At 35.1% G+C, this 72,089-nt stretch overlaps 4 protein-coding genes across 4 annotated transcripts in view; all 4 read right to left on the reverse strand.

The window, feature by feature from the left end:
* Positions 1 to 9,455: 9,455 nt before the first annotated feature.
* Positions 9,456 to 28,023, reverse strand: LOC121411507 (thioredoxin domain-containing protein-like). Its single transcript, XM_041604272.1, has 8 exons — positions 27,817 to 28,023; positions 24,654 to 24,848; positions 18,022 to 18,160; positions 16,108 to 16,170; positions 15,359 to 15,454; positions 14,365 to 14,490; positions 12,846 to 12,882; positions 9,456 to 10,784 (listed from the first exon to the last, which is right to left on the reverse strand). The coding sequence occupies exons 1-8, from the start codon at positions 27,992 to 27,994 to the stop codon at positions 10,647 to 10,649; spliced, it is 972 nt and encodes a 323-aa protein (XP_041460206.1). The 5' UTR covers positions 27,995 to 28,023; the 3' UTR covers positions 9,456 to 10,646.
* Positions 28,024 to 36,334: 8,311 nt separating this feature from the next.
* On the reverse strand, positions 36,335 to 50,165 carry LOC121411508 (kelch-like protein 18). Its single transcript, XM_041604273.1, has 10 exons — positions 49,939 to 50,165; positions 48,236 to 48,366; positions 47,551 to 47,691; positions 45,493 to 45,691; positions 44,716 to 44,876; positions 43,498 to 43,634; positions 42,583 to 42,805; positions 38,792 to 38,896; positions 38,310 to 38,421; positions 36,335 to 37,075 (listed from the first exon to the last, which is right to left on the reverse strand). The coding sequence occupies exons 1-10, from the start codon at positions 50,104 to 50,106 to the stop codon at positions 36,692 to 36,694; spliced, it is 1,761 nt and encodes a 586-aa protein (XP_041460207.1). The 5' UTR covers positions 50,107 to 50,165; the 3' UTR covers positions 36,335 to 36,691.
* A 1,216-nt stretch (positions 50,166 to 51,381) lies between these two features.
* On the reverse strand, positions 51,382 to 57,016 carry LOC121411509 (MORN repeat-containing protein 5-like). The gene is given in 6 exon segments (XM_041604274.1): positions 51,382 to 52,694; positions 54,204 to 54,309; positions 54,311 to 54,336; positions 55,113 to 55,224; positions 56,032 to 56,179; positions 56,795 to 57,016. Coding segments are annotated over 6 exon segments (525 nt in total). The 5' UTR covers positions 56,842 to 57,016; the 3' UTR covers positions 51,382 to 52,608.
* An 11,968-nt stretch (positions 57,017 to 68,984) lies between these two features.
* LOC121411510 overlaps positions 68,985 to 72,089 on the reverse strand; it is a 6,143-nt gene continuing 3,038 nt past the window's right edge. The window contains exons 3-4 of the mRNA XM_041604275.1: positions 70,962 to 71,140; positions 68,985 to 69,997 (exon numbers count right to left, since the gene is read on the reverse strand). Of these exons, the coding sequence (XP_041460209.1) occupies positions 69,862 to 69,997; positions 70,962 to 71,140 (315 nt within the window). The 3' untranslated portion in view covers positions 68,985 to 69,861. The remainder of the gene's footprint in view (positions 69,998 to 70,961; positions 71,141 to 72,089) is intronic.

Here is a 72,089-nt window from a genome sequence, read left to right on the forward strand (position 1 = left end):
CGACCCCCCTGGGATTTCCGCCCATGCCAGGGGCGGAAATCTCTCCCAAAAGGTAGGGGGGACAAGGGTCTGGAAAATTTGACAAGCAAAAAAAGGCTATTACCTAAAATTTAAGGCCATTTCGACGAAAATATATTTGACAAGCAAAAAAAAAAAGCTCATCTCGTCCCAAAACGCACGTTTTATTCCCATTTTGAGTGATATATTTCTTAGCATCACCAAAGACCCAAAATAGTAGGGGGGACATTTGATATTGTGTCCCCCCTAATATTTTTAGTAGGGGGGACACGTCCCCCTGTCCCCCAGGGATTTCCGCCCATGATAATGACCCTGTCTAATGTAAAGTCTTAACTGCATGTTTAATGGGGTTTTAGATAAAGAACCAATCACCTTCTTAGTCATCTCCGCAACGTCGTTGGGAAGCTCGAAGGTCTTCAACGCGATGGGAAGTCGGTCACACGATGACGGAAGAGATGGACTGTTCCGTTTACTCCGCTGCCCAAGAAGACGTCCCCACCTCCTGGAAGGAAGGACTTCAGATCGCCCATTCCCTGGACGAAGGAAGAGGCCGGGAGAAGGGCAGAGGCAGTTGAACTGCTGGAAGGAGAGATGGCTGCACCAACAGCTACTCTCACTGATGTAGTTCTGCAAAAAAAAAGAATATAGTAATGATATCGTTTCTTTTCATACGCGAATATAACATTTTATTTCGCAAGGTAGGTCTGGAAAAAAAACCCATGCATTCTTTTCAGTCTACAGATCCTCAATTATCCTCCAAGCTATACGGGTACTGTCCTAAAATAATGATTAAAGTTTTTATTTCATACTATAAACATTTATTTTCTTCCGTTTCACAATTTCCTTTATTTATAAACATAAGTTCATAGAAAATCAGTTTGTCATAAACAATATAAATATAATGATGTTTACAGAAGAATGCGTAACTCCCTAGAAGCAAAAACTTGTGTCTGAATACGCCTGGAGACCGATATACACTACAGAAAAAACCATATCAAATTATTATTGATGTCAGATTGTATTATTATTATTATTATAATTATTACTATTATCATTGATATTATTATTGTTACTATTACGGTTATTATCATGACAATTATCATTATCATCATCACCATCATTAATATTATTATAATAATTATTATCATTAGTTATAACATGATTTTTCTTCATCTGTAAAACATAAATTCATAGAAAAATCAGTTTATCATAAACAATATAATGATGTTTACAGAAATATGCGTAACTCCCTAGAAGCAAAAACTTGTGTCTGAATACGCCTGCAGACAAATATACAGTGCGTCCCAGAAAAAACGAAACCGAGATTTAGCGATGATTTATCATAACTTAATCATAAATAAAATAGACAAATGACCTATCAATGAAAAGCTTAGAGTCTCCTCTTTCATCTGGTATTACTTAGATTATTCCTCATTCACGCATGAGTGAGTAAAGACAATTCGAAGAGAGGATGCCAAAAACTCACTTGGCGGGGGGTATCTGAATTTCAAAAAGAAAATCACATGACTAAAAAGTTCAATATCTGCTCTTTTCTTTGATACCTCAATCACAGAAAATGGACAAAAATTAAAAAAGTTATGATCCCTCGAAATAATGGTTGTATTTCCCTAATTTCATTAAATAAACTTGTTTTCACCGGTTTCCCACAGAAGCTATCGCACGGTAACAAAAGACTTCATGCATGGCTGATCGTCAACAAAACGGAGTGTCGAGTTAGTTTGAACGCTAGCCTGTAAAACCTCTTAATTTTCTGAAATTATTGAAATTCAAGCCTTATTTCAACTAACCAGAACTTTGTCGTTTCTTGACCATTTTCTGTAATTGAGGTATCAAATTAAAGAGCACATATTGAACTTTTTCAGAATGAGATTTTCTTTTTAAAACACAGATACGGCCCGCCAAGTGACTTTTTGGTACCCCCTTTTCAAATTGTTTTTGCTCACTCATGCGTGAATGAGAAATAATGTTAGTAATACCAGATGAAAGAGGAGATTCTAAGCTTTACATTGATAGGTCATTTGTCTATTTTATTTATGATTAAGTCATGATAAATCATCGCTAAATCTCGGTTTCGTTTTTTCTGGGACGCACTGTACAGTACACAAAACAATAAAAACATCAAAATTATCATTGTTGTCAACTACTTACCGTGAGTCTGTGTTTGGTGTTTGATTGTGAACCACTGCAGGGGATTGAGCAGAGAGTGGTACCGTTGGAGGGGTACCAAGTGCTGCTCTAGGTGTTGATGGTCTAATGATAAATCGTGAAGAACGGAATGAATATTAATATCCATTCCATCCATGGTATTAATTTCACATTTTTCAAATATTTGTTTTTTTTAATAAAAGATTTCCAAACGATTAAGGTCGGAAGATAAACATGGCACTTTGTTAGATTGTATTTAAATAAAACTTTTTTTATTTTTGCATTGGGGTCTAGTAATTACAAAAATATTACAGAGCAATCTGTGATAAATTCATTAATGTTCTTTGGTTTGATTTACACAATTTATTTGATTTCAATTTTTTTATTTATAGTCTTATGCTTACGCAAGTGGTAATGGTATGGTGTCAATGGGGGCTGTGTCTGGTGTCGGTGGGTTGTATGATGCTGTGTCTGGTGTAAATGGGTTGTATGGTGCTGTGTCTGGTGTAGATGAGTTGTAAGGTGCTGTGTCTGGTGTAGATGGATTGTATGGTGTGCTGCGTCTGGTGTAGATGGATTGTATGGTGCTGTGTCTGGTGTAGATGGGTTGTATGGTGCTGTGTCTGGTGTAGATAAGTTGTAAGGTGCTGTGTCTGGTGTAGATGGATTGTATGGTGCTGTGTCTGGTGTTGACTGGTTGTATGGTGCTGTGCTTGGTGTAGAGGTGGGTGCTACTCCATGGTCTAATGGTGCTGAAGGCAATGATTGGGGGTTGTCTCCAGAATACCTGGGCGACAATTACAGATTTGACATTAATCCAATTATCTAAATGTTTAAGTATAGGCCTATCATGTGATGAACAAAATCTGCATACGTCTGCCAGCTATCAATGTTCCTTTATGTGTATTATTTTTATCTGCCTTTTTCTCCCAACATTTTGTTGGAAAAAAAAAGAATATTTAAAGCCTTACAATATATATAAACATAATACTTTATAAATGAAAATAACTTAATATTTTCATATATTTATATCGTTTTGTTTGGATTAGTTCTAATTGTGTGAAATGGTATTTATTTGACATTTACCAATTGTTTGAAATGGTATTTATTTGATATTTACCAAGAGCCTCGGGTAGCAGCTCTGTCGGCAGGAGAAGAGCTCTCAACTGGCTCCCAAGTCAAATCCTTGGAAAATAGATAGAAAGAAACGAAAAATGTCAATCAAAATTTCTCATTGGATGGATACTAAAATGTAAATTGTTCGAAGAAATTGAAAATATAAAGGAAGTTCATGTAGATTGCTAAAAGCATAAATCTAAACATCGCTCCATGTTAAATCATATATAGAATTAGAAGATAAATGTATTTACTTGAAGATTCTTTAAAGCAGCGTCTCTCTGCTTTCTGGCCTCTGCCAGTTCCATCTTCAAGACCTGGACTTCGATCTCAGAGTTCAGGAACCGATCTTGGAAAGCCTTGCCCGACATGTTGCCAGCTGATGTGATGGGTGAGATGGCGGATGGGGAGAAAGTTGGGTCCTGGTAAAACCAACACAGCTCCTGTTTACAGTTGATGTATTTATTTTTTTAATGATAATTCATGACATTTTAAGGCCTTAAAACATTGGTATAAAGTTCAATAGCGTGAATCATATTGCACTATAATTTACCATTCCAATATCATAAAAAATATATTTTTTATTTTGGTTTGATTCAAATTTATTTTAATTTTTGTTTATTCATTATTTTATTCATCTAATTATTCTTTCATTAATTGATTTATTAATTACTTATCATAATTAAATTATTATCTATAAAAACTCATTTTATCAATGATTTTCTGTTACTTGTAATTTTTTTTTACCCCCTTCACTTGTGTGCCTTGATCATCTCTTTCGAAACGGATATGGTGCCGTGCAGACTGCATACATTATTATTATTAGTAGTATTATATTCATTCATTCTTTGTTATCTAATAATCGATTTTTGCTTTAGTTTACTTATTTGTTTATTCATTCAATTTTATTTATCTGTCAATCTGTTTCTTTATTTCTTCATTCATTCATTTATTATTTATTTCTCCATTCATGTATTTATGTAACCATTCGTTCGTTCATTTATTTCATTCTTTTGGAGAATTTGAGGACACGTCTTTCTTTGATTTTTTTTCTTCATTTTAATCTTTATCCATAGATCACATTCTTCACACATCATGTGTTTTATGTTACATTTCCAAACTATCTGACAATTTATAAATTAAAATGTTTTATTGTCATTAATGATTTACTAAGTTATCATTATAGACTGTGGTGTCATTGATTATCTAATATTCTTTCACACAGAACAAGTCGGCTATTTCGTTTTTGTTTCATTTTTATTTCATGTCATTTACATATTCTACTTGGATAATTATGAATTGCTTACATCCATGGAATTAACCATCGGTGATCTGATGGCAGGAGAAGCTGACACAGTACGGGGAGGTCTCCCCAGGGGGTAGGGGGACGGACAAGTCGATTGCTATACATCGCCAAAATATGTTTCCCGTGATCAAACTAAACAGGAACTGTGTTCTAATAATAAGAGAGACAAATTGGAAGGAGGGTAGAGAATGGACAGAGAAATAATTGCACTCTTTCGGACGAAACCAGTAACATGTTAGTATTTTACTATTAACGTTCGGGATGTGGGGCCAGGGGGTGATGTCCACTTTTTCAAAACTTCAGAGAAATACTTCTCTTTTCGGGATATATTTCTCAAAATCTCAACATCACATAATTTATGATGGGTTAGGGTGTCCGGACACTTTAAAAGTTTGAAGTCTTCTTTTTGGCTTTTAATAACACAAACAAATGAAATAAATGGTTGTAATCTTCAGTTTTGTTCTTTTATCATTACCTGTCCAAATGGCTGTTTAATATTGATTGCCCGGAAACACAACCTGTACGGATACCTAACACCTCCTGAAAATTGACTACATTTGGACCTAAGCCTTAACATGTCTACATCTAACAAAGATCCGCGATGTAAAGTTAGACGGTTGTTTTCTTCCGGACAAGACAATATTTTTCAAGAAATTTGGGATCAATATTCATAAAAAAGATCAAAAGTAACATCAGACAATATCACAAAGCACAAATATTCACAATTGTTTTTGCTTCAATACCCTTACACAAACAGTCTATCCATGGCGGTAACACTAACAGAAAACAAGAAATTTGACATTTTTACCAAGCCACACTTTGGTTCACTTTGTTTCGAGTATTCATCATTTTATCTCCAAACTTGCTCAGGTTATCGAAAATACCTAAAGATAGATATGATACTGACCTGACGATTGGCAAAAATGACTTCAAAAAGCAAGCAAAATTGGTCGAAAACTGTCAAAAAATTGGCAGGAGGTTCTCAAGATCGCAAAGTTGCAAAGAGAATGAAGTTTGTTTACAAACAGTTGTTACCAGGGTGTGGGGCGCGGCTGTTACCAGGGCGCGGTCACCCATTATTGCGTATGAATATTGAGGTCTGAGGGAGGTACGCATGCGCCGTCAAAATTAAGCTACAGAAATCATTCAAGTTAATTGGCTGACCTTGAAATCACTATAGAGATATAAATTAACCAGTCTTTATGAAATGGGACCTAGGAGTCGTCTTTCGTCATTCTGGGGGATAATAGTCCAGGCAAACTTCAATGAATGCTGAAGAAAATATGACTGAGAAATTGAGTGTAACATGATCACGACTATCATAACGATGGAAGTCATGAAAATAGCACAAATAATTAGTCTACTGTGAAACCTTGAATAATACATTGGATGTTAGACTAATGAATCTGGGGCAGTATTCTGAACATTGTCTTTTCTCCATGTTTTATCTTTTCTCAGAGATATGACAAAATCGGTATAATATCGGTATAATATCGGTATAATACCGATTTTGTCATATCTCTGAGAAGAGATAAAATGATGACCATGATGTTGCTTATGATAACTATGATATCATGATGAAGGTGCTCATGAAGGTGATGAGGATTGGCATTCGCCGGTTAGACCAAGATAGAAAACGTGATTGATTCGAGTTACATGTCCTTTCACCCAGCAATTAACTGGCAAATTCTGATTCGTTTGAAGTATGTTTAGCAGTTTGTGTTTTTTAGTGTTTGTGATAGCATAAAGCATCATCCCCCTTTATATTCCTGATAGTTTCGCAACTCCTTACGATTATAAGCCTACATCATATTTTGATATTTTGTAATCATTCATTTTATGTGCCTGTTGTATTTTCTTTCTCTTCCCCTTCTATGTATAAAATTAAATGTCGGGGTAAAATTGAATAGTTTTGAATTGTAATTGATTAAAATTGAATCAATATTACAATATTGCATTGCATTATATTATTTTGTCGTCCTTAAAAGTTTGCGTAAAGATAATTATAAATCTTTTAAGTACAAAGAACGCTCTCCAAAATGCACCAATAATGATTTTGTTTTATGAAATGGACCCCTGTACACTCATACCAGGTGGGTGTTTCGCACAGATGAAAGCATAACTTCCAGTCATGCTTGCGCACCATCTCTCACATTACTGAACAGTTAGTTACTCCCATTACACTGTGTGCCCCTAGTGCATGATCTGACCAATGTGGCAATTCGTTATATAACACAATCAATAGGAAAATTTCAGTATGATGATTTTAAATCTTTGTGAAACAACCCTAGGAATTCAAGAGAACAAAAAAAGGTGAAAATCTTGTACAAGCACTGCTACTTCATCAAAAAAAACACACAAATCAATGAATACATAAAGAAGAATAGTTGTCATTATCATTTAGTCATGATTTTATTCAGCAGAAGAAAATGTCATAAGGTTTTAAAAACATTAGGGTAGTAATATATGGCAAGTAATGTGATAACAGGGGGTCGTTTCATCAACATTCTCGTCCGACAACTTGTCAGATCTGACAACTTTTTGTGACTTTGATCGGCTGAGAACCACTGTTACTCGGGAAACTGTCGGTTAAAATATCCGACAAGTCCTTTCATGAAACGCTCCCCAGGTATGAATATGAAATAAAACACTATGGCCCATATTCTGAAATCGTTGAATTTGAACTCGGGGATAAATTTGCAGATTAACTGTGGACAGCTAACTGTGACAAAAATCTCTCACAGTACAAGATCAATTTATCTGCTCATCTGACACTCAAATCATTCATAACTGTCAGGAAATAATGAATAAATTAATTTTCTTCACCTTTTGAGCATGAGAAAAGAGCCAAGTTCACATAAAAATCAAATAATGTAATTTGTAATTGACGTTTTTGGCTCCCCCATAAGGTTAGTACTGACTTGGACCATGGTCTGCGTTAAACCCGACCCGATGAGTATACCGGCCTATGGGTGGTATTCTGAGAATTAAACCTCAGTCTAAACTAGAATTTAGACCAGCCTTCAATCGAATACTGGTTGTAATCTAACTTCTTCAATATTCATGGCAAAGATTCATTTAAATTCATTGTATTTTCTTACTTTCCCAATCTTATTACTTAATGACAGAATTTATTTTATTAAATTGGTGAATGAGTTGACACTGGCAGCTCCCTATAGTGTAGTCTACATAAAGATAGGGTTAACAAAATCATAGCTGTGAGAATACATCCAATCATCCATTTAACCACAAAATCCCCAAAGAAAAAAATCAAATGAGATTTGGAATTATAACTTATCATTATTCATCCATATTTACATATGAAAAGCTTTATTTGGGTATTCAACTCTGTCACCATATAGTATCAGTAAATTGCTCATTGCTTGTACACCCTTGGGGGGGAGGGCGCCTTTCATAAAGCTGTTCATAAGTTAAGAGCGACTTTAAGTATGACTGGTGATCCTTTCTTACCTGCTAAGCCATCGCCAATGGTGCATGTCATTTTCCAATAGAAAGGATCACCAGTCGTTTTTAAAGTCGCTCTTAACGCTTTAAGAAACACCACCCCGTTTCATCCACCTTCGATTTAGTCTCATTTCACATGGTCTAAACTTACTTCTTATACAACCAGTTCCTTACTAACCACTTGTTCTAATTGCTATTTCGCCTATTTACCACTTAGTCTAATTTGATTAGATCTGCTGTTTATGAACCTAAATTTCATTTGACAAAGAAAAAAACATAATAAGTAGACAAGGTGGAAATTAGACCAACTGGGCATTAGATTCAATGAGAATTAGACTAAGTGGGTATTAGACCAAGTGCAGCTTAGGCCAATCAGTGATTAGACCAAATTGAAAGTAGGCTGACTGGGTTTAGCTCATGTGGCACTAGACTCTCTGGCCCGTTTTCTGAAGTCGGGTTTAAATTAAACCATGGTTTAAAGTTGTGGTTTAAGTATGGAGAGCTAACTGGAGCATAAATCCCTAACAGTAAACATTCAGTTTATTAACTCATATGACACCCAAATTGTTCATAATTGTTTTGGAATGATAACTGAAGTATTTTCTTAATTATGAAAGCAAAAGGATACAAAATATTACACATAAGAAATATACAATATAAACTTAATTTTCATTTCTTGGCTTTCCATAATTTTAGTACAGAGTTAGACTGTGGTCTAAGTTAAACCTGACTTCAGAATACGGGCCTCTGAGTAGAAGACCAATTGCTTGTGTAGACCAAACCAGTGTACAAAATACAATACTGATTATTTTACATTGTTCAAGGCACTTTGTAAATTATTCATTGCACATATATATCAGATTATATCTAAATAAGGCATTCTTGAGATGTGATAAAAACACATATTTTGTCTGTCCAATTAATCACTCAACACAAAAATATGTCACAGTGGGTCAGCCTTGGCCCAACTGTACGGCTAGTGACCATAATATTCATAAACTCTCTAGAGAAATTTTTCATTTTCCTACTGCGCCTCTGTACTTAATTACGACACATTTTGGGGAGATAGCACATGTTTTTCCCTCACTGGACCCATATTGTCCTTGTCAGGAATCGGGCAACGTGAAACTGCTTTTTTTTTATATATACATGTGGTATATACCTCAAGACCAGTCAATATCATAACAATAATATTAATAATAAAGAACAAATTAAGATAACAAAAGAGTGCTAGCTAGTTTTGTTAAATAAAATATTATAAACAAGAAACGCTTCTAACCCTCATTAAATGGGGCGAGGAGGCATGGGGGAGGGGGGGGGGGGCATTGTTCTCCTCTGAGAATCTCTGATGTGAAAGAGTAAAAAAATCAGCATGCGTATAATTTATAATATAATCTACATAAGTTTACTACAATAACTACATTTCAATTACTCGATGAATCTCACATCACAATAATTTAGGGCTTCAAAACACTGAAAAATTTCCATAAATTGTTCTTTTAAAAAATAATTTGGTTTCAAAATCAATTGTATATACTTAGCTGCCTTTGAAATTTTGTATGTTATCCCCACATCTTTATATCTTTACATAAAAAAAAATTAGTACCTTTTCAATGAAATTCATTGGTTACAATTTTTTATATCAATATGATCAGCATATTTTTATCAGTAAAAGCTGAAAGAGTAATTCATTTCTGAATTAAGGCTGAATCGCATGCCAGAAAATTTTGAAGTTGGTCTCAAAAGCTGCACAAAAAGATTTTAAGATAAAAGTATTATGGAATGTTATACAACCCCTTTGCAATATGCATCCATATCACTTAAAATACCACAGGGGCCAGGGTGGATTACCTCTCCCCCTCCCCAAGCCTTCTCAGGATTAAACCTAAATATTCTACAATAAATATATTGTGTTCTGTACTCTAAATGTATTGGAAGACAAAATGAAAGAATTATCTAAACTAAAAAGAAACCATTTTTACAATAATGAACAGAACTCGGCTAAGACACTGTCCAGTAAACTAATAAATCCAGACAATGATTCTGGGGCCCCGTTTCATAAAACTTGTTACAACAACAAATCACAATAATAATTAAAAGCTAATGGAATCATTTGATTTGACTGGCTAATAGTAAATTGTGCATGTGTCATTACAACAGGTATTTATGAAATGGGATCCTGATATGATAATTGAATCATAATGTATCACCATGGCCTAAGTTCACAAAAGAAACAGAGGGTACATAACTGTGAATTATGCAGATTTTATGTATAACTGCACTTGATTCAGCGAGTTCATTGAGAAAGTTCTGATAATAAATTTCTTCTCAGGGTACTCAATAAATGCTGTATTAAATGCAATAACACACAAGATCTGCATACTTCATGGTTTTGTACCCCTCCAGGTTTAAACCTCTTTTGTGAATCTCAGCCACTGAAGTTACTTCATCTAAGATTCTTGTCCAGAAATAACTAGAAAATTATTAATATCTATAAATACTAAGGAATAGTGCTATAATAAATACTACATAAAATAAGGCAAAATGTCACAAAACAGGGGCAATCCATGAATTATTATACACCTTTCTTTGTTCTTTCGGGTGTAACCTCAGATGATCGACATCGGATGAGAACGAAGACGATTACAAGTACAATGACCACAGCTAGGCCGATATAAACAAGCTTAGAGGAATGTTCATCAGAGAGGACCACCTGTATGTACCAACAATAATATGAATGCGAGTTAATAGGTGAGACAAATCACACACACACAAAAAATAAATATCCTTTAGCTACAATGCATGATATAATAGTTGCAACAATAGTGGGAATTGTTTCTTCTGTTTCACTATCAATAAAATGTTTTCCCCCAAATAGTTTTATAAAAAAATATTTTTAAATTTCTTTAAAATGGTTCATGAATAGGAATATCAAAGGACGAGAAATGATGTTCATTAAATGCACACCATTAAAACTACTTTTAATTCCTGGAATTTATATCCCATGAAATAAGGAGGAGCTACTCACTTGTGCCATCACAAAATCAAAATTGGAAAAATCCATTATCCTGCTCTACTTTGACTTTCACGAAATCTGCACTAAAACGTTTCCTTTGTCTCTTATTAAAGCAAACGTGACGTCCGGGCAAACTTTCCCTCAAAAGGCGAGATTCAAAGATTCCAGGCATTTTTTTCATAGGTTTCCCGTATTTCCCGTCCATATGCAAATGAGGGAAGCTAAGATATCACCCACTCATCTTTCTTTTCTTTCTTTTCTATTTCTCTAATGAAACTCAATATTTTCCTCTACTAAATCCCATCACCACACACCTTTTTTCTGGTCTGAAGAACTGAGCAATATGAGGTATACTTCATGGCACAAACATCTTTAAAGGTCAAGTCCACCTCAGAAAAATGTTGATTTAAATCAATAGAGAAAAATCAGACAAGCACAATGCTGAAAATTTCATCAAAATCGGATGTAAAATAAGAAAGTTATGACATTTCAAAGTTTCGCTTATTTTCAACAAAATAGTTATATGAACGAGCCAGTTACATCCAAATGAGAGAGTCGATGACGTCACTCACTATTTCTTTTGTTTTTTATTGTTTGAATTATACAATATTTCAATTTTTACGAATTGATGATTAGGACCTCATTGCCTGAAGCACAAAATGTTAAAATAATGGAATTCCACATGTTCAGGGAGGAATGAAACTTCATTTCACATGACATTGACGAGAAAATAAAAATATTTCATATTTCATATAATAAAATACAAAAGAAATAGTGAGTGAATGATGTCATCAACTCTCTCATTTGGATGTAACTGGCTCGTTCATATAACTATTTTGTTGAAAATAAGCGAAACTTTAAAATGCCATAACTTTCTTATTTTACATCCGATTTTGATGAAATTTTCAGTGTTATGCTTGCTGAATTTTTCTTATTTTATTCAAATCAAGTTTTTTGTTGGGGTGGACTTGTCCTAAATATACCTTACAATCAAATGACCCTTATCTTTAACTTGCTTAGGTAAAATATGTATACTGTTGTCTCTTCAACAGGAAATTGGATGGAACCTGTGACTTCTGGAATGTGAATATTAGATTCTTTAATGAATATAACATCCCCACTGTTGTATAAGGGACTGCTCATATTATATAAATAGTGAACAATCTATTGTTCAATATACTGGATTATATGTACAACAAATATAAAATTATCTGGAGTGCAGGTTTATTTCACCGAGGTGAAATAGACCTGCACGAGGAATAGTTTTATATTTCGAGTTCATATAGACCGGTAATATTGTATGATAGAACATTCGCTATTTATTATAGTAAATGGTACAATGCCTACTTAGCTTGTATGCAAGCAAATGGGAGGCTAAATGTCAAACATTCGTCCTGTGCACACGTACCATAAAAAATGTAACGTACATAATGTAAAGTCAGGAAAAGGTGACGTCACCATAAAATTTAAGATTCAATGCACTGCATGCACTTAGCAAATGCAGATTTTGAGGATTGACTGGCTAAATGCGCTTTGCCATTAATCAATATTCTCCTCATTCATTTAACACAGGTTTTATCCGAAAATCAAAAAGTTATATTGTACATATGTACAATATAACTTTTTGAAGGGAGGTCATGTGGTACCAATCTAGCCAATCACAACTCACATTTTACTACCACTATTTACTATAATAATATAGCAGTTGGATGATAAAAAGTGCAGTGGAATTTAGGAATGCATTAAGGATATACATACCTTCACCTGATCTGCGATGTTTTCCGTCAGTGTATCACTGCAAGAAACATTTGAAAGTACAGTAATCAACCAACTTCAAATAAAAAAAAATTGATTTAAACATACCATATGTCACTACTTTCAAACGTTTCATATTCAATATAACAAATTCTATTGAAACAAAAACTCAAAGGATGACCAATAATTACCTGAAGTTTTGTATGCAATGATTCCAATAAGGAATCATTCATATTTGTAGGATGAAAATGGCATACACAAAAATTCAAACTACAAAATAATCAATATTCATAACAGAAAATGATTAAAATCTATTGATTGCTCTCCAAGGAAATGAAGGGCATTAAAAGTAATGAAAGCAATGTTTTATTTGTAAGTCTTCACAAGTGCTGTACATAAATGTATATCACATAAAGGTAAAACACCGATTCAATTTGATACATGCTTGCTTTAGCTGTCTCTCCCTCCCTCTCAATTGCTTGCTTAATCTTATTTCTAAGGATGTACCAGTACACTTTTTATTTATGTATTCCCCTCCTCCCCCTTAAGTCTCACTCAAACTGCCCCTCCCCTAATGCTTGCTCTGCCTCTCTCTATCTTTCTCTTTGAAGTATGTACATTTTCAATCATGTAATTTTGTATCGTCACAAGCACACGTACATACGTAACAGACTCTGCATACTGCAGATTCATATAACTGGGATCACCTCTGAGTAATAAAAAAGTTACACAGGCCTGGATTTGCTATTAATAAAAGTATCATGTTCATAAGGTAGTATTTATTGTCTAAATAAGTGAATATATTGGACATTGCAATTTTCCTTGTTTTTTTGTACATATTACATAACATAAAAATGACCATATTTACATCAAATCAAAACGAACACAGACAATAACTACATAAACACCTGCACATTAGTGTATATGGAGGCAACTGAAATGTATTGTTCTTTTGTAAAATGAAATTGAATTTTAAATGAGAATTGAAACTTGAAATTGAAATCAAGATTGAAAATCTTTGGATCATCAACTGTCAAAATAATTAATATTATCATCTGGATTGCCAAGGAGGATATGGAAGAGGCAAGAGGAGGTGGAGGAGGAGGGTTGGGTTGAGGGTCGTGTGGTCCAGTGGTTAGAGCATTGGACTCATAATCGCAAGGTTGTGAGTTCGAATCCCAACTCTGCCATTGTCTCCACTTTGATAAAAAGGCCCAAGAGTGATATCTGTCGTCTATTACGTCAGCCACTATGACTGATTAAACTAGACGTAAAATGTTTCCAAGGTAATTGGTTATATACCAGCTTGGCGTTTACCAGCAAAAAAATGCTGTCCTACCGAGTTCCTACGGGAGTTACCACAAACAGAAACAGAAACAGGATGGAGGGTTGGGATGGGGAAAGAGGATGGAGGGAAGGGATAATGGCAATTGGTGCAGGTGTGAGGTAAATCCAACCACCCCCGTTCAAAGACAGGATCTAAAACTTTGGATTGATGATGATGATGTGGTAATCAACTTACAATGGTGAAGGTGGCGGCACCACATCAATGGCTGAAACCTGCTTGTAGCCATTCTTCGCAAATGCCTCTATGGTTTCTTCGTCCCTCATCTGGAGGTTGTAGATGTATCGCTTCCCATTCTTGAATCTGTGGACGGATGAAAAACAGGTTGATTGAGCCCCAGTATGTTAAAATTGATATGATGATTTTATGGTGTAGATGTTAAAAGTGTAAGAGCATCCCTTGTAAATAATATAGGAGGAAATTATAATTTGTTAACAAATTTTCGGCATTTGTTTAAGATCAGTATGCTCGATCTGTAATGAAAACCATAAGTCAGAAAAAATTGGAACCAGTGGGATTCAAACCTGCCATCTACTGCTTTCCGGGCAGTCACTTGTGCATCCCTTGTGTTGGCCTCTTGGCCGCAACGGAATAAAAGACTCACATAACCTCAAAGTTGCTCAGTATATTTCCTTCTTTTTACAATAAGTTGGTCCTTACTTCCCCATGACATGGTGGCAGCGGTGGGATGGTTAAAACTAAAGAAAATGACAAACAATAATGCTGGCTAATAGGTTGGTGATTGGTGATTTTTTTTTACCTAATTGCTAAGAAAGTATGAATGCTTGTAAGCAAGCAACCAGAGTACCGATGGCTTAAGGTCCCCTCCGAAGGACCTGGTACTGAGGATTAATGCCTTACCAAAGGGCACTAGGGCATCAAGTGGGAATGGAACTCGGGTCACCACAATATCAATCCCCCGCTCTACCGACTGAGCTATCGCGCCTCCTTAAGTTAGTCTAGAAATGAATTGGGGTTTGTCCCCTCCACTCCCCCTCCTGACTCAATCAGGATGCACCAAATAAAGTGAGGGATGGGGAGGGGTGAGGGTGATCATTGTGTGAGGGATGAATTGGGCCTGCCCTGTAGTCGGGGACTAAACCAGACTTCAAACCTAGACGACTAACCGGCTGATATCACACTTATTTTTATTAGAATTTGTTCTACTTACAGTTGCATTGAAGGAGTTTGTGTCAGCTTGAATCGTTTGGCAGTCTGAGGGCTGGTAGCAACATCCATTACTGCAACAACCATCATCCCATGCAGTCTAGAAAAAGTATCAATTAAAAACAGTTTAAATATTTATATAACATTGACTGGCCTTGAGGGAAACATCAAATATATTGCCAGCAAAAGAATCATATTGGCCCGAGTCTTTAGACGAGGGCAATATGGGTCTTTTAAGGGCAATATATTTGATGTTTCCCGAAAGAAGAGCCAGTCAATATTGCTATTATCATCCAAATCAGATATCTAGAGCAAAAATCATGATAATGAGGATATTTCTTTTAAAAATAGAGTTCTATTTTGTCATGTTAACATAGGTCTAGGCTCTGCACTTTACCATTATGACGTACTTGCAAGCACTCGGATCCAGCGTTGTCTTTATTATGACGTATATTGTGTGCACGGATCCTTACGAAGCGTAACTCTTTATACCCGGGCTTTATACGCATCCACAAATGCCCGGATGTGAGACCAGGGAAAATACAAAGGTATATTTTGCGTCGTCTCTGCATGCAAAGTAAATACGCGCATTGAGACCGAGGAAAATACAAACAATATACCTACCTCTCCCGATATTTAGAGAAATGGGGGGTATTATGGGTAGCACATACCCATACTGCCATTGTACGTATCATGGATCGGGTCCAATAATCATTTCCCAGACTATACATGTGCAGTATTCATAATACTTACTTGTATGCAACGTTTTCCCACATAGGCAAAAGAATAGAGCAGTCAGGATTCTCGACATTACAGCTGATATGTAAAGAATGTGAAGAAAAGAAAAGAAATGGTTAAAGCAAATTTACTCTTACATAGTGCATTAAAGGAAAAGTCCACCCCAACAAAAATGTTAAATTGGGTAAAAAGAGAAAAATCCAACTAGCATAATGCTGAAAATTTCATGAAAATCGGATGTAAAATAATAAAGTTATGACATTTTAAAATTTCACTCGATTTCACAAAACAGTGATATGCACATCCTGGTCAGTATACAAATGAGGGGACTGATGACATCAATCACTTACTATTTCTTTTGCATTTCATTCCATGAAATATTTAAATTTTCTCCTCATTGTCATGTAAAATAAAGTTTTATTCCTCCCGGAACATGTGAAAGCATCCATTGTTTCAACATTGGCTGTTTGCTTTGACAGCCTGCCTGAATTTTCAGCGTTATGCTTGTTTGATTTTTTCTCTATTGGTTCAAATCAACATTTTTCTGGGGTGGACTTGACCTTTAATCAATGTGTGCATGACAACGTGAAAATTTGTTTCAATTGAAATCAACAAAATTGATAATTTTTGTATAAGTCCATCTTATTCAAGTTGTTCTGGGAGATTCCAAGAAAGACCAGGTGAAAACCTTTTTAAAAGTTTTTCATGGGAGCGCTTCATCAATCAAACTAGAATCAAACCAGCCTGTGATTTTCACTTAAGAATGATTTGTTGAGAGCCAATCAGAAGCAAGGATTTCTAATCAGTAGCTTATATCCGTTGTCAGTGAAATTCACCCACTGTTTGTTTCATAGAATGCCAACAGCCTTTTTAAATTTATCTCTCTAATTATGTTTTTTTCATTCAATGCCATCTTTTTTTTTTCATTTCTTTTTTACATTTTTCTTTTTATAACATAATGACAAACATTTTTTACAAATAATAAAAAATAGAACAAGATAAATATAATGAAATTCAAATTATTTTTTTGGATTTTGGCTCTTTGGATGTTTTGCATGAATATGCAGTGACATCATCTTCCCCCTTTTTTGTATCATATTACATGTCCACTGAATTATGTTATTCAAATGTTGTCCTCTAAGAATGGATAAAATGATTGTTTATTGATGGTTAATTTTATTCACAATTTGTCTAATGCCAATTCTTCCAATTGCCATCTCCTCTACTATCATTTAATACCATCAGTTTGTCCACTCACCACATGGTGTACTTTCACTTAGTCTAATGCCATTCCGTCTCATAACCAGTTGGTCCAATAGCCATTTAGTCCATCTACATGTACCATTTTGTCTAATTGGACTAAGTGTTAAATTGTGCAAAATGAATGAAAATGAAAGGGATATTAGACCAACTGGTTATGAGACAAAATGGTCATAGACAAAATGGTGATTAGACAAAGTGATGATTGGACCAAATGGATAATGGACCAAATGGTTGTTAGACGAAATGTTGATGGACGGAAAGACACTAGACTAAATGAAAGTAGACCATGTGGTGAGTGGACGAATTGGCAATTTACCCTATTGATTTCCTGTGTAATCTTGCTGGAACCTATTTTATTACAAGGGAGACATGCTATACTATGCAGGTAAGAAAATGTGAAATAATGACCATTTCATGTACAATAGAAAACAGGAAAGTGGGGACATGGCATCATCAGCCCAGATATTGCATATAGGCCTATCCATGATGGCACGCAAATAACTGTTTTCACAAAGTATTGCATACTTTTTAATTAAATGACTTCTTTATCTTTTTTGGATTTCAATGAAATTTTCAGCATTTTGCTCATTAAATCTTTATTCAAAGCTAGTATTTTTTTCAGCCTGGATTACCCCTTTGTGGGACAAAAGCTGGTAAGATACTTACAAGAGGATAAGCCATGGACCAGTAGTTGAACCGGTAGCAGCTTGAGTTTGGTGTTCAAAGTTGTCATCTGTCAGTGTTAAATGGATTTTTCTTCCTGTAAACTCAACAAAATGAATGATAGAAAAGGCATCCATTTTACCTGGAGAGAGAAAGATAAACAAGATATTCCATCATCAAGGAACAGACATGCTTCATTTTTTTTCAAATATCTTTACCGTTGAATTGAAAGAATAGTGGACATTACTACACAGTACATCATTCAGAGCTAGTTCACTCACCCAGTATAACTGGTTCGTAGTCCCTTGGTCTACAAGCTATTGATACTTTTTAGATATCCCTGGGGGGCCAGTACGCAGGACAAAAAAAACGCGTTTAAAGGGGGTGTTTTTTCAGTTTTGCAAGGGGTCAGCGCGTGGTCTCGTTAAGGGTATCAAAAACACCAATTTTCAAGAAAAAGGGGTGGCTTTGAAAGACTGGTCAATGGACTATTGCGGGGTCAAATGTATTTAGGGTATGCTTTTTTCGACCAAAGATTTTTTTTTAAAGACTAGCCAAACGTGCTTAGGGTATTTTTTTCCCCCAAGCTTTTTCCCAGAGGTTATATTTTGGTGATGTCTTGTTTAGGGGCCATAATGTGTAAATAAAGCCTGCGAAAAACTTGTTTAGGGGGTTATTTTGCACACAGAGAAAAACTTGTTTAGGGGGTGTTTGGAAATTTCTTGGTCACACGTGTGCACAGCAATATATTTGACTGCCCCCCCCCTCCCCCCCCCCCCCGGGTTAGATATCTATAAAATCATGAAAGAATGATGAATGTGTGACTTAGCTATTCCATACATGGGTGGGTGATTTTGCATTTATCCCTATCTTAATACCTATGTCTATAATACATTAATGTATTACTACTGCTATGCAAACAAAACAAGGCTTATCCATGTTTGATCATAATTTGATTACAAATACAATAAATAAATGTATGATAGATCATTGGAAACCTCTAGAGCTTGTGTTTCATCTGATGCACTCAGTGAATTGGTAGAAACAAGGATATCAAAAAGTCATCACATGTTTCAATAGTTCCATCAAGAGGATACCTCAAAGAAAATAACCCAGGAATATCAAAGTTCTATAATGTTTCTTGCATTTCCATTTTTAATGCAAATTTTAACTGACTGCCTTCCATAGCAATAGCAAGGTTAGCAAAAGTCTCAAGACTGATCGTCAGCAAAACAGCATGTTGAGAAATATTCTGATATCCAGCGTGTAAAACATCTTTAATCAATTTTTTTAAAGAAAAAATATCAAGCATCGTTTTAATATTTACAGAACCTAAATTCTACATCAGCTTGGTTAGTTTGGAGTTTAAAAAAGCAGATCAATAAATGTATGGACATTTCAATTCATGTGATTTCTATTTGAATTCAGATACCATCAAATATGTGTATCCTATCTTCATATTTTTGCTCATTCATGCTGAATCATGTATGAAGTTTGTATCATAGTAAAAGACGAAAGTGAAGACTGTTTCAGAGTGATCAGAGTGATCCTATATATTTTTTAATCACTTTTTGGTGATAAAATGTCAACGAGTCTTGTTTTTTTTTCCTGGGACACAGTGTATTGTGAATTTTAGTATGGACATTGATAGAAAACAGCTACTAGCCAGCCTTTTTGTAGCTAAAATGGAGAAAAAATACGGCAAAAATACTGTTCACACAATGTATTTCCCCTACATTTTCCCTCACTTTATAATTCAAATCCTATTCATGTGAATATTACGCATCAAGTTTCCATGATTTGATAATGAAATGAGTCACATTATTTCAATATTAATTGTCACAAATGAGTTGATTGCTTCAAATCATTGTAATTTTTGTGCTGGTAGTACTAATATTCTGCAATTAAAGCAACACACAGTGAATTAAATTCAATTAATATTCACACTGAGAATGTAAACTAAGAGTTAATCAAATGTGGTAAATTGCTGATTGGTTAGACCTGCTTCATATATTCCATTGGTCTCATGATTTCACCCCATACATTAAAGAATGGTCTCTAATTCTACTTTCTCTGCTATCAGTTGGTCCACAATACCATTTGTTTTTAAATTGCAATTTAGCCCATTTACAAGGTTTTTTTTACTCTACAGAACTTTAGGCAGGCAAAAAATTACATTTCATTTTTTTAACCTACTGCCTAAATCTGCAACCTACTGCCTAAATCTGCAACATTGAATAAGCTTTAACATTGCAATGAATGGGGGTTTCCAGGGTCCAGGGCTCTATTGAGCAGTAAAGGGGCAAATCACCAAAGCCCCACATTTTTTTCACTGACTTCAGGCTCTACCTATTTTGTCTAATTATTTGGTCTACACCACTATTGAAATAGATTTTCATTTGACAAAGTATTAAATAATCAAATCGACAAAGTGGGAATTAGACCAATCAAACTGGGCATATGAGAATTAGACTAAGTGGGTATATTAGACCAACTGTAGTGCACACTGTTGACCAAACAGCAATTATTTAGACCAAAATGAGAGTAGACCAAATGACTTTGGCCTGGATGGGGTATAAAACTACCAGACAAGTAGAACAAGTGAATATATGTTTATTGTGCACAGAAACATATTCCTGGGTGGTATTTTGGTTAAAAAAAAAAGCATACCCAGGATAAATTGCTGCTTTACAAATACTTTGAGGAAATAATATGAACCATTTCAACACCATTATCATAAAATGATCAACAAATGAATTAATTGGCATTAATCAATGAAGCTCATACATAAAATATATGTTTGAATTAACACTAGAAAAAAGATCATCGTATTCATATTTTTCTGTTAATTTTTCTCTTTTTGGTTGAATTAGATTCATTCAATACTAAACTATGCTTATTCTCATCTCTGACATTTGAAAATCAAACAGAGAAATATGAGTTTCTAATGTGCCTTTTCATCCATACATCACTGCAAAATGAACTGGAGTGTTTAATTTTTCAGTTGGCAAATACACATAATCTATGATGACTACTGAGAGAGTTACACGTGGGCAAAAAAATTTCAACACATATTTATTAAACCATTGACCTTCCGTCTGCTTTAGATTGGGTTCAAACAAAAGACCTTTCCTTTGTATATCTTTCTATAGATCTCACACTAAGACAGCCTGCCAGCTGACATTTTCCCATTGCTGTAGCCTACTTCTCCCATGATTACTAATATGTATTATCTGAATTATCAGATTTCCTGTATAAGCAAACTTTACATGCAAAAAAATGTGATCTGTCTGGCAAGTTACACATTTAAACCCATTGGAGACTGAATGATTTTGCTATAACACATGTTTTCCATCATAGACACTGGCCCACATAATCATTGTTGCCAACTCTACTGCTTTAAGCGGTAGTCTACTGCTGTAATAAAGCATTTTCACCATCCAACACTTTTTTAACTCTCCTTACAATAGAATCTACCACTTTTTCAAAAATCTAATAGCCGAGAGATATTTTCACCAGGTTTTACTAAAAATTCTGATACAGTGAGTATGATATCGCTTGATCCCAAGCTTAATTAACATAAAATTATAAACTTCGGATAGTGATATCATACTTATAAGTGTTTCTATTTTAGGCCTACTGCGCTACTTGTCGACACCAATTTGTGGGTGTGGTTGGAGGTGCCGCGGGATACGGCTGATGTATAGCCGAGGGCATTACTCAAAATGAAGATATTCATGTGTATCTTGATAAACGACTATAAGACTGATTATTATGATATAGTCTAACCAAATTTATAACAAGATTCATTTTCCTTAAAATGCATTCCAGAAGTGGGCTCATCCTGAATTAGTGGCCAGGGGCTGTCATTGTAAATCACATTGAATTGAGAATTGAAAGCATTTGAAAATGCAACAATAGGCTCTTTCAAAATTCTGAATGTCTCTGGCCCTGGGAGGGGGGCTTGCCCCCCCCTCCCAGTAGCTCCCATCTCTCGGTCGCTCCGCTCTCACACCAAGCCTACCACTTTTGCAGTCTTTCATGCTGGCAAGTATGCATAATAGCCTACCTGATCGCAAACTGATTGAATATGAACAAAGCTTATTAAGCTTTCAGAAATGCATTAATGCACAAAAAATGATATTGATACAAAATCATTGATTTAGCTACCAGTAAAATGGGGAAAAATAATTTTTAAGTAATTTTAAAGGGTTACTCAAGGCTGAAAATAATTACATGTAATTTGTACATGAATAATAAAAATTCATGGAGCGTAATGCTATAAAACCTTTCATTAACAAGTGGAATGCCTCTGGCCATCTCACCTGCATCACGCGATTCAACGTAGCAGCAGTGCTGACTTTGAAAACTACTATAACTCACACAAGATGTTCAGTGATACTTGGTTACTCTTATTTCCATGTTTTATGAATTAGACCAATACACTTACAGAGATAGGATGGTAATTCAACAAATACCCCCAATGCGGCCAAAGTTTATTGATCTCACATGACCTTTGACCTTGGTCATGTGACCTGAAACTTGCACAGGATATTCAGTGATACTTGATTACTCTTATGTCCAAGTTTCAAAAGTCAGATCAATAAACTTGCAAAGTTATGATGGTAATTCAACAGATACCCCCATTATGGCCAAAGTTCATTGACCTTTGACCCTGGTCATGTGACCTAAAATGCGCACAGGATGTTCAGTGATATTTGATTACTCTTATGTCCAAGTTTTAAGAACTAGACCAACATACTTTCAAAGTTATGATGGTAATTCAACAAATACCCCCATTCGGCCAAAGTTCATTGACCCTAAATGACCTTTGACCTTGATCATGTGACCTGAAACTTGCACAGGATGTTCAGTGATACTTGATTACTATCATGTCCAAGTTTCATGAATCAGATCCAAAAACTCTTAAAGTTTTGATTGTAATTCAACAGATACACCCAAATCGGCCAAAGTTCATTGACCCTAAATGACCTTTGATCTTGGTCATATGACGTGAAACTCATGCAGGATGTTTGGTGATACTTGATTAACCTTATGTCCAAGTTTAATGAACTAGGTCCATACATTTTCTAAGTTATGATGACATTTCAAAAACTTAACCTCAGGTTAAGATTTTGATATTGATTCCCCCAACATGGTCTAAGTTCATTGACCCTAAATGACCTTTGACCTTGGTCATGTGACATGAAACTCTCAAAGGATGTTCAGTAATACTTGATTAACCTTATGGCCAAGTTTCATGAACTAGGTCCATATACTTTCTAAGTTATGATGTCATTTCAAAAACTTAACCTTAGGTCAAATTTGATGTTGACGCGCGCCGCCACCGCCATCGGAAAAGTGGCGCCTATAGTCTCACTCTGCTATGCAGGTGAGACAAAAATCTGGTAACAAATAACAAAATAATTGAATATAAAATTATTAGCCATTTTTTTGTGAAAGCAATTATATGCACGTGATCGTGAATATGCATTAGGTAGGCTGATGATATCATGTCCCCACTTTGCTGTTTATTATGTTAACATGAAATCATAAATATTTTATATTTTCATACATATGATACATCTCCTTTAACTAGTTGCAGCAATGATCATCTTATACTGTACATGAAATCATTCATGAGTCAATCAAATGTTTTTTTGTTCTTTGAGGACAAAATATATTTAACAAAACATGATTGATAAAATTAAACACAACTACAACAAAGGACAATAATGACAATCATAATAACTGTAACAACATCATCAACAATAACAACAACAATAATTATAAAAATAATAATCATACTACTAATAATTAATATTATAAACGGGTTCAAGGATGTAGCCAATGGTGAGTGCGTATTCAAGTCACGTGTTCATGCTTTAATTATGCGCAACCTTCTAGTCGTGCATTTTTCGCGCAGCACTGTGCATTTTTTGTGCAACATATAACTGATACGCGTTCAGTAAAAGAGACTGGCTAGGATTTTGATGCGCTTACTTAGGCGCGCATAGTAGCTGCGCCTGTGATGTCATAATTGACAGTCTTGTGATGTCTTCGTCTGTGCGATCGTACACAAGTTGGAGGGATTTGAACAAGATTTCCATGAAAAATTCATTTTGCCGACCCGTTTTATAAAACAATTAATGCACATTTTAAGAATCGTGATGTTAGTGACGATGCGAGCAACTCTTGGGCATTCACAATATTATGCAAAAGCACTCGGCGCAAGCGCCTCTTGCTTTCGCATAATTGTAAATACCCTCGAGTGTGCTGCATCGTCATAACACATCATAAATGTGCATTAATTGTATACTACTACTACTTACTACTAGTACTAACTACTACTACTACTACTACTACTACTACTACTACTACTACTACTACTACTACTATTACTACTACTACTACTACTACTACTACTACTACTACTTCTACTACTACTACTACTACTACTACTACTACTACTACTACTACTACTACTACCACTACCACTACCACTACTACTACTACTGATAATAATAATATTTATCATAATAATAATGATAATAATAATAATAATCATCACAGTCCTCATTTAATTTGTACATTAAAATGTACTAAGAATTCTACTCAATTTACAGGAAACTCACCGGTGTACAAGATGGGAGTCTTGTCTCTGACGTAGTATAGAGATGGAAGCCTTCTGAGAGCTTGCTTTCGAATGACTTGAAGGTCACCTTCTATAAACACTCTGATGTTCATATCTGCCTTTTCAGTAGCAAAATACCGTGCCACTTCTTCATATTCAGGGGCAAATTCATTGCACTTGATACACCCAGGGCTCACTGCAAACAAGGAGATATTGTGAAGTTACCTAGTTGTTTTAATACATTAATTGCAAAATAAAAACAATGCAAAGACAGGTATATTAAATCATTTGATTTCTTTCGAAATTCAAGTAAACAATTTTTCATTTGAATTGGTAATTATTTCATTTCATTATGTTGTCAGGTGAACAAGAGATTAAAGGCAAGCCCACACAAATAATACCAGTAATGATAATATATAATATTGGGTGTTCATATATTGCACATACATGTATATCAAACTTCCAAGGTGCTCAAGGCATTCCTATTGGATATATTACCCAGGTAAGCCAGGCTACTAATTCCAGTGCTAACATCTTTTCAAGGAATTCCATCCTGCCGGTACCCATTTACCTCACTGGGTTGAGTGCAGCATGATGTGGATAAATTTCTTGCCAAAGGAAATTAATACAGTACCATGGCCGGGATGTTCCTCGAGGATGCCAACTTTTTCTCGTTCAAAATTGCCATGTTTACCAGTTAAAAACTTAGCAATTGTGGATGGCAATTTCATGAAGAGAAACAATATTGTTTCATGAAAATTCATGTAAAATTCTGGGACTTAGAATTTGTGTTATTATCTCTAAGTGGGCCATATATTTCTTGAATTCTGTAATCTGATTGGTCAATTTGTTTGTGAGACAAAGCCGTATCGGGGGGGGGGGGGGGGGGGTACTCGAATTATAAAATGATGTGCCGAACCAAAAGCAAAAATAGGGGGCTCTGGAACTCAGCTTTGGTCTTAAAATGGGGGTTCCAGGAACGGCTCTAGGATCAACAGTTACTAAAAATGCAATGCTCTGAAACAGCACAAATCAAACATGTTTCGGAGCGTCACATGAATATGCATGAAATTTATGTGCGATGAACCAATCAGCGTTCTCCAAATCGCTGTGCAGAGCTGTCAACTGAATTCACACAATTAATGGCAATTTGCTATTGTGCTGCGCTGAGCTCTGAGCCGACTGAGCGGGTACTGGAACAAGAAATCACAATTTAGAGGGTCATGGAATGGTGAAAAAACAGGAATTTCAATGGCTTTCTAAATTGGTTGATGGTCTGGAACAGAAATTTAGGCTGAAAATGGCGGTTTTGACCGCAGCACATACGTATCATACATTTATATTAACCCCCCCCCCTTGGACCCGTATTTACCTATTTCACTTGGTCACAAAGATCAAACAGGTAATATGAGCCCATATTACCTGTATGGCGTTTTGCTGTTGTTGTTTAGATGTTGTTTTTGTTGTTATGCGCATGCCAGGTGATGATTTCTACCATGTAATATGAGATTGCTCACTGCAATTTGCGCATCAATTCAATGGCAAAATTTGGATTTTTTACTGTGATCATTGTGATGTCATGACTGACTTTCTTTCAAAAATCACTCTCAAAATGTAGGGCTTTGCATTTCATTTTGCAATAAAATTGTGACACCATATGGGAGCAAGCAGGGTGTAACTAATAATGATATCACTGGTGGATCCTTTTGAGAGCCATAATCAAAACTTGTAAATATACCGCTCAGTTTTTTAATATCCAAGTGTGCCTGCGGGTGGCTCCTCCCCTTTGAAAGTGAGGACCCAATTTTTTTTTTTTTTTGTCAAATTTTCGTCAAAACGAAATGACCTCCAATTTTAGGTGAAAACTTTTTTTTGCTTATCAAATTTTCATCGGAAAAACATGCCCCCTTTTGGAAAATCCTGGATAAGCCCCTAAATAATATTATTGACAAATGAGAAATTAGTTTTACAAACTTATATCATTTCAGTGAATGTCAGGCAAAATGTACTCAGAATGTGGACAAAAGTATTTCATCATACAACTACAAGTAAATTTGCATAAGTCGACCATTTATTTTTTATTAGACTCACATTATAGTCAATAAAGTAATTTTTTTAGACCAGAAGTCACCAGATTGTGCAAAAGAAGTTCTATTCTAAGTCAAATTTTCCTCAGTCAAACAGATTTCTGAGGTCGATCTGCATTTTAACTGAAAAGGGAAAAAAATTTGTCACAAAAAAATAAGGTCTTTTTGTCCCAAGGAAAATTTGACAAGCCAAAAATAATATATAGAAATAAAAAATCTAAAGTCTAAAGAAAAAGGTCATCACTTGTGTACGAAAGACATATTCCCATTATAAAGATTTGCTGTGACTCGCGCAAGGGAGGGGGGCACATTTATGTATGAACGGCATCTCTCAAAGGAAGGGGGAGGCAAGTACGGGCCGGAAATACCCCCCCCCCTGGATCCGCCACTTATTCTGCCCCATATCTTATGTCCCAGACAAATTGAACTTTCAGTTACAAAAGTTCTAGCTCACAAAGTCACAGATTTTAAATTAAACAAGTTAATGTCCCAGCCAGGGATTTGATTAAATTAAAGCCTGCTAAAGATGACTAGAGTATCATAAAAAACAGTTCAATGTAAATTGTAAGATAGGGCTTTTAGCTCCTGTGCAATTCAAGTGACTGGGCCTAGGCCCTATATAGCTGCATGGGGAATTTACTTATTTTTTTCATTTTCTTTGATACCGCCCCCTACCTCGAGCGAAGTTCGTGCAGGCTCCACTTCACTACCACTACACTAGCGGTAGCAGTAGTGAAGTGGAGTGGAGCCTGCACGAACTTCGCTTGAGGTACCGACCCCCCCCCAAAAAAAAAAATAAAAAAATCCATGCCCCATTTTTTACTCAAAGTCAACCCCATTAAAAAAAATTTCCCTCTTTTAAAATGTTGGCTAGTCAAATTTATATCGTTTGATTTTAGGAGGCTGTCGCAGAACTAAGGAACTCTTTTCAATGACTGTATCACAGAATTATGATAACCACGCATAAATATGTGTGCATAACAATTGCATGCACCGGTATAGGAATGGCCTCCTGTGTGTGTGTGATCAATACACGATGGCGTCTGCTACGTGTGCAATCCCCTCCTCCATGCTTACCAAAATTTACGAGGAAGCGGGCGTCTGTTTCAATTAACGAATTATATTCATCCTTGGTGAGATACTTTGGTTTCGTAGCCTTGACTTCTTCCTCTCCGATGATTTGAAGTTGAGCAACACTCAGCAACATCGACAGCAAATAAAGGACAAGAACGAGACATGCGCTGGAAGACGACATCTTCAAGGAATCAAGTGAGCAATCTGCGCATGCGCATATGCGGACATCGTATGGGCGCCTGGGATAGGGGGCCGGGACGGCCGAAGAGGGGGGGGGGGGGGGGAGGGGGGCGTGTCTTTTATTTCTGTGGTCCGACCTCGCCTCTTCTGTACACAAAATAAGAAATGAAATTGATATGGACTCTTATGATAGTCGGGGACTATCATTAGTATCATATCATTTATTTGACAAAATCATGATACCATCATATTTAAAAGAACTATGCATTATGATGAACATAACAATGCATAGCTTAAAGCACCCATTTTCATTTAGATCATGGAAGATTGGGAAGAAAGAGAGGTCCACAAACTATGGGCATTTATTGCTTTTCTGTGGATCCCTCCTGTTAAAAAAAGAGACAATTTTCTGCCAGTGGGTGTATAATCTTGCTTTTGTTTACCAATGAAATACCTATCTCGCACATATTGTTTGTATATGTTTATATTTATATGCTCATTTCATTGTAGCATACGGCCATTTCATTTTTTTCTGTTGGAAATGGAAAACTTTTCTATTTTGCCGAAAAATCTAGGCCTAAAAGGTACATACAGAAAAATTGATTGGGTCTACATCATATTAGATGTATTGGCCAGAACTTCCTTTTAAAAGAGAGAGAAAACACCTAACGTCAAATTAAAAAAAAATCAAATAACATGTTCTGTATTGAAGAATATATCCTTAAATTTGGGGAATTTTGATATAACTCTGAATTCCAACTTAGATTGGGTAATACTTCAAACAGCAAATTTGGAGGATTTGTAATAAGCGTGTCATCTTAGAGCTACAAAAAAAAATTATCGATTGAAAGAAATAAAGAGCGGCAGGATGAATGGTGTGGAGAAAACGATTATGGAAATAGAAGAGTAGTGGGATCAAACAACAAAAAATAATTTGAAGGATTATGACAAAGATATAAAAAAACTGTTTTATCATATTTTCCCATGAATGAACAAATCTCAGAAATTGAAAAAGGAAAAAGAGGTTAAAAAAGTCTTAGAACATTGTAGTTTCATTTTCAGAATAAATTTAAGAACTAGACTTGAAAGAATATACTTGTGAAATAATCAAATTTATCAAGTCATACTTCAATAAAAAAAAATGCTAGGAACATCTTTTTTGTGGGGGAAGGTCATAAAGAGAAGACGTAATTTTCATTACCTAGTTGCACATTGTCTCTCTTTCTCTTCCTCCCCTTTTATTTCTCTCTCTCTCTCCCAATTTCTTAGAATTTGAGTGCATATGATGTATAAAAAGAATGAATAAAAAGAGTAGATATTCATACCACCCCCATGCCAAAAATATATTCATAAGAAAAGATTTCAGAGATATCCAGGCCATGTATGCACATATAAAAACACACACAAAAGACAAATTCATTAAAAATTTCATTATCACTTTATTTCTTATATTACCAAAGGAACATGAAGTATGATGAACCATGAAATAATTGCACATTAACCAACATAAATCTAGGGGACCATTTCATATAGGGTTACAACTATGGTAACTATTAAATCCTTATTGTGATTGGCAGCTAAGCCTTGTTACCATGGTAGTTACCAAAAGTGCAAATTTATGAGTGGTTTGTCTTTATGAAAACAGGCCCCTTGCAATGACTCCTAGAAAAAGCTGCCTATCTAGGAAAAAAATCTACACATGTGAGTAAATTAGTTCAAACATTCTATTATAAATATATACAAAAAATAAAAGCACAAATTCACTATAAATGGAGATTTGGCAATATATATCTGACATGAAAAATAAAAAAAGATATGTATGAAGAATTACCCCAAGTAACATACAAAGGATTAGCAGAAGAATACATAAACTTAACATGGGAAACTAATTTTCAGGGTGCCCGATCAACATGAAATATCTGGGTATTTTTTCTTTCCCTTTTTTTTAAATACAAAAACACTTTTCAGGCATGGAATGGGCTGCAAATTTTCATAATATAATATGTGTCACTTTATGAAACCAAAACACAAGTTATTGCAAGTGCCCAAAAGGGAGAGGGCATTAGATGCCTTTAAAAAAATTTTGTTTTCAAAATTCTCCAAAGATCGACAATTGAAAAAAAAATAAATGGCCAATATACTTATGTATTGCCATTGGAATATCAGATGATACATAAGTATAATTCATTTCACATTGAATCTTTACCAAAATGTTATACTAGCCTTTAAGATGTTGATGTTGATACCACAACAAGGTAAGAGTTCATTGACCCAAATGACCTTTGACCTTGATTATATGTGACATGAATGATCTGATTTTGAGGGTTGCCCCGTCAACATGAAATATCTGGGTATTTTTTACTTTTCCCCTTTTTTTTAAATACAAAAACACTCAGGCATGGAATGGGCTGCAAATTTTCATAATATAATATGTGACTCTTTATGAAACCAAATCACAAGTTATTGCAAGTGCACAAAAGGGAGAGGGCATTAGATGCATTAAAAAAAATTAAATTTCTCAAAGAATCAACAGTTGAAAAAAAATTACTTTTTGTAACATGGAATATTAGATGATACTTGAGTAAAATTCATTTTACATTAAATCTTTACCAAAATGTTATACTAGCCTTTAAGATTTTGATACCACAAGGTAAGATTCATTGACCCACATGACCTTTGACCGTAAGTTACATGCATGACCAGTGACACTTAATTACACTTATGTGCAATTTCACTGAAATAGGTCCTTGCACTTTCAAAGTTATGATGATATTTCACAAACTTGACCTTGGTTATAAGGTGCACAATCCCCGGCGCTGTTTGACAATACTTCCCACCATCTTCCTTCATGACAAATATCATCAACGTAATATGCATGCAGTTGTCAATCAGTGGCCAGTCGCACAGCACTTGCACACATTCACATTACACATATGCCATGCCGCTTTTGGCTACATCGACATTGACCCAAACATCTTCAGATATCACTTCAAGCAGCAGAGTGTCTTTTATTTTTGTGGTCCGACCTCGCCTCTTCTGTACACAAAATAAGAAATGAAATTGATATGGACTCTTATGATAGTCTGGGACTATCATTAGTATCATATCATTTATATTTGACAAAATCATGATACCATATTAAAGAACTATGCATTATGATGATCGAACATAACAATGCATAGCTTAAAGCACCCATTTTCATTTAAATCATGGAAGATTGGGAAGAAAGAGAGGTCCACAAACTATGAGCATTTATTGCTTTTCTGTGGATCCCTCCTGTTAAAAAAAGAGAGACAATTTTCTGCCAGTGGGTGTATAATCTTGCTTTGTTTACCAATGAAATACCTATCTCGCACATATTGTTTGTATAAGTTTATATTTATATGCTCATTTCATTGTAGCATACGGCCATTTTATTTTTTTCTGTTGGAAATGGAAAAACTTTTCTATTTTGCCGAAAAATATAGGCCTAAAAGGTACATACAGAAAAATTGATTGGGTCTACATCATATTAGGAGATGTATTGGCCAGAACTTCCTTTTCAAAGAATGAGAAAACACCTAACGTCATTTAATTAAATTTAAAAAAAATCAAATAACATGTTCTGTATTGAAGAATATATCCTTAAATTTGGGGAATTTTGATATAACTCTGAATTCCAACTTAGATTGGGTAATACTTCAAACAGCAAATTTGGAGGATTTGTAATAAGCGTGTCATCTTAGAGCTACAAAAAAAAATTATCGATTGAAAGAAATAAAGAGCGGCAGGATGAATGGTGTGGAGAAAACGATTATGGAAATAGAAGAGTAGTGGGATCAAACAACAAAAAATAATTTGAAGGATTATGACAAAGATATAAAAAAACTGTTTTATCATATTTTCCCATGAATAAACAAATCTCAGAAATAGAACATTGTAGTTTCATTTTCAGAATAAATTTAAGAACTAGACTTGAAAGAATATACTTGTGAAATAATCAAATTTATCAAGTCATACTTCAATAAAAAAAAATGCTAGGAACATCTTTTTTGTGGGGGAAGGTCATAAAGAGAAGACGTAATTTTCATTACCTAGTTGCACATTGTCTCTCTTTCTCTTCCTCCCCTTTTATTTCTCTCTCTCTCTCCCAATTTCTTAGAATTTGAGTGCATATGATGTATAAAAAGAATGAATAAAAAGAGTAGATATTCATACCACCCCCATGCCAAAAATATATTCATAAGAAAAGATATGAGATATCCAGGCCATGTATGCACATATAAAAACACACACAAAAGACAAATTCATTAAAAATTTCATTATCACTTTATTTCTTATATTACCAAAGGAACATGAAGTATGATGAACCATGAAATAATTGCACATTAACCAACATAAATCTAGGGGACCATTTCATATAGGGTTACAACTATGGTAACTATTAAATCCTTATTGTGATTGGCAGCTAAGCCTTGTTACCATGGTAGTTACCAAAAGTGCAAATTTATGAGTGGTCTGTCTTTATGAAAACAGGCCCCTTGCAATGACTCCTAGAAAAAGCTGCCTATCTAGGAAAAAAATCTACACATGTGAGTAAATTAGTTCAAACATTCTATTATAAATATATACAAAAAATAAAAGCACAAATTCACTATAAATGGAGATTTGGCAATATATATCTGACATGAAAAATAAAAAAGATATGTATGAAGAATTACCCCCAAGCAACATACAAAGGATTAGCAGAAGAATACATAAACTTAACATGGGAAACTGATTTTCAGGGGTGCCCGATCAACATGAAATATCTGGGTATTTTTTCTTTCCCTTTTTTTTAAATACAAAAACACTTTTCAGGCATGGAATGGGCTGCAAATTTTCATAATATAATATGTGTCACTTTATGAAACCAAAACACAAGTTATTGCAAGTGCCCAAAAGGGAGAGGGCATTAGATGCCTTTAAAAAAAAATTCAAAATTCTCCAAAAATCGACAGTTGAAAAAAAAAAATCAATGGCCAATATACTTATGTATTGCCATTGGAATATCAGATGATACATAAGTATAATTCATTTCACATTGAATCTTTACCAAAATGTTATACTAGCCTTTAAGATGTTGATGTTGATACCACAACAAGGTAAGAGTTCATTGACCCAAATGACCTTTGACCTTGATTATATGTGACATGAATGATCTGATTTTGAGGGTTGCCCCGTCAACATGAAATATCTGGGTATTTTTTACTTTTCCCCTTTTTTTTAAATACATAAACACTCTCAGGCATGGAATGGGCTGCAAATTTTCTAATATGTGTCACTTTATGAAACCAAATCACAAGTTATTGCAAGTGCACAAAAGGGAGAGGCCATTAGATGCATTAAAAAAAATTAAATTTCTCAAAGAATCAACAGTTGAAAAAAAAATTACTTTTTGTAACATGGAATATTAGATGATACTTGAGTAAAATTCATTTTACATTAAATCTTTACCAAAATGTTATACTAGCCTTTAAGATTTTGATACCACAAGGTAAGAGTTCATTGACCCACATGACCTTTGACCGTATGTTACATGCATGACCAGTGACACTTGATTACACTTATGTGCAATTTCACTGAAATAGGTCCTTGCACTTTCAAAGTTATGATGATATTTCACAAACTTGACCTTGGTTATAAGGTGCACAATCCCCGGCGCTGTTTGACAATACTTCCCACCATCTTCCTTCATGACAAATATCATCAACGTAATATGCATGCAGTTGTCAATCAGTGGCCAGTCGCACAGCACTTGCACACATTCACATTACACATATGCCATGCCGCTTTTGGCTACATCGACATTGACCCAAACATCTTCAGATATCACTTCAAGCAGCAGAGGGAGGCCGGGCCAAGCTGCCACGATCTTCGAATAGCAGAAAATCTTTAGAGCATGGGCATTCGGAAAATGGCATCTGCATACCTTTTTACAACGTTTGGAGTGTACAGTGCACAAGTTTACAAGACAATATCATAATCCAGGTCAAATTAACTTTGCATATCTCAAGAGATTTTTTGTCACCAGTTGATAGAGCATTTTGGGGGCCATGTTTTCTACCTCATTCAGGCTTTGATCATTAAATCCCACGCTCTGACCAAGCCCCACATTGTAAGTACTCAAAAATTGATGAATAATGATAAATAGTTGACTGATAGGATGTTTTAGAAATGGTATAAATGAACCATTTGGTGGTCATTGAGGCTCCCTAAAATGTACGAAGCATCGCTAAAGTTCAGTGAATGTTATTTGGGCATGAAAGAACGCGACACTTATAAGAATGTGACACAGCGGTCTCGCTTTTGCTACGCAATAATTCACCGGGTGCGTCACAACTGGAATGTATTCCATCGTGACACTGGTCAAGTAAAAAAAATATGTAAATGCACATGTACTACAGAATTTGATTACAATAGTTAAGAAAGCCCAAGCCATGCTAAATTTTATTTAGAGTAGCTAAATTAAAAGAGACAAAGATCATGTTGCTCCAAAAATTTGTGAAGTAGTTTAGTAATATACTTCATTACATAAAACTTAACTTGTACTTAAAACTGTGTTTCAGAATTGGAGCAACTTTTGCATAAAACTTGTCTAATATTAGTGCTGTGGAATTCATGCACCCAATTATACAAAAATTTGATCTACTGTATACTATAAATCTTATTGCCAGATTAGAAAGGTAAAATATGAAATCCTAAGAACAATCATATCCACCCCGCTAATTTCAGGGTAAGATATGGTCTAAAAATGTTCTTTTAAGGGGATAAAAGTAATGTGCTACACTAAAGTACATACTACATAACATTACCTCATAAGATGTGGTCTAAAAATTACCTTTTAAAGGGGTTAAAATTTATGTGACATATATGCATACTACAAAGAAATACCTCATAAGCTGCTGGGAATTCAGAGAAAGTCATGAAGATAACTTGCAGGAAACAGACCATTCACTAAAGAGGTGTTAGAATTTGAAAATTGAAATCATGACAGGATATGCATTCAAAGGTTATGTAACTTTTCAGCTTAACCCTAAATCTCCCGGGGTATTTTGATTCTTGTCATTCCGGGGGGGGGGGGGGGGGGGCCATTATGGCCCCCCCTTAAGATCTCGGCCGCCGATCGCACGAGCGACGCAAAAATTTGCACGCTGGTAGTGTGCGATGTAATCTACAAGGCTGTATGGTAAAATTTTCCAAAATAATGAGATTTTATTTTATATGAATTAATTATGCTAATTTATGCATAAATCATACTTTTTGCTCTAATTCACTAAATAAAGCTCCTAGAATGCTAATTTTTGGTAAAAATTTTCTTTGTAGCATTCTTAACAATCGTAATTCAAAAAAACTTTGGTTTGGAAATAAATTTCTTATGTATTTTATTGTTTTATGAATTTCTTATGTATTTCTGTTTTTTTACTTTTTGTTTTTTATTGTTTTTTCAATGGAAATTGTTTCAGACATAATTCTGATCATAAACAAGGCAAAATTAATTAAGTTTAATCAGTAAAAGTAGAAATAATGATACATTTATGAATTTTGGCTAAATACGCAATTTGCATTGGATTTGTACATGAAATCACGTTTATGAGCAATTTTGGGTCTGACATGCACTTGCATAATGTTGCGTAATGTCGTAACCGCGTACCCGGGCGTCACAAATTTGGTCTCAAAATTTGCGCGAGACTTGAATGTAAAAAGTCAGTGAGCTGCGAGGTGAAAAAATTTCGCGCAGCAGATATATCGCGAAAATTGTTGAGGGGGGGGCATTATGGCCCCCCCCCCCCCCCCCCGGGAGAATTAGGCTTAAAGGGATACTCCAGACTGAAAATAATAAAGTCTGAATAAAGAGAACAAACATAAATAAACAAAACACTGAAAATGTAATAAAATTCTGGAGAGAAAAGATTGAATTCTAAAGTTTAGCAACATTTTGTGAAAACAGCTGTGCATGTGAGCTGATGATGCCATGTGCTTTCCTTTCTTATTTTAATACATGGATTGGAATCATAATAATTCATGGATTTCCATGCATGTGTGTAGAGCGTATCTCCCTTGTAACAAATTTTCAGCAATGATGATCTTACATATCAAAGCAGAGGTCAATCTTTCATACATAAATTCCTGAATGACAAAATTTAAACACAATTTCATATCATAACACATATAAAAATAATTGGGGATATGGCATCATCAGCTACACGTAACTCATTGAATAATGACATGAATATAACAGTTTTACAGAAATAATGCTTAACTTTCAATTTTCAGTTTTTCGTTCGTCTGATTTGACTCTCTTAAAATCATTTTTTTAAAGCCTGGAGTACCCCTTTAATTCAAGAATCCTTTCATAATTTATCATAAGGATATTTGATTTACCTCTTTTTTCTTTTTGCTGTGGCTATAACATGTTTATACACGCTAGTGATCTCACTATTTAAGACTCATTTTCACCATTATTCTTGAAAGATACTCATCAGACTTTCTCACATCCTCCAAGGTATTTCATAAGAAATTTCTCCATCAAGTCATGGCAAACGGCATACCATTTTGAAGCTTGGAATTTGCTTACTCCCACAGAGATAGAAACAAGGAATGTCTTATTGAGTGGCACCTTTCAATGAATGACGAGCTCAGTGTCTGAGGTTAAGAGATGACAAGGAAAATTGCACAATCACACAGAAAGGGGTATAACACCGACACCTACGCCTCCTTCATGCGACTGCATCGGTGATACAAAAGTCCATACATCCTTTTGAGGATCATACATCTCTACAGTGTTCAGATTCGTAAGTCCGTCATAACCTCCAACTGCATACAGTCGCCCTCTATTGGCGACGAGAGCCACACGACTCCTTCGAGAGTTCATGGGTGCTGCATAGGTCCAAGCGTTTGCTACAGGATCATAGACTTCAACGGTGTTGAGGAACTTTGAGCCGTCGTAACCGCCACAGATGTAGAGTTTACCATTGAAAGATGTGACTCCGAGACGACATCTCTTACTCTGCATTGGTTGTACCACTGTCCAGCGACCAGTGAAGCGATTGAAGCACTCCACCTTGTAAAACAATGTCAAAAATAATATGTTCATACACTCGTGTTTATACATTTAACTTGATAAATTCAAATAATCTACATTATCACATTCATCTACATCACTGTCCCTCTGAATTCTTGAATTATCACATGAACAAGATATATTTCAGGGTATATAATGAATTCTGTGACCTTTGACCTTGATGAACAAAAATCAGAAAATTGCCACACCTTATTCCACACTTAGACCAAGTTCGAGGTTGATCTGTTAAACAGTTGTTTAGTTATGAGAACGGACGGATCCTACCTAAGCCTGGAAAAGACTCTGAGAGGAACCACAATTTCCACAGACCCAATAGAAAGGCTTTTGTACAATTCTAATAACTTCTTGTTGACTTCCTGTGGCTATTTTCTAGAAACTGTGTTAAACCTCAGAGGAAGAGGAACAGGACATCTTGTAATGACTAAGCAGATGACCCCCCCCCTCCCCCGTGTTCAAAATGTATTTTGTGCATACTGAATATATCTCATATGTGGCACAATCCATATGATGAATGATGTTGATCAAATCTTTAGACATAATTGAGTTTAGTTGAAATGAGATAAGATTCTACTATAAGTCATAATGACCCTTTCATTCTGTCACAAATGAATAACCTATAGTTTGTAACAAAATGAGATTTTGTAAAAAGAAATCAAATCTAATGCTTTATTTTGTGACGAAATGAATTTTAGCAGCAAAGTTTGGGTTCTTTAGAGTTAATTTTCTCACAGAATTGTTTAAAATTACAGTTAATGAAAATAACAGATCATAAAACTCATGAAAAATGTGAGCTGATTGTGTGACGCTTTACAGAAATTTTAAGTGAACAATGTGTGTCCCAGTTATACCTGGTTGCAAATCTCCGATCTCGGGAAGGACTCATTACCTAGGATTTAGTCCAAGGCCTCAGAAGAACTGAAAGTTAAGCTTAAATTCAATTGGATATCTTTTGAATTTAGCTTTCAGGAATTAAATTTGCAACTCTTTATTCAATTTGAGTCAATTTAATGATATATTTGTCGAGAGGCCTGTTGCAGAAACAGAAAGAGTTGCGATCCAATGCGATTTAGTGTCAATCGCATCTAGACATTTAACCAATAAATTGCACTTACGTACAGTATTAAAAACTTGTGCTTGATTTTTTCAGTGATGTTTAATCGCAATTCTACCCATAATAGCCCAAAGATAAGATACAAGGAATCTGGTAACTTACTGTGCTAAATATTTGAAGACCATCGTGTCCACCGGCAGCAAAGATCTCACCACTGAGAACAGCTACACCCGCAGCACTCCTTGACTTTGTCATATCAGCAACAACATACCACCTGTTCAAAAGTATAATGATAATAGTAATATTAAAAACAATGATAACAACAACACTACTTCTGCTTCTCTACAACTACTACTACGGCTGTACCAATTTCGTCCAATATCCAGTCGGTCTTTCACCACTTAGGCTTTATGGTTAGATGAATTGTTTATGGACCAAACTTTCTTTAGACATGATAAAAACAATAGACAAAGTAGAAATTAGACCAACTGGGCTTTGGACCAAGTAGGTATTAGACTAAGTGTGCTGTAGACCATATTGGTAGTAGGCCCATGAGTTTAGCCTATGACTTGTTAGACTATCCAAAAAATAGACCGAATGAATATAAGCTATCCAAAGATACATGGGGTATTGTATGTACTTACTTGTTAGTTTCTGGGTCATAACATTCCACAGAGCTGAGAGAAGATATCCCATCATACCCACCACAGGCATAGACGCGGCCATCTAATGCTGCTACTCCAAGGGCACTTAATATATGACAAATACACAAAATAGTAATTAGATTCATATTATTGAATAAATAATCATTTACATTTGGTCATTTTCAAACGTGAGTGACACGACAATCGGACAAGTTTAAGGGCTCATATCTTCAAACTTAAAGGTTATGAATCAATCATGACTACTATATTATATACAATGTAGGACTGGCATGGGCCACTACGAGTTTGATTTGAATTCAACAATTCGTTTAGTAGATATGATTAAAAAACGGTGCGTGAGTGACACGACAAATTTTGGACATGGGTTTCTGACCACTAACACATATGGTTGGATTCGTGCCCAAGTAGTTGTCATGGAGTACTGTGAGTACCAGTAAATGGACATAAATAGTGTACCTATCTAACACATGTAGTCAAAATCAATCAAACTTTCTCTATGGAAAATGGTACCCTCCTATATACCGTGAGTGACACGACATCCAAAACGTGAGTGACACGACAAGTGCAAAAATACAACATTTATCTCAACATTGAAAGTATTTTTTGCATGATGTAGAAGAGTAAAATACCATTAATCAAAAAACAAGCTTGATTACATAATAACTGCTTTCTTTAAAGTTCAGAATATGTCATCCTGATGTTTTATTCTTGGGGTATGGTCATATTTGCCCATCAACTCACATTCCCCATACCACATTGTCACACTAGGGCTTCTACCACTCTCCTCTTTAGAGGAGAGGGGGCACTTGAAGGAGGTGTTATGAGGTCTTGGCATTGACATCAACTCAAACATTCTTTTTGTGGCCTGATATCATTCAAAACTTTAACTCTTTCTCCCTATCTGTATATGAAAGTTTACGGGTTTATACAATTCAGCATCCACAACGGATGGAATAATTTTCCTTGTAAGAAAGGTATTCTCAATAGTCACTCACATCATCTGGCATGGTCTGGTAGCCAATGATGTCATGTATGACTCCTCTTTCTTGAAATATTGGATTACAATATTATCCTCCTTTAATATTTTAGGCATTGTCCAAATAGGACATGGCAGTTTCAATGTCTTTTTTGGTACCAAACCACAATCACGTTGCTGCACACTTCAGATGGACTATCAGCAAATCCTTGAGAAACTTGGGAATTCAACTCAACAAGCATAGGTTTTCTCCTGAACACTGCTTGTATGTGGACCCTCCCAAGGCAGTACATGTAGGCACTGTACCAAAATTCAGAGCTATGCTTTTAGCTGGAATCTTGTAAGTGCCTTTTCATTGCTGATTATTTGATCATATACCATACCACGGGAATCCAGGGAAAGCCACAAGGTGAAAGACGCAGTCAGTACCTGATTCTTGCAGTCTGCTACTATTACAACTACAAGTCATTAGCCTTTCCTTTTCTAAGCCCTTGGATGTCACACTAAAATCCAATTCAGCATCCCAACCAGGCTCCCTTTATACCTCAATAGCTTTTCCCCTCGAGGTCCAGATCTGATCTCATCAGGGTACCCCCCCCAAAAAAAAAAAATTGATCTACTGGTACATGGCAACCCATCAAAGTTGCTCAAATCAAAATACGGTCTCTGGACTTGTTGGGACCTACATGAACATGCATCATTTTGTTGTAATGAATATGTGTAAATGCAAATCTGCTCTGAACACACATCGGCCCGCTTACGGTAATTTGCTGTTCAGACCCTACATGTAGTTAATCACTAGCGGTATGAATGGTGGCCGAACAAATAATGATTTTGAACTTGGCATGTAGCTGCTTCAAGCAATATCCAAAATGTTCTATCAAATCTCAGTACATTCTCACCTGAAATGTTTATGTTATCTTGCAAATTTGTTTATTTCATTTCCTGGAATACAAGCTTTATGTCAAATGAAAAGGTTGATTTAATTAATCAGAAGGAAAAGAAAAATATTTACTTTTCCAAATTTGAAAAAATGTTTGGTGTTCATGGTGATCTCTTATATCTCATGTACACTACTTTACCACTAAAATTTCTGCAAATTTCAAAAAAGGATCCCTGACTTTTCTAGCTATGAGTATAACAAAGAAATAACATTGCTCAAAAGAAAGGTGAACTTTCTGCTCATTTCTGTAAATGGAGACAGAGAATGTTCGAGTAATACCTAGGTATGACTTGAACCATCACCATCACCAACCCTTTATGCATTGTATGTCCATTGCTAAAGTATAGTGGTTTTTCTCTTGATACATTCATAATTTTGTGTTGATTGATTATGTTGTTATATTCATAATCACAGTACATTCACCAAAATATGAATTAGGATCCGAGTCTTCACACCAATGGAAAATTGTCAGGATTTTTTAAACCAAGGCAACCACGGAGAGGAAAGGAAATAGATGAACTCAATGTCAAATTCAATATTTCCATAAAAAGGAGTAAAATTAGGAAGATGGAGGAAATTATTAGCCTAAAATAGGCCTAAATGATGTCAGGAACAACATTCTGACTGTATCCCTGGTAAAACGCTTCAAAAATTATTGGATGTCCTTTTTTATACACAATATAATACTGTGAGTGACACGACATTTCGTGAGTGACACGACATTGTGAGTGACACGACACAACTTTGACAGTTAATTTTAGCTTTACCTTAACACATTGGACCAAGTTACTTTATATACAATAAGGTACAGATAAACTGTATTTGCTCCAGTACTGGGATAAATTAATTTTCAGAATACACAGCTCTAGAAAACTTTTTGCATTTAAAACGTGAGTGACACGACAACCAGTTTTGAAAACTTTGAAACCCAATTTTTTTTCAGAAAAACACTTCACAGAATTTTTCTTTGTTTTTAGGAGTTAGATACAATTCACAGCTTGTATCTTGCCAACAAATGTGCTTCTAATACAAATTTTATATTGTGATAGGCAATATGTGAATTTTAATGCAAAAATCAACATTTTGTAGCATTTAATTTCCCTTGCATAAAATTCACTGTATCTCAAGACATAATTAATAATTTTTATGTAAATGAAATGGAAAAATATACTTTAAGATGTCTAGTTTCAAAAAACATTGAAGCCTAATGATTTCTAGCAAGTTTTAATTTTCACCCCCATGTCCACTTTTGTTTGAAAATGACCATTTATATGATGAAGTAATAAGGGTAATAGACATCATGGCCATCTAATGCTACTACTCCAATGGGGGCTTAATTTACATGAAATAATAATTCTATTCAATGATAAATGTTTAAGTACTATAATTAGATGCGGCTTTCTAATGCTGCTAATTCAAGGGTGCTTAATGTAAGATAAATACATGAAACAATAATCATATTCAATGATAAGTCAATGATAAAATGAATAAATCTCCTATGATTCTATGTACTTGTTCTCTAAGGCCCGTATTCTGAAGTCAGGTTTAACTTAGACCATGGTCTAACTCTGTGCTAAAATTATGGGAAGCCAAAAGTGTCAAAATTTTTATTAAGTTGTATGTTTCTAATTTTTCACTGTGCTCTTTCCTGATTCATCGATGGTGAAGACAATCATCTATTTATACTTCCTAGACCATTGTGAATGATTTGAGAGGCAAATGAGCTGATTATGATATCTTTACAATTAGTGATTTATGTAGCAATTGGCTTTCCATACTTAAACCACAACTTTAAACCTGAGTTTAAGTTAAACCCGACTTCAGAATACGGGCCTAAAAGTTTATATCTACCTTCTCCTGTGATTCATGGGTGCTACATCCCACCATTCATTGCTGATAGGGTCAAAGACTTCTACCGTGTTCAGTCTAGAATGGCCATCATATCCTCCTACAGCATAGAGTCGTCCCGATAATACTGTTACGCCAACCCGGCTACGTCTCGTTGTCATCTGCTTGGTCACACTCCAGGTCTCGTTGACAGGTTCGTAGACTTCTACTGCATTCAAGGATTCACCTAGTGCGCATCGAAGAGACATTTGCAATCTTTAGTATTGATTAATTAAAGTTGGAAACGTGTGACCCTCCACCTTCAACACCAACAATAATTTGACAGGCAGTGTTTTAGGCAGGGGTGTGAGTGGTCACGAATAAAAAGATCTGAAAAAAGCTGAAGAGTGTTGGAAAAAGTCAAAAGTAGAAAGAGCTCCCATACTTTTTGTACAGAGGAAAGCCAAAAGTAAGCTGAAAATCAAAACAAAACAAAATCTGAAATCAGATAATATCTGAACTCTCACACCCCTGGTTCACCCGAATCAAAATTAGAAGAAAAAAAATCCATACCTGAAAGACTTTTTTCAAAGCTATCAAAATATAAGTAAAGAAATCAATCCATACAAGAGATACAAAGATTTCTTTGACACCATCAAATGCCGTCTAAGAGTTGTGTATATTTCTTACAAATGATTTTGATGAAGTAGAAAAATTCCAAGAAAATGAGGAGTATTCTCTTCTTTCTTTTTTAACTCTGAAAGAACGATTTGTAGAACTTTCAGTTCCTGTTACTATTCACACCAACACAAACAGTAGACAAAATGGCTTAATAGTTATGCAGTTACGCGGTCATGTGAAATGTATTGATTCAGCCATAATCGTGCCCATGATTTCTCAAAGTGAATGTTGCAACTATTTATGTGAAACTTGACAAACCTGAGCGTGTTAGGCCTCCTACTGCATAGATAAGACCTGAGATGTCATTGCAGCATCTAGGTTTGGTGCGTTTACTTTGAAGAAGAGAACGTCTTTCTGGCATTAAATGGTAGTCTTTAGCTTCATCTACTAGGTCTCTACAATGGATTGATAGAAAACCAAATACTATCTATTATTGTAAAATCAAATTAGCAGCCATGGTCTGAATTGCAGGAATTAATACAGAGGTAAAATTTTAACATTCATGTCAATTAATTATAAAATAGACCATAATTGGGCTTTTTGTGTAAATATAGGATAATCATAATCAATTGGAAAAACAGATGCAACAGTTCTCAAGAGTGCATGCCAGTCTTTGTTGCAAAAAGCATGTTTGGTGGCCAAGATCATAGGGGATGACATGGAGGCCACCATGTTAAAAATATGCTCAAAATAAATGAATGAGTTTCCACCACTTTTCATATGAATTCATTTAATTCCTGAGCTAAACAGAATGAACCCAAAAAATGAATTAGAAAAGACAAATTGTGTGAACAAATATGTATATCTGCAGAAACGTTGCCTTCTAAAAAAAAAAAATCTGTATTCATCAACTCTATTCAATTGTTTAAATTTTCCACACACACATTTTTTTTACTGAAGTGGATAATCCGCTTCAACAACTTTCCATTCCGTCTCATCCCACATGGTTCAATCTTACTTGGTTTACTACCGGTTTAACCTATTTGGTCTAATAATTGTATTTAAACCCATTTAGTATTGGTCTAGTCTGCAGTGGATGAGGCCACTGGCCTCCTCATTGTGTCTTATATCCACTTAATCTAACCCCACATTGTCCACGTCTTTAGATGAACTGTTTATGAACTAAACTTCATTTGACAAAGTAAAAAATAATTAAAATAAGAATTGGACTATGTGGGTATTAGACCAAGTGTAATGTAGACCAAATTGATAGTAGGCCTCGTGCATTTAGCCCATGTGGTATTAGACTTAGAAGTAGACCAACTGAATGTAGATCAAGTGAATATAAACTGCAGGCAATGATTTTGCTTTACAAATTTGAATAGCATGTTTTGTCATAGGAGAAAAGCTCTGAACTATGCTATACTAAAGACTTTACACAAAGCAGTCTTTCAAAAATGTGGAGCAAATTGCAATGCGATACCAGGAAAATTATTCCCTGAACTGATATGATACATGAACCTAAGAGCTACCAACCTGCATTTATGGCAAGCTTTGACCCTCTCTTCCGTTGATATATGATCTGTAAGAACCTGAGGCCGTATCAGAGGTAGTCTTACTAGACCAAGTAATTCTGGCATATATTCCTGTCTAACCTCCTCATCGTGTTTCACCCATCCTATAAGAGCGTCAAACACCTGTGGAAAGAAAAAATAGAAGAATTTACATTCTTAGTCAATTATGTTTACTTCAGCTTGAAAACGCACTGACTAATTACTATTGAAGTTTTAAGTTGGACAACTGGTAGCCGAAAATGGTTTCAACTTGTATTGACGGTTTTAGCATTCCGATCCCTTATGCACCATAACAGAATTCATGGGCCACATTTCTATATATACTCATTGGTAATAAACTTTCTGTGTCTTGACTTTAGCATCATGAGGAACTAAAGGATGTAACTGAATGTAACAGCCCCTCCCACATTCCTTATACAAGTGTACTTGTCACAATACCTTATTCATTCCAGTTAACCAGTGGCACAAAATATGGTTATAATCTCTAAAATCTCTAGTCTTCCTACAGATTACCAAACCAATGATGTCACAGTTAACTTATGGGGGATTTCAGCATTCTCCACCAGTCAAGCATGATGAAAAAACATCCAAAACCCAGATTTGGTGTGAATCTGGTCCATGTGGGCTGAAGATGCAATTGAACGAATACCTACTTAGCCCCAGTGAAATCGCCATATTCTGATTTGGTTCTAATTATGAAACAGACCAATTTTCATTGATAACTAAATTATCATCCTACCTGTTCCTCCCCTGTGACATTGAGCCCGTCCATCTCTAGGATCTCAATGAAATCGGCCTTACTCAGCATCATAAACTCATCCGAGGATGAGACATCTACAAACTGCTTATGAAGGAAACTAGTGGAAGCCTGGAATAAATCTCCACACACCATGGTGTCTGCAAACCGACGTATACCAAGGCAGTTGGAAGGGTCCAAGCTGAAATACAGAATCAAACACATCAATCATTCAAAACAAGCACAAAATAATTTTTTTGTGGGGGGCTACATTTCACAACCTACTGCCTAAATCTGTACCATTTGATAACATTGCAGAGATAGCTTTTCAGACTTCTATTTTTTTTCCATGGCTCTTTTGAGCTTTTCAGGGGCATAATCGCAGAGTCCCCATGATTTTTTTTCACTGATTCAAAAATGTATTTGTAAGACATTGTTGAAGTCATCTTTCATAAATAATCATCAGTTTCTTTATGATTTATCATATATCATCAACAATGATGTCATCACCAGCATCATCTGCAGTAAGAAGTGAACTACATATAATGGATTAAATTTTCAAATTATGACTAATTTTGAAACTTAATACAATATAAATGAGCAAGGTGTTTCACTAAGATTTAAGTGTAAATAAAAGCCACATATTACATTCCAAGTTGCGTGCAGTATAAAATAGGCCCGTTTCGGGTACACGTGTACATGCACGGTCAAGTCAGTGCACGTGTACTAAATTCCATCACCGTGTACACGGTAGCATCTGCATAAAGCTTGCATGGGACTACAAAGTCAGTGAACAAGCTCACAGCCTCACATTAAATCTTAGTTCTCAGACACTGTACATGTTTTAATCACTAATATGCCAATATATTTCAATTAAGCTAGAGTGAGTTCACTTCCAAAATCGCCGATTTAATCCACATTCATTCTGGAGACTCGAGATTTTGTACCACGAAATAGGTCTGCTCCGGTCTCGAAAGCTCAAAAGCGTTGCTTAATCACAATTTGAGAATCACCAATTGCGACAGCGATCATTGCTACAACTTACGTGTTATACGCTCGTACACATGTGCTACAAGCCTACAAACAAACGCTCCTCAAATTGGCAACAAAATAATGAAAATCAATCGATAACTTCAGTTACACTTAATTCTGCAGCGATCTGTGCATGCATGTACGGTACAGTATACAAAATGCGCATCCAACGAGCGTCGGCGCTAGCTAGGGCCCTGCACTGATTTTCTTATGCATTCTTTATTAATTTAATGCGCTGCTAAGCTGAGTAAACTTTTAATTTGCACCAATTTTTGTGGATTGATACTTCAAACTTCTCAGGTAAGCTTTAAAACCGTGACTTAGGCTATATAGACCCCTTTTTATGACATGTTGATGCGGGTCCGTGTCGACATGAAAACATAACTCGCTCTCACAGTGTTTACAACGTGTACACGACCGAAAAACATGCCGTGTACACGTGCATCAAAAATGGACTTTCAAAACGGGCCTAGTATAAAATGCTCCATCACTTTAATAAAATCGTGCTCGGAGGACTTGTGCTACTGCCTATTAATCTGAGATTATATGCTGAATATCATGTGCGCACCAGCACTTGAGCATGATTTTCAGTGACACTTCAGTAACCCTTGTGAAACACCCCTCTGGTATAAACTTACATAATAATAATAATCAGTTCTTGTATAGCGCATAACACATTATGAATAATGTCTCTATGCGCTTCCAGAGGACTTGGATATTATTACCCTGGCTGTAGCTGAAGCAGCTTTTACGCGCTCGGCATTTCAAGGAATAAGTTCCTGCCAGGTACCCATTCACCTCACCTGGGATGAGTGCAGCACAATGTGGATTAATTTCTTGCTGAAGGAAACTAAGCCATGGCTGGGATTTGAACCCCCACAACCCTGTGTCCGGAGACTAATCCACTGAGCCACAACGCTCCACATACTAGCAATCAATATAGTTTTAATTTACATAAGATGAAGCAATTAAGCCATTGATTTTGACATTGAGATATCCGTCCTTAAGAGAAGAAATAAGGTAACATACCGATCTTTGAGGAAACTGCAACAAGCTTCTTTTATGACTTGGAGTTGAAGGAAATTAGCACAGACAAGTATAGATAGGACATTCTGGGTGTTGATAATGACACGACCACTGTATGAAAAGTTCACTAGGACTTCCAAGGCACTGAAGAGAAAATGAGGCATAAAAATAGGTGCTATATTAAACACATCTACAAAATTATGAAGAGTCAGAATGAGTTGGATTATTATCAAATCACCTGTAGACAATGTAAACTGCAAACTTTGACCAAAAAACAAGTGTCATTTTGTGTGAACACCAAATGTGTCAATTAAATGTGCATTGAAAAAAGGAATCGTCGTGAAGTTTGAGAACAAAAAAGAGTGATTTCAACAAATGTATTTTATCACTTTCTCCTGTTTTGTTTCTCGTTTTCAAGTTTCAGTTACAAGTATTTAGTTTTACACAAAATAAACTTTGTTCACAAATACAAAGACAGATAATGCACTAAAGTTTGCAAAATATATTCACATATGTACAAAAAAAACATAAAAGGCAATAAGAAGAGAGTGAGGGAATGAACTAAAAAGGAAATGAAACTTTATAATTCAGCAAATCCCTGATACATGATAATGTAAAAGAACATAGCAAAACATTGAGCTCTGTTCCTCTTCATCACCGCATCATTTCATGTCATGGTAGTACTTACCTTGGATCAATGCCAGACATGGTAATTTCTTCTTGTTTGCTTTCCACCATATCTGTGGTAAACATTGCATGGAAGTATGGAATGGAAGCCGCCAATACGATGCGATGTGCTGTAAATTTGTGGTCTTCAACCTAAAAAGGATCAGAGAATAGAAGTCTATGAAAATGAAAAGAGAGAATTACTCATGACACACATGTACTGTATGTAGATATAGGCCAGGGACCAGGACCAATTCATTCAGCTGAAAAGGGCCAAACATACGATGGTCAGGTCATGCTTGGATATGGCAAAGAATCAATACAATGTGTGAATGGCTCATACTGAAAAATGAGCCCTACACCTACCCCCAAAGGGGGAAAAGAAATGAGCTTACTAAGCTAATTTAGAGACAAGGACATAAGTTGGTGGATATTGTATACATTGGGGGTACCTATTATGAAACATCAACGACCATCACTTCATTCTGCACTAGGCCTGAGACAGCCACCTCTAAGGGCTAAAGTACATTGGATTGTGTTTATTCAACTGAAAAGAGAAAGGGACAAACGTTAGGACATCAATCCTCTTGGGACTCAATCACATCTTCTCCCCACAGAGCTTCTTGGTGCAAATGATGAATTTGAATAAATCTATGGGATCTACCTAGACTTCTACATGTATATTCAGCCCTTGGAGGAGCCAATAATCATTCAAAATGACAAAACATCTCAAGGAAGGACACTTATAAAACAGAAAAAAAGATACTTGTATGTAATTCTGCTCTTGTGGCTCCTATGATGAATATTTCTCTAAAATAATAAGTGAAGCATTTTTTTTACTTGATTATAGTATTTATTTCAAAATATCTTTTGACCATTAGGCCTATATTATAATGCAGCATAATAAAAAAGAAAAGAAAATGAAGGAGAAAGAAGAAAAATAAGAAACGAGGGAGAGAGAGAGAGAGAAGGAAGGAAACAAAAAGTAAAGAATTTCAAAGAAAATTGAAAAGGACAAATAAATGGAAAGACAAAGAAAGAAGGAAAAGTGAATCATTTATTCATATTATATTTATTTGAAAATATCTTTCAACCATCATATAATACTATATCATAAATAATTAAATACAACATAATGAGAAAAAGAAAATGAAGGAAAGAAAGAAAACTTAAGAAGAGAGAAAGAGGGAAGGAAACAAAAAGTGAAGGATTTTTAAGATTGAAAAGGACAATGGAAAGAAAGACATAAAAAACAGAAGGAAAGAAAGAAACAAAGGTTTATGCAAGATGAATTCTTACCTATGGTAAATAAGAAAATAATATTTTCTTTCTTAATTAAAAAAATAGAACAGTGATGTGGACACCCTATTTTCCCCCGCCCGCGCCCGCTTTGACTTCAACCATTTTTTTCTCTCTTTTTTCACTTCAAAATTACAGGAATGAGAACCCTGCTTCCCCCCCCCCCCTACACACACACAATTGGTCCATGACCTTGAATTGAGCTTCTCCTTGACCTTGATTTAACATAATAAATTAGATGAGTTGCTGGAGTACTAATTTTTGTCGGCCCAACTCACAGATGAGGTCATCCCCATTCATGCTGCATGCAATTCTTATGCACGCACATGCTATGGGCTCACAACAACTCTGTGATAATGTCATTCAAAATGCACACGAGCTAAATCCAAATCTAGACTTGTACGAGTGAGTCCATTTTTGACTAACCTTCAGTGTCACGTCGCAGAGTTTTCCTTGCCGCCGTATGCTTTCCATTGTCATGTAACCGTCTGCTGGTAGATCATTTTTACAGAATACTACTGAATCCAACATGCCATCTGAAAAAGCTCCGGTACTGGCAGTAATGCTCGTTGGAGTTGCAGTCGAAGCCATCATAACATCTTCCAATAATATAACGCATAAACCGAGTGGATTTGGTATCTTCTGGTACCGGCGGTATACGGTGTCTGCTAAAACGCAAACTTTGTTTTTAGTAATGCAATTATTCATAGCATATAAATGAAATAATTAGCATATGTACAGGATATGCAGGGCTTTCAAAGTGGGAGGGGGGGGGGGGCTGACCATGCATAAAATCACAATTCTATATGATCTTTTTCACGTTTTTGTTTACGGTTTTGGAAAAAAGTAGGGGGGTGAAGCCCCCCCCCCTTTCCGCGGCCCTGATACGGACTTCATTATAAATGTATATATATATCCTGAAATCTGGAATACAGCCTGTCAAGGGTTTCTCTCTATGAGGAATTTGTTTATGAAACTAGTTTTTATTGTAAGCAATGCTGTGTTGTTGAACAATTTGTTAGCACGATTGCTCATTTACATCAAGTTCAAGTTGCCAAGTAGATTAGGCCCACTCTATAATCTGGCTGCTGAAATTGTTAATTAGCTTGTTATGTTAATTATATTTGTGATGATTGTATCACTTAAAAATTGAAGTGTGATTCATGAAAAAAATCATCATAGAAAAATTTCTGAATATACCCAGAGAATATACCGACTAAGAATTTGATTTATAATTTTACACCCATGCTTATTAGCATATTATGCTAATTAGGCTAGTTCTAACAATGATATAATTGCTTAGAAATAAATTCTAGTGTCATTCATGAACTCTTTGTCATACAAAGAACATACTAAAGAGCTTATTAGTATAGAAAATAACAAAGAAGTCTGGCATTACACATACTCTTAGTGATGAAAATCTTATAAAAGTAGGCCTATATCTGGCATCTTCAGGCTGCTTGCCCATGTGTGCATTTCAATTTATCCATTTTAAATGTCCAAATGCTTGGCATTACTAATACATTCCCCATTGCAAGGAGTCAAAATTGATAGGTAGATGTCATATTCAGGACATATTCTTTTTCATTTAGGAGCTGTATGTAATAGGAGAGAAATAAAGACAAATCTATACAATGCAATTCAATTGAATTTATTTATTTCCTCTTTCAATATTTGTATATTTACAAAGATAATATACAATTTACAAATTTACAACATATAATATATACAATTGTACAACAGCATGAAATTGAAGGTGATAGAGCCCATTAAAGATGAAATCAGGGGTGTGAGTGGTCACAAATAAACAGATCTGAAAAAAGCTGAAGAGTATTGAAAAAGTCTGAAATAGTACAGAGGAAAGCCAAATATAAGCTGAAATTCAGCTGAAAATCATAACAAAAAAACTTGAAATCAGATAAAAATCTGAACTCTCACACCCCTGTATGAAATTGAAAATCCATTTGGACAAAATTATACTCTTATGAAGTGCAAGTAGCTCCTCCATATGACATTTTCTTTGAAAATAGATAATAGTTTGATATCAGCATGTCATATATATAATCAGACATATTAGTTATCATACATACATTATTTCATACACAATTTTATGGGAAAAATATATTCAGTCATCATGAACCATTTTGAAAGGTGAATTCATAGAATTCACATTATACAATGATGACATACAGGGCAGGTGCTCGAATATTACGACGTCAAAACAAAATCTGAAATTTGAAAATCATAGCTCTTAGTCACTGATGGATTTTGTTAAACCTTCACCAAATTTTTCTGCTTTTAATAATATGCCATCTTATTGTCGGGATTAACTTTCAAGGTGATGATTGCTTTGCTTAGGTTAGTAATTTACAAGGTAGTTCTATTTATGAGATATTCCACCTGTGTGATCAGGTTAGGGCTTCATCTCATGGGTCTAAGGAATCAAGTTCAAAAGTACTGATCTGTTTTAGTTCTGACATGTATGCTACTTGAAAAGCCACAGAATACATGCTCATCAAATCAACTAAAACTTCTAATTGTGAAGATTTTGGAGCAAAGAATATTTTGCATTACAATATTTTGCAGTGATTCTTTTCATAAACACCAGGGGCTTATATTTTGCAATTGTTATCTTTCTGTTGCTCATAACATCATTGATTTTGTAATTTTTACAACTTCAGTCATCTTTAATATTATCATAGTAATAAAATGCCTGTAATGGGTAGTTAAAACAAGCTTTCATTCATATATGGTGGGAAAAAGCTAAGCAAGAAAATGTATACTCGGAAACATTGTTTCTGAACAAAGTCAAGAAACTTAGATGTATTTGCTGTAATCCAGTCAAATCAACATGAATAAAACTCATGAGTTATCATAAAATCCATCATGACTCATGAAATGAAGAAATTGGTAAAGCACAGATCACTGATTGCCATAAATGTCATCTTTGTCTGCACATCTTTTTGACAACTTATGTTAACTTGAAAAGTATCGTGCCCATTTTAGAGGCACTGGTATGGAAACAAGTCTTGCATATTAAAAATATGATAAATATAGTTGAGATTTGTTAGATCATATCTTATGATTAAGTATGTCCTATAAATCTGGTTTCTCTTGATATCCTGCTATTTCGTCCCATCCTTTCCTGCAAGTCTTGATAATCCACGCATGTTCATCATCATCTGCAGAGACAAACAATATTTCAACCATATTATTTCCAAACTCAGTTCTAAACATTTGAAAGAAGTACAACCATCAATGATTTCATATATAATAAGATACCACATTTAGAAGCATTCCTTTAGGCCTACATGTATATCCACCAACAATGTCCAGCTGATTTAGACAGAACAAAATCAAATAAACAAAATTCCTTGAAAACCAATAAAATTAAACAATTTTATGACAGAAAAAACAAATATGATAAATTCTACATAATCCTTTGTGTCACACTGAGTGACAATAATGATGATTTTCTTTAAAAATGTCCATCTAAATTCAAACTACCTATTCTATTTTTATCAAAGTGAAAATTTAATATACTTATGAGTGAAAACAGAAAAATATATCACTTCTGTTACCATGGCAGTTGCCATAATGACAAAGTTACTTAGTTGTAACCTCATTTATAAAACAGCCTTTTGGAGTTGCATACTGCAGAATTTCAGAACTCACACTCTGAACATCACACATTCTGTCTCAATATATATGAAATGATATTTGAAACCTGTGTTTTCTGCATGGTGTGCTGTAGAATGCTGCCCCTCCCCCTCCCCATACAGTAAATTTTTTCTATGTCTTACATGCCTTCTTCATATTTTGAATTGAGTTTTCAAAGTATTAAAGTATAGTCAGTCATCCAGGTTTTAAATTCGGTTTAGACCCAGATGGATTTTTTCTGTATGATTTTCCACAGGTTATATTTTAAAACCAATTGAAACCTCAGCCTGATCGATAAGAAATAATAATAATGAACTAACAATGTGACAAGGCATTGCAAAACCCACAAAAATTCCAATTGTGTAACAGAATGCCAAGATGCTTTTTGGTCCAGAGGGGTTAAATTTCATTTTAAAAAATATTTTCTAAACTTTATTACATGTACTGTTACAAGTTGGATGGACCAAACAAACACAAAGGCTGTTTGAGATTTAATTCTTGCAATTTATTCTTCTTGAAAATATAAATTTGAACTCCAATCAATGTGTTTAATTAATATTCCCTTTTTATGAACAGGATGTGACTAGTTGATGCACCGCATTTGGATATAATTGATGACCCCTATTTATGAAAACTCTATTAATCCTCTTTTTTGTAACCTTTGCACAATAGTATGAGGGAAAACAAGCTTGTAGAGATGGGTCAAATTTAAATCCATTAATTTCTGAGAAGATGCATTCTATGGCAGCAAATATGCTTTTCTTTTATTGAAGGATACATGTAGGTTCTTTTAAAGTAGTGTCTTTCGATCCTTTTAAAGTTGAGAATATCCTCTTTCGGAAGGGATCTTTAACTGGATACTTATTTCTGGAGATGTTTTGTGGGCTTTGTGGTGCCTGAGCACCAGTAGGATGATTTCAAAGTGTTGTGAAATGTCTTGAGCAGAGATGAAACAACACACGTTCCTGCGTTAACTACTTATGATCTAATCACTATACTTTTGAGGAGACATTGAATAACCTATTTCTCACCTGCATTTCGTAGGAATTTATGGTTATAATCCACAATGACTCTTGATGTTGGGTTATAGAAACCATCACCTGTATCATAGCAACCTTCTGGAATATCTCTTGGGGGGTATCCTATTCGTTAACTGTGATCGACCTATGACAAAACAAAATCATATAAATCATCAATGGACACAGAAAAACTACATTCATATCTCATCACTCCCTATGACAAGCCAAGGACAACAAAGTTACAAGAAACTATTTAAAAGCAGAAGCACACTCTGAAGTCAATAAAAAGCAGCACAAAGAATAATAATCAACATTCGTATAGCACGGTCTATCTAGGAATTTCTAATCCGAGGTGCACAAGCAAAATAGAGAGTATAAGAGAGTTTGAATGAGTTTCATAGTGCCAAGAACTAATAATATTTTAAGATTATAGATTTCAGTTTGAAAGTCAATGAAATGCAAATGAAAGTATGAAAAAAATCCATGAGGAGGAACAGTGACTAGATTTCTAAAAGTTAAATTTTCATGTGAACTTAATCACTAGTGATCTCCTTGTTTAATAAGAATGATAAAAGGTATTTATATAGGTTACTGTCATCCATGTAGAAATAATCTATTTTGAGGCACATTATTACATGGAGCTTTAACTTAAGCTGCCGTCCAGCGCTCAGCGCATTCAAGTAATTAATCCTGTTGGGTACCCATTCAACTCACCTGGGTTAAGTACAGCACTATGCAGGTAAATTTCTTGCTGTCCAAGGAAACCACACCATGGCTCAGATTCAAACCCATGTCCCTCTAATTGAAAGACATGAGTCGTAACCAATAAACTACAACGCCCCAACACTATCCATCTTTAATTCAAATATAATTGTGTTAAAAGGGTATTACAATGATGATATCATAAAAACCTTGACTTACCAGCTGGTTTGAGTCCATCACACGTCTCTGTGTAGAATCTCCTATCATAACCATCACAATACAGCCACTCTGGCTCATCGTATTCCAAACCATCAGCAAATGTGTATTTCCCCTGAATAAAGAAAGAATAAATCCACAGCCAATTACTTTACATGATTAAATGAATCCAGAACAATAACTTTCACATTTGGATCTGCAGTAATATAGAAATTAAGGGGGATTCTTGTTTTAGATTAATGCTGGGTAGAATACTAATAGTCGGGGGGGGGGGGGCCTGAAGGAGATTTAGTCAACTGATGCCAGACAAGCAAATGACCTCCTAGCTGGACAGACCCTGAACTTCACAAAATGCATTGATGCTGGGTATTAGCCGTGGTCTTTCCACCAAAATGATGTATCATATAGCCTCACAACAAATTGAAGACTTTTCACCTTTATTACAGTCTACACCGAGCCCCTAGTACCAGGGGTCTATCTGAGCCAAAACATCCATAATTATTTTCATTGAAATTTCAGAATGTGTTTTTTTTTATATAGATTCCACATTGTTCTTAATTACAATTCCTTGATTCAATTAATAATTGAAGTTTGAGGAAAAAATATAATATTCACATAAGAAAATTAGGCCATGAAATTTGTAAATTAGTTCCAGAGCTTTCTACTTTCAAATATTAATTAGCTCAATATTTAGATTAGAAACATAAATGATATCAGAGTCAAAAGAAATAAAAAATGGTACCATCAAATGTAAAGTTTGCAAAATGCAATAAGATTAAAAAACATTATTCTTTGTACTAGATATAAATATCCAAGCAAGATATTTCAATACCTAACAGAATGAGTTGTATTCATTACCGAGCATCGATCAAATTCATATTGCAAGGGATGTTTAATTACACAAAATCACTGTTGGTCATACCTCTACAGCTATGCCGTTTTCCCACGTTGCATCATACTTGCTTCCGTTTGGAAAGAACAGTGTTCCTTTACCATGGAACATGCCATCCTTCATTTCACCTTCGTACTTTGTGTCTGTTGGAAACCCGTATTTTCCTTTACCTTCCATCCTGCAAGAAATATAAATTTAACTGATTCAATACAAATGCTGCAATTCTACATGAATTATGTGCTTGACGCACTAATTACTGATTCTATTGTTTGCGGTTGTCCTCCAGTATTTGTCCAGCCATGTGTATTTTATCAATTTTACCAATCACAAATTTTTCACAATATTTTCTTAAAATTTCCATCATACACCAACACTTAGATCTAGGCCTTACAGAAGAATAAAATTTTTGCCAAGATCAATCATCTTTTAGAAGGTATCCCTTACCCTTCTTCACACCTGTGACATTTAAATGAATGGAAAGGCCCCAATATGTTTTTTATTTGGAATTGGGCCATCTTCCTTGTAGAATGTAGGCCTAGTTGTAAATTTAAATTTTGGGAGAGTGTTGCATATGATTTAGAATTAGATGTATGAATAATGAAACTATATTTATGATGCATAAATTTGTACAGTGCGGGTCTGTCCATTCGCTCACTATCCCCGCGAGTTTTACCACACTTTTTTTGTGACTGTGGCCATTCACTGGGTTAGCGAGCGATCGAGAACCCCGTCGCCACCGGCTTCGGCGGTGGCGCTCCCTTAGCTAGGGGCAGGGCGATAGCCTAGGGCCTACCTTCCGTTCTTGTGGTCACCATCATAGCTGCTGCCAGTGTATTCCATCCTTGAATTCGAGATCGGGAATTTAGGCCAAAGTCCCAACAAGTAATCCTACCAGTATTTTTATGTAGCGGTAGTACTTTTAACGACTTAATAGGCCTATATCTAACCAAGTTTAAGTTAGTAAAACAAGCTACTTCATATCTGTTGTGTGTTGTCGCTAGGTGCGATCTTTGAATGAAATAGGTGACCAAAAACAGATAATGACGTACAAAATAAGAAAGCAAATCAAAAATGAAAAATCTGTGTAGTGTGTTATTATGTGTTTGCCATTTTAAACCACAAACGCGCGTGGTGCATACTTTCTAAGTATAAAATCTCACCTGAATTTTACAATATTGTAATTAAAAAAAGTTTGGACATGACTTAAAATGTTTGAATCTGTCGACGCAAATAATCTTATCTCAACCTGTCTTTTATTTTTTTCGTTATTTTCTTCGAGATGATTAAAATAATTAACACACATATTCTAAATCAAGTCTTTTTGGAAACAATACATTGTTTTTTTAATCAATACATTAACAGTACATGCATTTATTATTGGAATGAAATATTATATTGTTTATACTGAAATAATAATTGTTATTTCTTGACTAGTACTCGCATAATTTCAAGTGTCGTCATTTAATATTCAGTAGAGGCTTTAGCTGTTTGCAGCCATTATTTAAACGTTTATTCACATTCCCTGTATACAATTTGCTTTAATGTGACACTAGCTTTATAATTATGTTGATTCGAAGTTATTGATTTATTTGAGTTATCGATTCGAGGTTGTGAAGGAAACGAATTTCCGATATGAATGAATTGACGAACTTTGAACTTTTTGAACTTTTAGCATACTTTAACAGTATGCCACCTTATTTCAGAATCCTTCAATCTACTCATGCGTGCTTCACTCTCGCATTACCTATTGATATTTTATTCATGAAGATTATATGGAAAATCTGTGTTATATAGAAATCTGGTTGTTTCTACTACTCAATTCTCCGCCACGACGAACCTCTTCCACATCATCTGTGTCATTATTATGAATAACTAGCTTCTTTTACGCAGCTATATTTTTTCAACACACAATCTTGATTGAGACTATTACCCTTATCCTCCTTATCGATCATTGGAAAATAACAATAATAACGCACAAAAACAACAATTATGACAATGATGATAACAATAATAATAACAATAATAATAATAATAATAATGATAATAATAATAACAATAATAATGATGATGATGATAATGAGGCGATATAGGCCTATACTATCATTACCCCGGCTTTAGCTCCATATAGCAGGCTGCTAAAGGCGATTGGTACAATGAAGAAATTAACCTATTATTTACCTCACCTGGGTTGAGTGCAGCATAATGTAGATCAATTTCTTGCTGAAGGTAATTGTGTCATGGCTGGGATTCGATTCCACGACCCTCGGTTTCAAAGTCCTGGACTTATCCGCTGGATGTATGCTGCAGTCACATCCCCCCCCCCCAAAGCAGCCGCTATATTCATTCTTATTCAAACCACCTAGATATTACCAAAAAAATATCAAAACGGCTGTTTCGACCCGCTGTACGAACGCCGAAGGCGAAATAAGACTGCGCCATAAAGCTCTGTCATCAGTAATTCAGTACCTATATATTTATGGTTCAAATTATCCCCCTCTTCTGTGATGCCAGGACCCCCCCCCCATACACGTCAATGTATTCAATAGATGTTTTGATTGCTTTATGATCAAAGTTTATTTAAAATATTTAAAAGCCATTGCTGTCATACAATAATTCATAAATGGACGTATTATGACCATATTCTCAGTATGCAGCGGATATAACGTTTGCAGTCAGCTAAACAGACCTCTTTGTGTGAAAAGCTTTGCATTTGTTCAGTTTTTATGTTTCCGTCAATATGATTTCTTTTCTCTTTTCTTTCCTGTAATACATGCATGTACGCATATAGTAAGTCGACTATAATTTCTTCTTTTCCAAGGGGGATCCACAATTTTACAAGCTTTGCTTTTTAGTGGATCCCCCTCATTTCCATATCCATTTATGCTCTATATTATACTGTTTTTTTTTACGAAGTAAGAATGCCCTTCTGTAAAATTGTATTTGATTTGTATTGTTTTATATTACTTTGTATTATGTTTTGATTGGAAATGAAATAAAAGAATTGAATTGAATTGAATTGAAAACGTAGGAATTTTTCATGGTCAAAATTTTGTAAGATTAGATATCGTGCGGGAGCCAATTTAAGGACTTTGAATGCATTTAAAGATTAATCCACGCATTAACAATAATCTTTTGATGATTGTACATTATTTTCATCCCCCTCTGAAAAATGGGGGGGGGGATATATCCCCACCCCCCACCCCATATACGCCCTCTATATTGTTATAATATAAAATTTGTATATATAAAATCTATTTCTCGCTTGTCATATTTTGAGGAGCCCACAATATGCAAGCTTTGCTTTTTAGTGGGATCCTCCATTTTCACAAATTATGAATCACAAATCCTTTACACAATTTTGTATGTAACTTTCTTATAACATGTCTTTCTCAAATTGATTTTATTACATTGGTATATTTTTTATGAGATTGACTTGTTATGATTGTATTAATTTGATTTATTTTTTGTTGAAAATAAAATAAATGAAATGAAAATGAAGTAATGGGAGGATTTCATCCACTTTTACGGCACTGGATCGAATCTTGAGCGGAAAGCAGGGTGGGGGTAGTCTTCTAAAGACTGAAGTTTATATAGGCTTTATTTTTTACAAACAAAATCTCAGCTGGAATACGAAGTAAACAAGAGAGTTGGAGAGAGAGAGAAAGAGAGAATGAGGATCAGTCTTTTTCAGTTGTTAATCGCTGTTTGATTGTTTTGGGGCTGTAATTATTCAGATATTTTTAATAACTACCAACATAAATATTAAATTCTCTAAATTCAGCTGGTCATCATTAATAATTAACACCCCGGATTATTCGATCCAACTGAATGGTTCGTCATAGTCATGATGAAAATTATTTTATGACGTAAGAGTCAGATAGTAAGCGGTTACAATGTACCAGCAAAAAGGCATCAAAGGCTTACATGTTTGTGGGGGGGGTTATTAAAAGGAAACAACATTTTGCTTTCAGGTCACAAGACCAACTATCACAAAACGGGAACTTCCAGGAACGGCTCTTCCTTGTCCTGATATGTAATTCTTCTCATGATATATAATTATATTGATTTAATTATATTTCATTATATTGATTATATTGATTTAAACTTGACATGCATGTAAATTTATATTTGAATCACTTATTGAATATGTATATCATTTATTCAATGCTGAATTTTGTTCATGCTCTTATTTAAATTGAATTAATTTATCTTGTAATTACTTGTATCATAAAAGTGGTAAAGAATGAAAAATAAATTGAATTGAATTGTCCACTAAGGTCGAGGGTGGCGGATTTTGATTTTTAAAAGAATTTAAGCACAATATTAAGATCCCGGTCACTTCTGCACACTTTTCACCGATTGGTTAGTCGATGAGCTATATCTTTTTTTTATGGGGGTAGAAGTATGAGGATCAAGTTATCGAAGTTTAAGTTTCCTTTAGGTTGGTCTAGAAATGGAACATTCTAAGCTCTTCTTGTAGTCATCAACAGGATGCGTATAAAAAAAATAATGCGAGTCCCAAGTGCGACTCAAGTTGTGGTGGTGTGAAGTGATGTGGAGACCTTAGACATTCCTCCTTGTCCTCTTTGATGGTATAATTTATACTTTCAAAAATCTTTTCCCTCTCTCGTGAAGAAACCCCACCAAGCATATCGACTGTTCCAAGGGAAAGTAGCCTATCATGATTTGGTGAAAGTGAGTGGAGCCACGCCAATCACTCTGTCTCTATTTTTTGTGAATGTTTGCACTAACTGGTATACAGATGGTAGGCTGGGGACTCTGTACAGTGGCGGCACCAAGGGGGTGGGGCATCCGCCCCCATCAGTCAGGATCACTGCCCCCCCCAAAAAAAAAAAAAACCTGAAAAGATGTATAGTAAAGCATAAGCATCCTACTAAAGCGGTAAATGGGCTGCAAAACAAAATATTCACTCTTCAAATTTTGAAATTTTCTCATCCATTTTATTTAGTGCTAGCTCCCAATAATATCACTCACTAGCATAAATCTTTCAGGTACTATATACAATTCAAAATTTCGCTCGCGCTTAGCGCTCGCAGTGGCTTTTGACTGAGATATGTTCAATAGAATTATGGTCCTTAAGTATCCAGTGTTCAAGTATTATTCTTCTCGCGATTAGAGTTTTCATTATTCGTTTTAGCGAGATACGCATTTTGCGTATCAATTTTTCATAAATAAAAAATTCCAGCGCTCGCATCAATATTTTAGATACCCATCCTGTTCATGATTTTTTTAAAGTGCTTAGAGCATCCAATTACCATCTCAAGATATCGAAAAATTTTAGTTCGCACTTCGCACTCACATTGTTTTATTTAATTGGCGAGATATTATCATCTCCATGACCCACTGCAAAAAGTCCATCATAACAGGTCCATTTTCAAGTCAGAAGGGCCTACATTAAACATTTTAGCTCGCACTTCGCGCTCTATTTTGTGAAAAAGGCAAAGAAATGTGTCCGGGATCGACCCCCCCCCCTAGTTTAAAAATCCTCATGACGCCACGGACTGTGGAACCGAAAAGTTTCACGACCAAGTAAAAAAAAAAAGAAAAAAAAGAGTCAAATATAATATTACTTTCGGAAAATTGGTATGTCAAAGTCGACCACAGCATCAAATTTTGGAATAAAAAAAAATCATTTTTCCTTGCTCGCTCCGCTCGCTTGCAAGTTTTTAGTTATTCCATCCCATACTCCATGTCTTGCCATTTCATTTTTTGTAGCTTTTTACTTCAATGTTTGTACATGTACTAATGCACCGAAATTCTGCATTGTTCCTGTTTTCAGCCCTAGCTGTCTTTCCATTTGGCCCGCTCTCATAGTTTTCAGGGTTGACAGGAATGACCCCCCCCCGAATCTCCATGAATACATGATTTATAAAGTGCGATCCACATCCACTTCACAATTTCTCTACACAGTGCTTTAAATAGTGCTCCCCTTTTATACCGAAATATCAAATATTTTCAGCTCGCACTTCGCGCTCGCATGATCGATTTTCATAATGAAATGAAATGTATTCAGAATGCCCAGATTCTGTCTAATACCTTGGTCACATTTACTCTACGACGGCCGTACGGCGAGTCGAAATCAGCCGTTTAACATTTGTTAGTACCAGCTACATATTGGTGGTTTTAGTAAAATGGCTGTTTTCGAGTCGCCGTACGACCGCCGTAGAGCAAATGTAACCATGGCATAACTCTAAAACACGCGCACGCATGTTTATTGACATAAGTAGCTTGATTTTTATTCAAAACGTGCTAAAATTTTCCAGTTTCTGATCAGAATTTCAAAAATTTTCCTTTTTCATGATTTACAAAATATGAATATAGTGTCCTGTTTTTAGGTCAGAAATCTCATTTCATCCGCTCACGCTTCGCGCTCTCATCAATTGTAATAGGTTATACCTATAATTACAAAAAGTGCTTAGAATGACAAATTTTTAGGTAGGAATGTAAAAAAATTTCAGCTCGCGCTTCGCGCCCGCATAATTTAATCGTTGATATATGTATCATCTTAATGACTATCTTCAAAACGATTCCTTTTCGATCAGGCCAAACGCATATTAAAAATTTCTACTGGCGCTTCGCGCTCGCAGTAATAATCAAGTTACATGCGCTTGTTCAGGTTCACAAACAATACCCATAATCTTCAATTTTCAGGTCAAAATACATGAAATACGGAGAAAAAAAATTAGCTCGCACCTCGCACTATTTGAATAAGGCTTATGAGATCATGACACATTCATGCTGTTTTATAAGAATAAAAATGACAGTTAGGATAATAGGGTAAGGAAAAGGGTGAAATAGGGAAAGGGTGAAATAGGATGGGGAAAGGATAAAATATGGTAAGGGAAATGGTGAAATAGGGAAAGGGTGAAATAGGGTAAGGGAAAGGGTGAAATAGGGAAAGGGTGAAATAGGGTAAGGGAAAGGGTGAAATAGGGAAAGGGAAAGGGTGAAATAGGGTAAGGGAAAGGGTGAAATAGGGTAAGGGAAAGGGTGAAATAGGTCAAATAGGGTAAGGGTGAAGTATAGTGAGGGTGAAGTAGGGAAAGGGTGAAATAGGGAAAGGGTGTATAGGGAAAGGGTGAAATACGGTAAGGGTGAAATAGGGAAAGGGTGAAATAGGGCAAAGGTGCACTAGGGCATTACAGATTTTTCATGATTAAAAAGGGGTATTTAGAATGCCCAAATTCTACGTCTCAATGTAAACACGCACACGCATGTCTATTCAGATGGCCTTGTTTCTTTTTTTTATTTCAAAGGGGTACTACCGGCTAAAAATATTTATATCTATATAATAGATTAAAATTCCCAGAGCAAAATGCTGAAAATGTTATAAAAATCTGATAACAAACAGTGAAGTTAATTAATTTCACAGTTTAGCAACATTTTGTGTGAATAGTGATATGCACGTAGGTTGAAGATGTCACATTTTCACTATATGAAAATTGTTTCATTTTTTTTTCATTCGAATGTGAATGATATGTCTCCCTTGTAATAAAATGAGTTGCAGCAATGAATTATGTAATACTCTAAATCAGTTGTCAATTTAATTGTTTTGGTACTTGAAGGCGAAAAAATGAATAGACCTATTTTCATATAATGAAATACAAAGTGGGGATATACAAAGGGGTGAAATAGGGCAAGGGTAAAATAGGGCAAGGGTGAAATAGGGTAAGGGTGAAATAGGGTTAAGGAAAGGGTGAATTGGGGTTAGGAAAGGGTGAAATAGGATAAGGGTGAAATAGGGTAAGGGTGAACTAGGGCAAAGGTGAACTAGGGTAAGCGTGAACTAGGGCAAAGGTGAACTAGGGCAAGGGTGAAATAGGGTAAGAGTGAAATATGGTAAGGGTGAAATAGGCTAAGGGTGAAATAGGGTGAGGGTGAAATTAATTAAATTAAATACCCAATTACCTATCCTCTTACCGACCCTCTTCAAGGTTACCTGCAAACATTCTTTATAACAGGGCCCTTTTTGATCAGGCCAGAACGTATAAAAGAAATATCCGCTCGCTCTGAACGCGCCAGCGGTAATTATACGCATCTTGTTCAGGATTGCAAACATTGATCAAAATGTTTAATTTTTAAGACAAAATACATTAAATTTCCAACAACTTTAGCTGGCGCTTCGCGCTCGCATTACTTCATTTATATCATCGATAATCCCTCCTCGGTCTTGATGTATGATGGTACCATCGAATAGATCATTTAATTCTCTTTATCCGTATATGATATGATGATGGTTCACGTGGAGGTGCAATGCCTTGAAATGTGGGGCAAGGTTAGAATTATAAAGTTGCAAAATGACACAATATTGAAAGTCACTGTTCTTGTTTCCATGGTGATGAATGAATTTCTCAGCGGCTTCTTTTGTTTTCATGCACTTTAACATCAACATTAACATGGAATCAAACACACTTCTGTACAAGCAAACAAACAACAAATAAACAAATAGTCATTTTTATTTCAAACCATGTTATCTCATAGAACATCACTACATAAACCACAACAAAACATTAAAATGAAGAAACAGGGGCTTGATTTAAATGGATTTTATCTCTATTGACACAGACAAAAGAATCATGTTCTTTTCGACCCTTCATGACTATTTCTGCTCGTTTTGCAGCTTTTTACTTCAGACTTCATCCAACACTTTTTAATCCTGCTCTTTTCGTTATAGCATGACAACAAGCATTATATCATTTTGAATGATACCAAATATGCATTATGTAAAATTTGAGTTATATTCAATTCAAATTCAATTCAAATTCAATTCAAATTCAATTCAAATAAAGCATTTATTTTCTTCCATTTCATCACGTATTTTTCTTGTAAATATAAGTTCATACATAAATCAATTTGTTATGACATGTAGGGTCTAAGGATTAATCAAATGGTCAAGAAATAACAAAGTTCTGGGTTTTTTAAAATAAGGATTGAATTTCAATAATTTCAAAAAATGAAGAGGTTTTACAGGCTAGCTTTCAAACTCACTCGACACTCCGTTTTGTTGACGATCAGCCATGCATTAAGTCTTTTGTTAACTATGCGATAGCTTCTGTGGGAAACCGGTGAAAATACGTTTATTTAATGAAATTATGGAAATACAAGCATTGTTTCGAGGGAACATAACTTTTTTACTTTTTGACCATTTTTTGTGATTAAGGTATCAAATAAAAGAGCAGATATTGAACTTTTTAGGCATGTGATTTTCTTTTTGAAATTCAGATACCCCCCGCCAAATGAGTTTTTGGTATCCTTTCTTCAAATTGTTTTTGCTCACTAATGCGTGAATGAGGAACAATAAGTAATATCAGATGAAAGAAGAGTCATTTTTCTATTGTATTTGTGATTAAGTTATGATAAATCGGTTACACTTCGTAATTCCGAAGCTTCGTAATTCCGAAGGTTCTTTATTCCGAAGGTTCGTAATTCCGAAACACGTAAATTGCCTATACCTCGATGTTCGTTAATCCGAAAACGAAAAAGGGTTCGTTAATCCGAACATTTGTGGCGTAATTCCGACGATTCGTTATTCCGAAGGTTCGATAATCCGAAAACGAAATAAGGTTCGTTAATCCGAAAACGAAATAAGGTTCGTTGTTCCGAAGGTTCGTTAATCCGAAAACGAAAAAAGGTTCGTTATTCCGAAGGTTCGTTGATCCGAAAACGAAATAAGGTTCGTTTTTCCGAAGGTTCGTTAATCCGAAAACAAAATAAGGTTCGTTAATCCGAAAACAAAATAAGGTTCGTTAATCCGAAAAATGAAAACCTGGAAAGCAGAGGCAGAGGCAAGGGGAGGGGGCGGGGGACACTGTTGCCGTTCAGTTATCATATGAGGATGGGAAGGCAAGGGCGGCCGAACGAATTTTCGTTGGGGGTAAAGCCAAAAAATGAAACTCATACGTCAAAATTGGGACTGTGGTGATATTTTCACCTGAAGATTATCATCTGCTTGAAGTCATTGTCTGTTTGATAGTGATTAAGTAGAGAATAACTTTTTTGAAGTGACTTCTTATTATGGCAAAATGTATATTTAGGCTTTATTTTTCGGGAGAGAATATAATGAGCGAGCGGCTTGGTAAAACAAATTCAAAGGTGAAGTTGTAAAACGTTTTTTGTGGTCAGTTATTCTTAAAATGACATTATTGCGAGCGTGAATCACAAGCTAAACTTTAGGTTATTTCAATAAAGATGAAAATTAGTTTTTAAAAATCCGAGCAGATTTCTGCTGTCATTAAAAAGATGTGCATCTAAATAAAGAATTAACACGAGCGCAAAACGCGAGCTTGAACATACTGACCAGAAAAGGAACCTGTTAAAGAAAGCATTTAGTGACCTCTTTAGGATGCATATTTCACCAATCGAATGAGAGTGCGAAGCGCAAGCTGAAATTTTTCAATATTCCAGCCTGAAAACTTAACTTGTATACTTTAAAAAGAGTATTTTATTTCGAAAAAACATGAAAAACGGCATATTTATTTTTGAAAAAGGAACTTTCCCATTTTGGAAAATATTAATTCCCCTGTTTTTTATTCCATTTTTGATGCCCCCTGCCTCCCTCCCGGCGGATCCAACTTTCGTCAAATAGAGGGGGGGGGGGGATTTTTTTTAGCCATATTTTCCTTGATCGGCAGTTTAAAGTTGATTTTTGTTTGTTTCTTTGAAAGTGTAGTCCTAACAGTCAATAATTAGCTTTATCCTTATAAATTAAAGTAAATATGTAATAACATGATAAACCCTTTTTAAATAATGCGAGCGCGAGCTATATATTTTTGTTAATATGATGGGCAATATGTTTGCGATCTTCAAAGCGAGATGCCTATGTAACTAAATTTAGATAATAACTGCTAGCAAGAAGCGCGAACAGAATTTTTAAATATATAAGCTCTGACCTGATCTAAAGGGGACATTTTGCAGTTAGCCATGAAGATGATGCGTGTTTTAGCCAATGGCGGCGGAACGTATTTTTTTTTTTGGGGGGGGGGGCAAAGTAAAAAAAGGGGGCCAATAGGGGCAATTTGATGCAAACGGATATTTTCACCATTAGATTATCATCTGTGTAAAGAGGTTGTGTGTTTTTGTAGTAACTAAATTGAGCACAATTTTTTAAGTGATCACTAAAGTTATATATTTACGTTTCATTTCTGCGAGCGTAGAGAGCAAGCGGTTTCGGGGAAAAAAGTCAAATCTGAAGATGTAAAATTCACCTTTTGGGTCAATACTGTTAAAAGGGCATCCTTGTGAGATGTTGCGAGTGAATCACGTGCTCAAACTTTTGGAAATTTCATGTGGGCCTAGAATTATAATATTGATATAGATATCATTTACCCAGGGAAGCCACTTCAGTTCTGAAAACTATTCTCCCAGCTATTATTATTTTTTTTTACAAGAATGCTTAGAATGTCCAGTTTTCAGGTTGGAAAATCGGAAAAATTTGGCTCACGTTTCTCGCTCGCATCAAGTATTGTTTATTGAGGAACTCATTCTATTCCTGGTTACAAAAAAGAAATATGAAATGTCCAGTTTTCAGGTTGGAATATCACAAATTTTAAGCTTGCGGTTCGCGCTCTCATTATTTAGTTCGTGAGATATATATTCTATTCATGAGTCACTAAATGCAGTCCTTAAAAGATTACTTTCTGAAGCCTGTTGCATAAAAATTTTTACCTGAGAAAACTCTGGTAAAAACTGAAAACTGAGGTTAGTCTGATTTCCACCAATGACTTTAGCACAGGGCAAAAACTCCTGTAAAAACAACCTGAGTTTTCTCAGGTAAAAAGTTTCATGCAACGGGCCCCAGGTCAGTATATAAACAAATTACAGCTCGCCCTCGCATTAATTCTTTAGAAAGATACACATCTTTCTCACGATTACAAAAAATGCTCCGAATGCTCACTTCATGTCTTGTTACATGAAATGTCTACTAGTTTCAGCTTGCGATTCGCGCTTTCAACATCTCACAAGGATCATTATTAGTATTATTTTTATTTTTATTACCAGCAGAAGCTGTTATTAAAAATGACATCCCCTCCAATACAAATCCTATTATCTAGAGGTTGCTCGCACGCTTCCAACACACTTGATCCCCTGCATCTTTAATTAAACCATTTGCTTATAGGCAGCAATTGCTCAGATAAAATCGAAATTGGCCTATGCTTGATCAGGGCGCCATTCTTAATGAAATACATGCTTTGGCCCCAACACACATCATCGATCGTTATTACTATATCATTGCATAATATCGTGTAATCTTGTAATGACAACATCGTTTTTGTTACCAAAATGAATTATTTTCATTTTCGGAAATACGAACCTTATTTAATTTTCGGATTAACGAACCTTATTTCGTTTTCGGATTAACGAACCTTATTTCGTTTTCGGATTAACGAACCTTCGGAATTACGAACCTTATTTTGTTTTCGGATTAACGAACCTTCGGAATTACGAACCTTATTTCGTTTTCGGATTAACGAACCTTCGGAATTACGAACCTTATTTCGTTTTCGGATTAACGAACCTTCGGAATTACGAACCTTCGGAATCACGAACCTTCGGAAATACGAACCTTCGGAATAAGCGAACCTTCGGAATTACGAAGCTTCGGAATTACGAATGTATGCGGATAAGGTTTCGCTTAATCTCGGTTTCGGTTTTTGTGGGACGCACTGTATACCCTAAAAGCCTCAGCTTTTAGGGTATACGTCTTCTTCCTTAAACCCTACATGTACATATCAATATTTTTTCATAACAAATTGATTTATGTATATATGAACTTATATTCACAAGAAAAATATGTGATGAAATGGAAGAAAATAAATGCTCCTATCTCAACTAATAAATACGAGCGATCTTTAGGCCTATACCCAACACGAACGTGCTCAGTTTTTAGTCTTTTTGGAGAAATCGACAAGCAATAAGCAAAACACAATAAAAAGTTCTGATAAGATTTTTTTTTCAGAGAAATAAGGAAAAATTTATTTAAAAAAAAAACACTCAAACATTATACAATTGCAAGACAAATATTTCAGTCTACAATTCTTGGAAATCTAATACAATACAACACTTCTAATTCGTAAAACTATACTTTCATGGTTGCCTTCATAGTGTATATGGTACATCCTGCCGTTTCATTCTTAATTCCAGTGTAGGCCTAGCTACTTTGCATAGAGATCAGACTAGTGCACATTTACATCTGGTAACAATGTAGCATTCACTTTTGCTGTAAAATGAGGCCTTTATACCCTAAATTATAAAAAGGGTAAATTCATACCATAAAATATCGAACATTATACCAGTAGACATTGTGGGATAAACAAATATTATGCACATGCTCCTTACATTTCCAAAATACAGAAAAGGAGAGGAGAGAGAGTGAATGTGCAATGACGAACAGATATGGCGGATGGAACAAAAGTTCTAAAAAGATGCAAAAGAGCGAAGCGATCGCGCAAAGTCTTTGTTGTGTTTAAAATATTACAAAAATCTATTTTTTTGAAAGATTTTGGCATATTCAGAGAATTTTACAATATTTCACTCTTTCCCTTTCCTTGTCTTCCTTCATTTTCTCCCCCATTTTTTTTGTTCTGAAGCTCTTTTGACGGACGTGCCCCCCCCAAAAAAAAAAAAACCCCCGTATGTCAGTGTGTGGGGGAAGTAAAAATATAGGGTGAGAGAGAAAGAGAGAGAAAGGTAGATAAAGGATTGGAAAGGGTGAGAAAGAGAGGGGGCAGTGGGGTGGTACAAAAGATAATATAATGGGAGAGGGTAAGATCTGGGAGAAGATAATGTGAAAGAAAGAGAGCGCAAACATGAAATTAACATATTTGATGATGGGAAATGTTGTTAAGCCGATGCTGCAGCAGAATTGATCTTCTTTATGTAATCCAGTCTCCATTTGAACTGATCTCTGTCTGCTAATAGGTTCCCTCCTGGCGTGCCAACTTGGTGAGATGGAACGGTGATCAACAGAACAGTAGATCTATAACCAGAAAAAAAACAAGATGAAACACAAAGTCAGTCACTATTCGAGCTTGATGCACACTAACCTTTCTTCATTTCATTTCATATTATTATTATTTTAATCACGGTGTATCATCCTATTTTCTGTTCTTCAGCGAGTCCGTGAAAAAAGTAAGTCATAGGAAACTTCGTATACATAATAATACATAGCGAAATAATTTTATGATAAACAACATAAACAACAAAAACAAAGTACACGAAATTATCATTAAGAACACCAAAGCAGCAACAAGAATATTTCTAAGAATATGAATAACGGTAGAAAGAAGGCACAGGATCTAAAAGGATCAAAGAAGTATACGAAAAATGAAAATATTTCCAATTAAAAGAAAAGGACTTTATAAATGAGAAAATATAGAAATTACATTAAAACATATTATCGGGGTAATGGAAATCCCCCCACCAACCCTTCACCCCCCCCCCCCCGAAATCTGGAAATTACTCACAATTAAGTTTTGAATGGGATTTGTGATCTGACATGTGGATTTATGCTTTTCTTAAAAACATTTATATTTTCTGTATCGGGAAGTGAGTCACAAACGTTTGATCCCTGAAAGATAGGCTCCTCGATTTATAATATGTATTATATTTTGAATTTTAAATATTATGGGAAGAATATCTGGTTTCATAAATAATGTGATTTTAGCAAACATATACAACTAATTTGGCGCACAATATCATTCCTTAATCATTTAATCATTCGGTGCAGCTTTAACTGCATGTTCTGTATTTTATATGCTGCAATAATATTTTTTTATAATCATAAAGATGCCAAACATCGTTTTGTCATATGTAATTGCGGTAACATGTGCTAAGTCGGATAATTCGCAGTACATGTTTTTTTTTAGTTACATCCAGCTGACTGATCTAGTCAAATTGACTTATATATTTTGAGGGCGAAGTCAGACTGATACCATATTTACCTGTCAGGTGGGATCCCGAGGATGCCTGTGACCTTGTCTGTGACTAGTTTGATAGCCTCCCTGTTTGCATTATGATCTAACCAGGCTTCGGCATTGTAGATCTGTATCATAAGCATGGTAGCATTGAGATCTGAACCCGTATGTATCCGCTGGTCTGTATACAAGTTCAGAACAACTCCCTGGGTAAAAATGATAACAATGATGATAATATATATATTATCATATATATATGTATATATATATATATATATATATATATATATATATATATATATATATATATATATATATATATATATATATATATATATATATATATATATATATATATATGTGTGTGTGTGTGTGTGTGTGTGTGAGGGTGTGTGGGTGTGTGTGTAAAGTTATTCAAACATTTTTATAACTGATTTCATTGTTTCTCCTTTAAGTTATATATGATTTATGCTGGTATTAAGTTAGTGAAAAATGTCCAAATATGAAATGTAAAATATTATGTGTTTTGAAATGTTAATTTGAAATGTTATATATTTTTGTTCATGGAATCAGAATAAAACAATATGAAAAAAAAAAAAATGTACAACAGCTTTTGGCAACTCTTTTTTTTATTTAAATATTGTAAAGAAATGGATGAAGAGAACAATGGTATATATATATATATATATATATATATATATATATATATATATATATATATATATATATATATATATATATTGTTATTTCTTTTCTTTCCATTTTTACATACAAATCAAAAATACATAAATACAATTATAAGCAAGAACGAAAAAAAGTAATGATTTTACATTTGCAAATATGGGGTAATTTAAATTATACGAACGAATGTGATACATATATCATTATTTCATAAAAGTAAACATTCCTGAAAGCATGAGTATTCGTGCGTATTAAAAAAAGGGTGAAATGAAAAGAGAGACCACCTGAGAAGCTTGGCTTGTTGGACGCTGATCTCTCGAATACGTAAATAATGTTAATATAACGTAATAATTTTCCAACTATTTTGAATCATTGTTATCTACCAAATTAAGCTTCAGCATTATTGGGATTATTTGATCTGAGCTAGTGTATATCCACTGGTCTGTGTACATGTTCAATATTACTCCCTGTATA

This window comes from Lytechinus variegatus, chromosome 3 (assembly GCF_018143015.1).
Source record: "Lytechinus variegatus isolate NC3 chromosome 3, Lvar_3.0, whole genome shotgun sequence".
Taxonomy (NCBI): domain Eukaryota; kingdom Metazoa; phylum Echinodermata; class Echinoidea; order Temnopleuroida; family Toxopneustidae; genus Lytechinus; species Lytechinus variegatus.

Bases quoted from the DNA above. Each gene is read 5' to 3' on its own strand.
- LOC121411507 (XM_041604272.1), bottom strand. From the start codon at position 27,994: ATGTCGTCTTCCAGCGCATGTCTCGTTCTTGTCCTTTATTTGCTGTCG. The intron at 24,849-27,816 runs GTAAGCATGGAG...CCTTGTTTGCAG, and splicing joins CCGCTTCCTCGTAAATTTTG to TGAGCCCTGGGTGTATCAAG. The intron at 16,171-18,021 runs GTAAGTATCTTA...TTTACATATCAG, and splicing joins GGTCCATGGCTTATCCTCTT to CTGTAATGTCGAGAATCCTG.
- LOC121411508 (XM_041604273.1), bottom strand. From the start codon at position 50,106: ATGATGGCTTCGACTGCAACTCCAACGAGCATTACTGCCAGTACCGGA. The intron at 48,367-49,938 runs GTTAGTCAAAAA...GATCCTTTTTAG, and splicing joins TCTGCGACGTGACACTGAAG to GTTGAAGACCACAAATTTAC. The intron at 37,076-38,309 runs GTAAGTTACCAG...TTGTTTTACAAG, and splicing joins GTCTTCAAATATTTAGCACA to GTGGAGTGCTTCAATCGCTT.